Here is a 62,293-nt window from a genome sequence, read left to right on the forward strand (position 1 = left end):
TTCAAATTAGTAGAGATCACATTCACAAGTTCTAGCAAAACACGATTTGCAACATTAAAATTGTTAATATTGTACCGATTTTGCACAATTTTTATGCAAAGTTGGGACTATAGTCGTGATAAACTTTTACCGGAAACCGCTTCACTGGCGGATTTAGTGGTATGAACCCTTGAAGAGGCTAAAACATCGTTTTTAGGCCTTGAAAATGATTTTGTTATCTTTTTCACGAAGTTTTGAATTAATTTAAAGAAATTTTAGGTTATTTTCTTTTATACTTTAGACACACTGGCGATTTCAAACACAAGCATGATAACCGACAATTGCCATTTTTCGTCATTTTGACGCACATGAACGCACTATAGTTGCAGATTTGTAATTTTCATGAAGATATCAATTGATGTTAAGAATAAAAGTCACTTGAACATCTTCTACAAGTACATAACTTCAAAATTGAAACATTATAAGTACGTGCAGACTATTTAACAAGTCAAACAATGACAATCAAATAGGCCTACCCCCCCCCCCCCCCTCCAGCGTCCGTTTTAACCCGTTTTGTCCAAAAACCATATGTAATGAATGGCTATTTCAAATTAAATATTAATATGAATTTAACTTTGAGTGTTATAACAATTTACAATACTGAACAGTGGTATAAATAAAGCAAACTAGAAACTTAAATATCTTAAAATCGAATTTTTATGCAATTTTATTAAATATGAAGGCCAAAACTTGAGTTTAAATGACAAAAATTTAGCTAAAAAAGAACAATGAATTTGAAAAACTTCTTTGTAATTTAAACACCAATAAACAATGTTTTTAATATTTTGAAACTCTTCATTATTCATATCAAAAGGTTTCAAACTTCTACCAAAATCGGAACTTTTATTAAATTGGAAATAAAAGTAAGCCTATTCGCGGAAAACGCACGTACAGCGAAAAACATGGCGGCGTCCATGCACGCGCTTGTTGATGTCCTTCCTCATTTCTTCGCGTGCATTTTAAATACATAAAGACGCGCGAAAAACGCATGGAATTGCTCCTTAAAGGGTACATGCCACCAAATAGCTTTCCATAGACTTTACGTGCAAAATAGGGGTCACGTTTTAGGCTATAAGTCGAGTTACGTCTTACTTTGAAATATATATTTGATATCATCTTAATCAGAACAAAATTCTGCATAACATATCTGAAAATGACACCATATTTTAGGTCTACTTTTTGAGAAAAATAGCGCTATATAAAAAGGCCCGATTTTCCCGTGTTTACGTCCGACTGCTAACCGCGTTTTGACCTCGTGTGTTCATGCGCTCATCATCGTAAACATCACTCAAATTTTCGCGTTTTCTGTTCAAATTAGTAGAGATCACATTCACAAGTTCTAGCAAAACACGATTTGCAACATTAAAATTGTTAATATTGTACCGATTTTGCACAATTTTTATGCAAAGTTGGGACTATAGTCGTGATAAACTTTTACCGGAAACCGCTTCACTGGCGGATTTAGTGGTATGAACCCTTAAGGGGGCGCAACACTAAATAAGCGTCCCATAGGATAACGTGTGATTTTGGCCTACTTCGAGCGCCATTCCTGGCGTCCCTGCAATACTTGGCAAAATAAATTTGGTATCAAATTAAAGCTCTGTTTCTGTAGATTCCAAAACTTTTGTCGGCATATATCGATGACCGTTGACTTTTTTCGCTATTTCGCGGTGCAAAAATATGGCCTAAAAATATACTAAATTCACCACTCACATTTCAAAATCGGAAGTTGTCTTCATCCGCCACAGAGAATTGATATTAAGATAAAATGTCCGGTTTTTTCTGCATGTTATCATTGAAGACACTTGTCGAATTCATATGAGCTGATATTGAGTGATTTAAAGTGAACATGTCGGTAGATATGGTCGCTACAATCTCATACTCACTATGGACTATATTAGCCGAATTTCGTTCTTACATAAAATGCGTAGTGATTTAGTGTTGCGCCCCCTTATAAGGATTTAAAAGTTTTCAAAATCCACATTTGTCACTTATTAATTAAATTAGAGAAAATTTGTAGCTCAACACCGAAAATTTCATGTCTCTGCGACATTTCGTTCAAGAGATATGTTGTTTTAAAGATCAGTGCCGAAACGCGGAAAATCGAATATTTCGACTTTTCCTCCAATATGCGAGAGTTTGCACAAAACTCACTAAAACTAGTGACAGACAACAATTTAAGCACGTCTTTGAACCAAGTTTAATTTCTTTTCTAGATTATCTGTCTTGCCATTTTGTTTTGGAAAGCACTTGTTAATGAGTGTGAAGTACAAACACCCCCCTGTTTCAGTAGTAACAATTATGATCTTTTGTATAGGCCTACTGAATATGCAGCAAAACGGCTTCATGCAGATTAACAATGCCTATTAACTTTAAAACGCATTTTTGAGCCTTTTTGAAGATTTTTGGATACAATTTCTAGACTTTGCAGGCGCCTGCTCGGCCAATAAAGCATTTTTCCCAATTATAATTCATCAGGGTGACTTTTCGTAATTCTTGTTTATCATCATGATTGAAATAGAACACTTTTCATGACGCGCATTTCTTATTTTACGCGAAGAATGTAAAAAGAACGCGTTCATAATGACGGCCGTTACAAGGGGCGCAACACTAAATAAGCGTCCCATAGGATTACGTGTGATTTTGGCCTACTTCGAGCGCCATTCCTGGCGTCCCTGCAATACTTGGCAAAATAAATTTGGTATCAAATTAAAGCTCTGTTTCTGTAGATTCCAAAACTTTTGTCGGCATATATCGATGACCGTTGACTTTTTTCGCTATTTCGCGGTGCAAAAATATGGCCTAAAAATATACTATCTTCGCCACTCACATTTCAAAATCGGAAGTTGTCTTCATCCGCCACAGAGAATTGCTTTTGAGATAAAATGTCCGGTTTTTTCTGCATGTTATCATTGAAGACACTTGTCGAATTCATATGAGCTGATATTGAGTGATTTAAAGTGAACATGTCGGTAGATATGGTCGCTACAATCTCATACTCACTATGGACTATATTAGCCGAATTTCGTTCTTACATAAAATGCGTAGTGATTTAGTGTTGCGCCCCCTTAAGGGACAATGCCGGTTAATTTAAGTTTACATTCTAGGCATATGAATAAAAGAATAAAACAAATTGAGTCTTTTTAGTCTTTACTGTAAATGAAAAACAGATAGGAAAACGAGCGAACGGTTAGTACCTAGATTACCTATGGAAAGCTATTTATTTCCTTTTTTCATAATTCAAAATCAGAAGCCTAAATGGTATATTTTAATTTTTTCTCTCACATTTGAAGAAAATAAAAACAATAAACAACCATTTACCATTTTTTGACGCAAAGATATGCGAAAAGGATACAGAAAACAAACCGTAATTTAATCAGAAAAAATCGACTTGTTACTACTTTTCTTTTGCAGTTTAGACACTAAGAAAATGGTTATTTTAAGTTTACATTCTAATTATATCATAAAAGAATAAAACAAATTGTGTGTTTTTAGTCTTTACTCTAATTAAAAGAGACAGGAAAACGAACGAACGGTTAGTACCTGGATTCAGCCCTACACCTATATCCATTTCATATTGAAGTGCCCCCCCCGGGGTTTGATATATGGTTGTAAATTCAATGAACTATGAATTTGCTAAGGGGGCTGTGCAACGGTGTACCCCCGGAATTCTCAAAGTGGTCTGGCAAAAATCTTTGGCCCCCTGGCCGTGCCAAAAATCTTTACCCCCCGGCCGTGCCAAAAACCTTTGCTCCCCAGTACCCACCCCTAAAAAACCTTTTCCCCGGCCCCCTTTGCACACTGGGGGAACCCGAATTTAAAACCTATTGTCTTATCATATATTTAATGCGAGCGCAGCGAGCATGAAACTTTGCATATTTGAACATGTTCCTAATGTTTTCCTATATCTTTTTATGGCGTAATAGGCCTATAATAGGCCTACAATGATAGAAACGGTGCCCAAAATGTGCCAAAAATTGCTTGCCCCCTCAACCCGCCAAAAATCGCTTGACCGGTGACCCCCCCGGGCCCTTTCGACCTGCCAAAAATTGCTTGCCCCCTCCTTTTGGCCTGCCAAAATCCCCTCCACCCCCCCTATAATTCACAACCCCGGGGATGCATAATTATTGCACCACCCCTAAGCGCTTACAAATTGATATGCTTTTTTTCTGTTCTAGGAAGTTGACCCTTTAAGAGTTCTTTCTTAGTGTTTCCTTAAAGGTTCTTCAAGCTTAAGGTTCTACAAAGATATATGGCCTAGGCCTACATGATAAAAAGTGTATAGAGCTTTAAGTGCAGCTCTATGAAGTGCATGCACCTTCTAAGGGTACTCCCAAGAAGTAGGGCCTACTGCCCAAAGGCAATGATCACCCCCTCTATTTTTTAAAACAACATTTGGGGACCGTTCACAAACACAGGGGGGCTGATGCAGGGGGCCCTGAAATTTTGAACGGTCCCTTATATATAAGCTTATATTATGGTCTATATGCTATTAGGCCCCTACTTCCAGATGTCCACCGAGCGCATGTAAGCATGGTAAGCCAGGCCTATTCGTCATTTCTGAAGCTGTACTGACGTCACCTGATTAATTATTCATACTTACCGTTCACGGGTGGAATACGGTACATCATACATGGATTGCAAGAAATGAAGTGACGAAATTGTTTGAAATCTTCAGATTTTATGGTATTTTGGTATTAACTCTGATTTTAGTATTATGGGGAAGAACAAGAAAAAAGGTAGTATAATATTATTAATACGTAACATGACAAAATAAATTTTAAACATTATTTAAATGTCTATTTCTTTTCGAATTTTATGAACATGAAATTTGGTGCCAAATTCGGCAGACTCAACTTTTAGTAGTACAGAAAGCCTAAAGCTTATCAGGCCTCAGGGCTGTCAACTCTCACGCATTGGCCGTGAGTCTCACGCATTGGGTCACTTTCTCACGGTCTCACGCCAAGGTAGTATAATCTCACGCCTAAGTATAGACTGCGGAGCTGAAAACCTATAAACAACCTTCGTTATTAACTGGTGTCTTCTACTAGGGTGTCCACTGTGCAGCGCACGGCGTGCCGTTGTTTTCCATTCACACACAAGCACACGGCTAAAAAAAAAAAAAAAGCAAACGTTTTAGAATTGCTCTCATTTGTTTAATATTTAAGATAGAGCTATACAACTTCGTAATACAACTAAAAAGGGATGAAATCAAATAGAAATCCAAAAAATATTAAAATCCGATGAGTATTTTTGCATCTACGATTTTCCAAAGTTGAGGTTTTTTCCGACTCGAGCGGCCATGTTGGTCGCTTTTTTTGCGATGGCTCCAATATTTTTCGTCAAAATGGTGATTTATATCTCAGAATAGAAACTACCTTGCCTATAAATGATTATTTTTATTAATTGTATATTAAGTACAGACTTCAATGCCCTATATACTGAAATCCCTAGATTTTTTGATAAAGGGAAAGTATTTTAATATTTTTTTTAAAAATGTATCACTTACGGAAATATGGTTCCCGTGGCCCAATATACTGTGTGTGATATCAAAATAAAGCTTGTTCTGTCGGCTACAAGATCCATTAAAAAAAATCTCTGTAAATCGCCCACGTGTATTTTCTTTCCCATACATTGTCATACCATACCCGCCCGTTGGTTTCAATGAGAAACAAGGTGAAAATCAGCTGCCGTGTTGCCAGCTAGCACATAATATCGTCCCCGCTGTTAGTGCACATGACTAGCGACGTGCAAAACCAAGGCATGTGCCTGTTCTGTATGATGGCGCTGTCGAGTCTGCATGTGTTGCCGTATTCAACTAACACGTGGTTCGCTTTCGAAGCCGGTTGGGGCGGTTCTGTGTTGGTGATTGTAATTTAAAAAATGACTGTTCATCTTCTGGTACATTTTAGAGATGTTTTATCCCGAGTTTTATAAACAATAAAAACCAGGCAGTTATGTGGTACAGGTTTTTGTTTAAAAGATCATAGGCTTGCAGATGGTGAATAGAATGTTAGTGCTACTTCTAGCGCAATGATTTGTTTTTAATGCAACCACGCAAACCATTAATATGTTGTCCCTCATTAATTGTCTACTACGATTGCTGGTCAATATGGTATCACCCAACAGGCCAAGTATGCAGGATTGCAGTCGCAAGACGAGGTGTAGCTGGGCTATTCCATTGTTTGGAATAGGGTGATGTCTCAGGGTGATGTGTATGATATTGGAGGGTACTTTTCAAAGCCCTAAATTTAGATTAGTTTTTTTTTTTTTTTTTTTAAATAATACTTATATTATTTATTTAGTATGTTTATTTTATATACAACATTTTTTGTTTTTTTTTTAATTTAAGCCCGTTTAAAAAAAAAAATTTTAATTAAAAAAATAATACACACACCGACATTGGGTGGTGAGAGGGGGGAGGGGGACCGGGAAAGAGGGATGGGAAGGGGTTTGGGGCATGAGATGTGAAAGGAAGACATGCAAATAAATCTCTTTAAAAAAGTTTAAGACTTTTAACTTTAATTGTTCACAAATGTGTTTTAAATGTTTTTGTATTTTAATATAACAGGTCTCAAGTTACTGGTAATTTCATGAAACAGGAGAGTTTAAGGGACTTTATCTTTGAGGTTTTTGTTTGTTTGTTTTGTTTTTTGTTTTGAATATGCTCAATCAAGTCAATTAAAGAATTGTTTGTTGATGTTCTTTCATATTAATCTTAGCTCTAATTTTTGGTTCACATTTTGCAAGGGTTAAATTGCTCCTCGGTCTATACTTTGAAATACCCATAAACAAAATGGAATATTCCACTCAGTTTGCAATTGAATGAGACTTGTATTAAATGATTTTTATTTTATTTTTCAACCATCCTATTTTTACATCAAATAGGAAACAAATGTACATTTACATATCATCAAAACAATTCATAAAGCCTACATTTAAATACATATGAACCTAAATTGAAGTTACAAAAATCCCTCAACATGGATTGATTCACTATACTTGTTCCATGAATTGAGCAGGCCTACTCTATTATCTTCAACAAAAATATTTATACATTATAAAAATGACACAGACTAGAATTGTGTTCTTTCAAGTACAGGTATATTTTATTAGCAACATTACAATAGAAAATGTGAGCATTCATGTATCATGTGTTCCTCAAGAGACAAAGGGTGAAATTGAAGAACAATTAAAATTACCCCTTTAATTAAATGGAACATCCCATTTTAAGTATGTTATTTTAATTTTAAAAAGTTCATTTGAACACTCATACTTAATTCACTTCTCAACAATATTATACAGTTGCTGTCAAGTGTAAACAGATCACATTGCAAACATTACCAAACAAATTTATAATAGCAAATCTTGAGCTTCATTTGTACCATCGCTGTAAGATATGCTAATTTATGCAAATTAAGCCTTAAAACTAACAAAACATCAAATTATTGAACATAAAACTTGATCCACATCATGTGTACTACCAACATGCCAAGTTACATAAGAATTGCATTTCAAATAACTTCACAACAGTACTTTAGAAAATGTATTTCAATGTAGCACAATTTTGTTATTCCCCATAGAGATTGTACAGGCTTGATTCACAGGTGGAGCCATGAAAGCAATGCATTATGGGTAATATCAAATATGAGGCAAAACGATGTTTTTCAAAGTGCGATAACTCAAGAATGGCTATAGCTATTTGAATAAAACTTGGAATATAGTTAGACAAGGGATGAATACTTCCAATAACAAACATTGCAGTGTCAAAGAAACAGTAATTTTGTTTACATATTGTCTACAAAAGCGCCCTCTTTTGCACTTTTTACCAAAACGACGAAAATTGCGCTTTTTTGACGCCTTAAAACGGCTGTTTCTGGGGACCGGACGGTCCGATTTTGATAAAAAAATTTTTAATGAGTGTCTTTCAACATACTCTTTAGGATAAAATTTAAAAAAATACACAATTAACAATTTAAAATTTTGACCTGGACACCCTACTTCTACCGTACCAAGGAGGATTCTTGTGGTTTTAGAATTGATGCATTGAATGAGACCTTGCTCAAGATTGGTGACAATATTAACAAAAGCAATGTTCTTCTTTTGGGAGATTTTAACCTTCCAAATATAGACTGGCCATCAAATAAGGTTACCCCTATGAGTGGTTACAGTACACAGGCGGCAACAAAATTGCTCGGCATCACCGAAGAACATGGTCTTCACCAGTTAGTTACAAAGCCAACTAGAAGGACCAAAACGTGTAGCAATAAACTTGATTTAGTATTTTCAAACAATGTCAACAAAGTGAGTAAGGTGGAGGTACAAGATGGTATCTCTGATCACGATGCTGTGGTGGTGGATTTGTCATTGGCTCCGAACATCAAGAGGATACCACGGAGGAAGGTTTACATCCGCAAGAAAGCGAACTTGGATGGTATCCTTGAAGATTTAGAAGCGTTTGGTGAAAAGTATTTCAATGAATCCACCGGACAGTCAGCTGATGAAAAGTGGACTAACATCAGTACAGCCATTCTGAAAACAATGGAAACCCATGTGCCCCAGCGTCTTAGCAAACCTAGCTTTGATTTACCCTGGTTTAATAGAGAGCTTCGCAGAGAGAGTGCAGGCGTAAGCAACGTAGATACAACAGAGCTAAAAAGTCAGATAAATCAGAAGACTGGGAACAGTTTAGCCAATGCAGAAAAGACTTTTCCAAGAAAATCAGATCTGCAAGAGCAAAGTACATAGGTGATCATCTTGGGGAATCTTTGGAAGAAAACCGAAGGCATTTTGGTCGTTCAGTAAAGAACATGAGACAGGAGAACCGGGTGTATCTGATCTGAAAGAAGGTGATAAGATCTTGAGTGAGAGCAAAGACAAAGCCGAACTGTTAAATAAACAATTAGCTAGCGTTTTCACCAATGAAAGTGGTGATCCACCTGCCATGGACTCGTTGCCGACCCAGGAGAATATAACCAGGTTAAACATAACTACAGAAGGCGAGAAAAACTTTTACGCAATCTTGACCCGTCAAAATCAGCAGGGGCTGATTGCATCCCATCTTGGTTTTTAAAAATTGCTGCCACGCCATTAGGCACTTGAAACTTGATTCTGAGTTTAGCGTCCACGGCCCGCATTATGAATTTTGTGCCGCGTTTGAGATGTAAAATCTGAAAATAACTCATTATTTTGCAAATTACTAATAAACCAGAAAGAAATTTTGTTCTGCAAAATTTTTAAACCCCTTTTTATTTGAACCCTTCAAAAACTATAGAAAGCCTTGAGAACTATTAGATGAATCCATCTAAATATTTTAGCATTAAAAATATACAGGTTTTTGACCCTTGCTCTATCCAATTATTTCAATTATACCTTTGGGATACCAGGCCTAGACTAGAAGAGAAATCAACCTAGCCAAAATGTTTTTACCAGATTGTTGATGTTAAATTTAACTAGGAAAGACCTAGTTTTGACAAATTGGTGCCAACAATTTATTTCATAATGTTCTGCATGATTGTTATTGATTGTTATTTTTGTACTCATTAAAATGAGTCAATCCCCCCCCATTTCCCCCTATCCTCAAATGTATACGGAGAGGTCAGTTACACATTGAAGAAGAGTTGGCATAGTGTTTAGTTTTATAGGAATACATTTAGTTTGTTTTAAAACTTGAAAAACAAAAGGCAAGATAATTATACTTTTAATGTTTATGTGTGTTTGTGACATTATATTGCGACTGGCGATACCCAATTAGAATGAACAAAAGCGCATAAGCATTGGTAAAAGGCCGCTGATAATGAAACCTTGAAAATAATGAATAATGAAATAGTTGCCTCATTATGAGCTGAAAAAAATGGGACGCTAAACTCAACATCAAGTTTCAATAGCCTTAGCTCCAGTGTTACGAGATCTTTTTCAAACATCTGTGGACACGGGAGATGTACCTGGTGATTGGAAATTGGCGAACGTCACAGCCCTGTTTAAAAAAAGGGGAGAAAACGGACCCTGGTAATTATAGACCAGTATCCCTAACTTCTGTCATTTGTAAAGTGCTCGAACATATAATACACAGTCACATCATGAAACATCTTGATGCAAACTCCATCCTTGATGATAATCAGCATGGGTTTAGAGCCAAGCGGTCAACAGAGTCGCAATTGATCCTGACTATTGAAGACATCGCAAGAAGCCTAAATACCAGTTCCAAGACGACTGTGGATGTGGGAGTGCTTGACTTTAGTAAGGCCTTCGACAAAGTGCCGCATAAAAGACTTATCCATAAATTACATCATTATGGGGTAAGAGGATCCTTACTGAAGTGGCTAGAAAACTTCCTTACCAACCGGAAGCAGAGTGTTGTCATTGATGGGTCCAAATCTCAACCAGCTGCTGTGCTCTCCGGAGTGCCGCAGGGCACGGTCTTAGGACCACTGTTGTTCCTGCTGTATATTAATGACTTGCCCAACAGTCTGGATGCTAGCTGTAGACTCTTTGCAGATGACTGTTTAGTGTATAAAGATATCAAGTCACCAGCTGATGTAGAGTCCCTGCAAAATGATTTCATTAAGCTGGAACAGTGGCAGGATAAGTGGTTGATGCAGTTCAACCCAAAGAAATGCTGTGTCATAAGCTTTGGTGCAAAAGAAGTACCAAACCATAAGTACACATTTTGTAGTGAAGAATTGGATGTGGAAACCTCTCATCCATATTTGGGGGTTCAACTAGCCAACACATTAGAATGGGACATTCAAACCCAGCATGCAGTTAAAAAGGCCCAGCGAGTTTTAGGTATCGTCAAAAGAAATCTTTGGAGTTGCCCAGAAAAGGTGAAGACAACCGCCTACTTGACGCTTGTTCGTCCCCACTTGGAGTATGGTACAGCTGCATGGTGTCCTTACAAGAACTTAAATAAATCTGCTTTGGAAAGAGTCCAACGCCAGGCTGCGAGATTCTGCAAGAGGGACTACACCAGAGAACCTGGGTCTATGACCAAGATTTTGCATGAACTCAACTGGAACACATTGGAAGAAAGAAGAACAGGGAAGCGGCTCACAACCTTTTACAAGATGGTCAACAAGCTCATTGATGTTCAGATGGATGAGTATTTAACCCCAAATACCAGGCTTACCAGAGGGCACCAACTCAAGTTTAAAGAGACATCAACCAGGCTAAATAGTTACAAGAACTCCTTCTTTCCAGCCACTACCAAGATGTGGAATAGTTTGCCCGCATCTGTTGTCAATTCAGCAAGTTTAGGGACCTTCAAGAGTAATGTTATGGAGCATATCACAGGAAGTAGGAGTCAAAATTAATTTGCGTCCTCCATGCGAGCGAAAGGTCAGCAGCTCACCGTTACCGACGAAACCACATTGAGATTGAGATTGAGATTGAGTGCGGAACTCAGTCCTCAATGATAGTTCATAGTCAGTCATTTTATCTTTATATATATGACTATCATTTGAGGACTGAGTTCTTACGATAATCGTTCGAGGTGCAGTTTCAGACAATAGCTTGGGATTATTGGGGCAGAGGTTACCTATTGAATCCTTTCATGACCACTGAAGCATACATAGTCAAGTCTGCCAAGACACTCGGCACGAATTGAAAGACCATGTCACTCTCGACAAAAGAATGCATGCATGTCAAAGGTCATACGACACCAATTTGGTGTTTGTTATGCTCCTCGAAATATGTACCTTAAGGTCTATGTCTGGCCTAAGTACTAGTAAATCTCACACAAAAAGCTGGAAAATGAGTAGTGCCGTACTATTTACGCTGACTTTTGTATTCGGCGAGAAGGACGATTTTGACCTCCTCGTTTGTTTACAAACAGAGAGGTAACACATTTGCTAGTTAGCCAAATTCGCCTAGACCGGGGCCACAGAGGTCGGTATATATACACAAGAGTTGCATTAGTGTACATGTTTAGTTCTGGAAAGGGTCCGCGACGGTCCGCCATTTTTTTTTTATAGATTTTGAGATCATTTAGTAGACTTGCTTAAGGAGGCTGTGTACTCTCAGACATGCATGTAGTAAAAGTGCAATAACTTTGTAATTATTCGCGCAAGACATATAAAAGTATACATTTTTATGAAGGCAAGGCATCATTAAATCTTAATATAAATTATACAGATTTGTGGTAAAAATAACAATTATGAAGAAAATCACAAAAAAGCGAGTTTTTGGCAATATTTGTTAGGTACATCATAACAAAAAAACACTCTTTCCAAAATATTTTATTTTGTTTTTAGCTCAATCTTGAGGCTCCATTCCAAAAACTGTTTTTTTATTTTTTTGATATTGGCCTTATTTTTTTTGATATTGACCATATAAGGCATCAAATTGAACTTTTTAAAATTCACAAAAGCCTATTTGCACAAAATGATGCCTAAAATCGGAAATAGACCAAAATATAAAAAAAATGAGAAAACCGTTTCTTGAGTCGATCAGGCTTTTTACGATGATCATATTTGCTTACCTATAGATGCTGTATTGATTGAGTTATCGTGTACCTAAATCGTCATTTTACCGAGAAAATGAACATTGAAATAATGGCCGTTGAAGTTTAAAGTGGTCACATTTTGCACTTTCATCGAATCTCGCAGGAGAATGCGGCAGTTTTTCTTTTTCTACCTTACATTTACATAAACATCGGGTAAATCCACGGCCCCTTGAGAAGTTTGAGCGAAATCCATTCATAACTTGATATTTAAATCGGGGAAAGAACTTGAAAAACCCACATTTTATCAGCTAAAACGGAGCCATTTGACCACTAGGTTTTTGTGAAATCAGTGCTTCTGTGGTGTTTCCATAAGATGCGCCGCGCATGCAGATAAGCGTCGGCGTATCGCGTAGCGTATTTGTGCGTTAACAAATTGCGCGACACGCAACGCGATGCGTTGTTGCTTGCAAGCGTGTACCCTGCTGGTTCAACAAAGATTTTCTCTCCTTTTCAATTTCAAACACGAGTGGAATAGTGAAATAAAATCCTTAAAATATTGCAGTTGGAGTAAATTTGCGAAAGAAACAATGTCTAGAGTACACAGCTGCCTTAACAGTCGTTTTCATTATCCTAACTACAGTTTGCTCATTGAAAAGTGAACTTTGACGTACGTGGTGCGAAAAAGTCTTGCCGTACATTCTTTGATTCATTTATAATTTTACATGCATGTTTCAGCCAACACGGTTACGTTTGCGGCCACGCAGCGGTATACAGATAAGCTCATCTAGGTTTTACTAAAGTAAAACATCTTTGAGCGGGGCCCAAACACAATACGGTTCATATTTACATAGAAATTTAAAAGAACAGATTGGACAGGCTGGTCAAGGAAACCTACTAGTTTTCTATACTTCACTTGACCCAAATATATGATTTTTTATGGTGATAAGACAATCGCACATGGAATTTTTGAGGGATTTTGATAGCAGTTCCATAAAAATAAGCTGCTATCATCATGAGACTAAGATCTAGAAACACCACCGAAATGCAGAATCTTTTTGACAAGATGTAATTTTGCTACGGAAAGTACACTAAGCCAAAAAAGAAACTTATAATTTTTCACAAGGTCATATCTTAAAATCCTCTCCATAAAAATGAACAAAAATTGCACACAGGATTACTTCAATACTCTACTCTAAACACTGGTCAGTAACCAACCAGTTGTCCAACTGACACAACAACAAAATGCACTGACATGCAACACCTTCCTGGACCACATTCACAGTGCAACAGATTTCTTTGGCTGGGTTGCAATTATTCGCCTGTACATGAACAAAAATTACACACAGGATTACTTCAATACTCTACTCTAAACACATGTCAGTAACCAAGCAGTTGTCCAACTGACACAACTGTAAAATGCACTGACACGGAACAGCTTCCGGGATCACATTCACAGGCGAATAATTGGAACCAAGCCAAATAAATCTGTTGCGCTGTGAATGTGGTCCAGGAAGGTGTTGCATGTCAGTGCATTTTGCTGTTGTGTCAGTTGGACAAAGTAGTTAGTGACTTGTGTTTAGAGTAGAGTATTGAGGCAATCCTGTGTGTAAGTTTGGTTAAATTTGATAGACAGGAATTTATGATATGACCTTGTGAAAAATTATAAGTTTCTTTTTTGGCTTAGTGTAGGCCTACTATGACAAAAAGGTTTTCAGTTTGGCTTTCTTTACTCAAGGGCTTTAATTTGATACATAAAATGATGCAGTTTGATGGCAAATTTGAATTCACCTAGCATACCTACTATTACGCTAGACTGCAGAACTCAGTCTTCAATGATAGTCAATAATTTATCTATTGGACGTTATATGACTATCATTTGAAGACTGTGAGTTCTTATGATACATCTTCCGAGGAGCAGTTTCAGACAATAGCTCGGGATTATTGGGGCAGAGGTTATCTTTAGAATTCTTTCATGACCACTGAAGCATAGTCACGCCTGTCAAGGACACTCGGCGTGAATTGAAAGCCCATATCACTCGCCACAAAAGAATGTCAAAGGTCATAAAACACCAATTTGGTGTCTTTCCGCTCCTCGGAATATGATGCTTAAGGTCTATGGCTACTATTACGCTGACTTTCGTATTCGGCGAGGAGGACAATTTTGACCTCCTCGCTTGTTTACAAACAGAGAGGTAGACAAAAGGCCTGTCAAAACTGTTCCGCTTGTCCAAATACTCAAGTATCAAAAGGATGGTCCACAATAGAGTGATAGGGGATTAAAAAACTGTGAAGTAGGACCATGTGCTTCTTTTGTCCAATTTGCCATCAAGATTTCGAATGGAAACAGTTCAGACCCAGAACACGGTCATGTCAGAAATTAATATTTTGTTCTGGGTCTGATTATTCGGACTACTTGACACTAATCTAATGACAGCCGCATGACCGTTCTCCGCGGCTGGCCAGCTGCTGCTGGCTGTCTACTACATGCACTGCAGCATCGCTACAATTCACCAGCGAACATGCAAATAAAGTCTGATCCTTTAGCGCAATTCACTGCGCTCCTTACCCTGGATGGAGGCACAAGTAAACCAAAACCCATCAATACGGCGCAGCGCATTGAACTTCATAATAACCTATGCTACACGTACCACGGGTCTACGCCCCATCAAATGTCAATTGTTCAAATAAGTTCAAATAAGTTCAAATAACATTTTCACCCTATATTCCATCTCCAGTCGCTACGATATATGGTCTCATTTCTGTGTCAGTTTTGGTCCAAATTGTGGTCAGAAACAGGTGCAAAAACATGCGCAAACTCCGTCAATTTCTAGCAAAATTTTGTACTTCGAGGGTCCAGACTTCTTAAATTAATGTGTTGTTGATGACGCTAAAACAAGTGGTGCCACAATAATACAAAAAAAATTATCATTTCGATTTTGCCTTTAAAATTGCTTTTATTCAACGTAACAATAATATTAATAAAGGAAACAGATTATTATGATAAAATAAACTTAAAACATTAAAAACTGAATATTTTCAGGTTGTGATAAATAAGTAAATACACATTAACCGCATGTCGTCAGTCCGGCACACCTGTAATAAACAAAGTGTGAATTTCATCAACCAGGCCGCCAGCTGGGATTTCCCCATCAAACCATCGTTACGGATACACAAAGTGCAAGATTTCCTGACGATGCATTTACAAATATTGCAGAATTTACTTCAATTCTTAGCAGGTTGGTCAAAATTTGGGGGCTTTTATTATTTTAAAAAATATTGATAAAAATTTGAAATTTCTAATTTTCATCATCAACTAATGATTAAATTTGAAGTTTTGTCTGCGTCCACATAAATGCATGGGATATGGACGCAAAAAGATGTGCCTTCATGTTCAATTGGGAGCACAAATTGAGCTCCTCAGTTCTACCAGGAGTGTAATTTTAAGTGCTCAAAGTTGCGCTCCTGAACAATACCAGGAGAGCAATTAATTGAGCTCCACTGATTTATTTAAATGAAGGACTGATAGATGAATCAACCCAGAATGGAGAGAATTGGCTGTTGACACAAGCTCCACATTGAGCGTGATAAAAAATTGTAACCATTCATGACGGATGAACAATTCTGCAGAGATCACAAAATCTTGACAAGGACATGATTAACTTACAGAGATACGGGTGGCAGTATTTTGCTCTTTTTTACGAGAGCACCCTGTTAAGGGCTGGGGTATGAACGTTTGGACAGTATTTATTTTGGGACATTAGAGCACATCAGACATATCGAATTGCATTCTGAATACAAAGAAAGTCATTCTGATATCAAATAATTTTGATTTTTGAAATGCATAATTTAATACACATTTTATGGCAAATCATTAAAATTGATATTTTTGATATTTAACAGTACTTGAAGTAAACTTTATAAATCTGATGATTTATACTTAATGTGTATGAGGTGGGATGAACAGCCGACGATCAATTGAAAATTTTTACCTTTTCGTATTGAAGATATGGATTTTTTTCCTAAAACACCACAAAAATTAGGTCTTTTTGGGAAAAAATCCATATCTTCAATATGAAAGGTCAAAATTTTCAATTGACCGTCGCATTTCTCCTGCTACATACACTTTAAGAATATATCATTAGATTTATATAATTTACTTCGAGGACTGTTATATATCAAAAATTTGAAAAATATCAATTTTTTATAATTTGTCATAAAATTTGTATTATATTGTGATTTTCAAAAAATGAAAATTATTTGATATCAGAAAGACATGCTTCGTATTCAGAATGCAATTCGATAGGTCTGAGGTGCTCTCATGTCCCACAAAAAATACTGTCGAAACGCAATAAACGCTCCTTTTAGATCCCTTAAGTGACATAAAATGTGACCTGCTACCATGAAATCAGCGTAAAGTCGCAAGGTGTTAGTCACTCAAAACTACTGTGTTGGTGTTCACTCACCTGTTAAAACCACTAAGTATGTCTGTATGTCCTTTGTGAATGGGGGCATAATGGGCCATTCACGAAGGATAAAACTACTGGCTTGTACAGGAGGCGGCAAACAAAGAATATCAATTTAGTCAGACCAAATATCTCGAACTACCAACGCAACAAAATGAGTATTTTGTGGCGACAATTTAATGCCGAGTTCGTGGTAGCAGGTCACAAATAATGTACTAGATTTCTGGCTTGTTCGTTCCCAATTTGGTACAATTTGTTTTACATTTACAGATATTTTTGTTCATTTTTATTCTCTTTCAATACAGGCCCTCAAGCATCCCATGCTGAATTGATGGTGATGACTGTATCTGATATTGTCAATCAACTGGTAGCTGCACATGAACAAAAGAATGATATCAATCTCAACAGGTGGGTCTTAATTGTGTATACCTGTCCAGTTCTGATGGTTGTAGGGTTCCTATGGGTCATATCATGGAAAACCAGGAAAGTCAGCTTTTGTCTTTTCTAGGCCTAGGCCTTAAAAGTCAGGCAATTTTTTAATATCCACATTATTTTTATGTTACAATGTTTTGGGCTTGAGCTGCAGTTAGATGAAATTGAGGTATATTGCGAAAAAAATTCATTTTTATACCAAGATTGACATTATTCAAGAGTCCAGAGTCCATTATTATACCAGAGGTCCAAAAATGAGACCCATATTTTGTACTAAGCCACCCCCTCCCTGGCTGAGTTTCTGTTTCATAAGATATGCCAATGTTGAAGAACACAGCGATGTCAGGAGGATAGGAATGATACCCGATCATGAGTGAACATTTCTGGACTCCTACATGTAGTCCTAACCAATATTTACACATTGCTGCTTTTTTGAAAGATTGTGCTAAAAAAATGAAGTGCTCACAATTTTGACTAGATGCCACAGTAATGTGTTTTACCAAACACGAATATCTATGCCCGTGACCACACCTAACCCCCTTCCCCTATTCACAAACGAAAACTTGGTGAGCACCATGTGAAAGCACTTGTTTTAAGCTTTCATTTGATATACATGTAATGCTCATAACACTGGACTGGCCCACACTCTCTCTAATACCATACCAAGCCTTCACTCTCTTTTATACCCCCATCAGACCATCACTCTCTCTAAAAAAACCACCAGACTATACCACACTCTCTCTTATACCCCATCAGACCCTCACTCTCTCTTATACTCCACCAGACCATCACTCTCTCTGAAACACCACAAGACTGGACCACACTCTCTCTATAACCCCACCAGACCCTCACTCTCTATAATACCCCACCAGACCTTCACTCTCTTTTATACTCCATCAGACACTTACTCGCTCTAAAACATCACCAGACTGACCCATACTCTCTCTAATACCCCACCAAGCCTTCACTCTCTCTTATACTCACTATACACTCACTCTCTCTAGAACACCATCAGACTGGCTCACACTCTCTCTAATACCCTACCAAGCCTTCACTCTCTCTTATACCCCATCAGACCCTCGCTCTCTCTAAAACACCACCAGCCTGGACCACACTCTCTCTAATACCCCACCCCTTAACCAACCACACCCCTTGTCCCATCATGACAACCTTTTGAGGTGGTCCAAGGAACCAAAATCAAAATGCCTACACATTCCTTTTTCAGGGAGTTTTTGTCAAGTGATGAGTTTTCTTGACGTACCGTACGATTCAGACCTTTATCATTGCAAACACAGGTAGCTAACAAAATACTAACTATTGCGCTACACTGTGTTAAATTGTCGTACCTAGTTTGCTTTTTAAAGCCTTTTAGACTTTGACCTCTGGGGATGCGGCTAACAAAGAATACATCTAGGGTCATGGGTCATCATTGTACCTACCAAGTATGAACCCTGAGGGCGCTGTAGTTCCTGAGCTAGAGCTGTTTGAAATTTTACACATATTGCCCCCTGTAGCCCATGACCTTTGACCTCTGGGGTCGATGTTACTGCAGAAAATATCTAAGGGTCATGGGCCATCGTTGTACCAAGTATGAACCGTGAGGGCGCTATAGTTCTTGAGCTAAAGCTGTTTTAAAAGTTTACACATATTGCTCCCTGTGGCCTATGACCTTTGACCTCTGGGGTCGTGACTACCATAGGTTACATTTAGGGTCATGGGTCATCATTATACTAAGTATGAACCCTGAGGCGCTATAGTTCTTGAGCTAGAGCTGTTTGAAATTTTACACATATTGCCCCCTGTAGCCCATGACCTTTGACCTCTGGGATCTGGGGTACCCTAGGAAATTTTTAGGGGTCTTGGGCCATCATTATACCAATTATGGGCCCCGAGGCTACTTTAGTTCTTGAGCTAGAGGGGTGCAAAGGACTGGTCTTAAGGAGAAGAAGAAGGCGAAAAAGGAGAAGACTAAACGCAACAAATACAATATCTATGCCCCGTTACACGGGCATAGATAAACACAACAAATACAATATCTATGCCCCGTTGCACGAGCATAGATAATGGTTAATGGTCAGGACTTGTCACATTCATTTGGTGTATTTAGTATTAAAATGGCTTAGAATTTGTCTCAACCAAGTTTGTGTATGATTTAAGAGCCACTTGAACCTTCCAGAGGTGTTGGGTTTTATGAACGTGTGTCGCAAAATATCATGTATTACACTAGTTTCATGTATGTACTTTTTGAAACTCTTTAGGGTGAAAAATTTGTCTTCAAGGAAGTATGGGCTTACATCACAACCAAGATTAGTTGATATAATTGCAGCAGTACCACCAGCATATAAGAAGGTTTGTATACATGTGTTTATATTGTGAATGATGAAATTGTGATAATTAAGTTCTAAATTCTTTTGCACTTGCCAAAGCTGAAATCTGAGAATTCGCCAGCGAAGTGGTTACATAACTCCTTGGCAACTGGATCACGCACCATTTGACATTTGTAGTACATGCCATAGATTTTGTGTTGCGATCATTTCAATCGTTGTGCGGAACTCAAAAGCGTGGTCCAGTTGACATAGTGATAATCGGATTACACGTAACACTTCACTGGCGAATTGCAGCAGGACCTATAAATGTAGAAATATAGTTTTGATTGACCTGTTTTCCTAATATTAGAATCTAATTATCTAAACACCTCAAAAGAAATAAGTCCCCCTCTGAACATGTCGTCATAACATCATAAAGTTTCGTTTTGTACCAACAAAACTAACTTTGAAATAATTATATGACTGTTTACTAAGTGCTGTGTGAAAATGAGAGATTTCCATGACTTCAGGGCTGAATGAGCCTAAATTGAAGACAAAAAGTGCCCTTTCTAAAAGTCACAAAGTAGGCCTATGCTAGTTAACTGCAAGGCGTATTGGGACAAGGAATGGAACTGACCATCTTACAACTCACTGTGCTGAACTCTGCACCAAGGGGATTTGCATGGCTGAATGATCAAGAATCGATACACATTACAGTAAATGTTCACTTGGTGAGGATTTTAAACTGCACTCAAACACATGGGGTTTTCCATTAGTAACAAGCCATGAATCAACTTTTGTGACAAGCATAGGCCTACTTTGTGACTTTTGTCTTCAATTTGGGTTCATTCAGCCCTGAAGTCATGAAAATCTCTCATTTTCACACAGCACTTAGTAAACAGTCATATAATTATTTCAAAGTTAGTTTTGTTGGTACAAAATGAAACCTTACGATGTTATGACGACATGTTCAGAGGGGGACTTATTTCTTTTGAGGTGTTTACTTGTAAATTCTTTGTCATGAATAGAACTAAATGTTGGTTGATATAATAGTAAATTGTAATTTTTGTTTTTTCAGGCCCTTCTTCCAAAATTGAAAGCAAAACCAATTCGCACAGCTAGTGGAGTAAGTACATGTAGCGTTGTTAGCATCATTTTTTTAGGGAATTATAAGTAAAATGCTTGAAGTACATAACATATGTGTTCCGTTTTCTTGGTAAAGAGAACTGCATTCAGTGTTTTGGTTGGAAACCAGTTTATGTCATAGCTTCTTGGAGAAGACTTTGTCAGACTAATTAATGTCATTTTAAGCTTGGCTTTGCCTCAAACACTCCAAATTCATGCAAACAATAATGGTCATCAACATCAACATTCTGCACTGTTACACGTCTATGTTGAGGGTGCAATTTTGCAATTTGAAAACTGTTGGAAACTGGTATCCAATTCACAAAACGGAATTTTCCTTTTAGAAAACAAAAACTTTGGTCTCTAGTGTGCATTGTAACACAGTTACATGCTTACAAGTTAAACATTATGCATGACATAATGCAACATAGAACTGGTAAAAAAATTAATGGAAAATTGCTTTGACTTATGTTTTTTTATTGTAAATATTCCAATTTCAAATCAATCATGGAAAAAGAGGGAAAATGAATAGCTGGACGTATTTGACATCATTGTTTCATTGCCAGATAAAACAAATTAGGGATTTCAAGGAGCATATTGATATTATCACCAACTTTGTTGAAGAATGAAGACTTCGGTTTTACCAAAGAATTACTTCACAAATTGTTTTTCATTGTCTATAAAGTTGATATATGATTTCTTTTTTACAGCTGTGATTACAGCATCAATTGGGAAATTGTGCACAAATCAAACACTTGTATGAGGCAATCTGGTAACTGTAATTTATGCATTGATGAAAAGCTGGCAGTCCTACTTGCCAAAAAAAACAATAGCTCAAGTGCCCTTAATAAAAGATCTGAGCTAGTATCTAAATGTCGTCATGGATACAAACCAGCCAACCGTGCTAAGAAAAAATAAGACTGTGTGATCATTGTCATATTATTCCACCTGATGATTGCTACATGCTTGTAGCATGAAACTCGGAGTAGTGGCCATGATGTGTTAATTAAACTTAATTAATTATTTTATTTTATAATTAGCTCTACTGACAGTTATGTTAGTATTGAGCACTCTTGTATAAGGCCTATGATAACTTTTTCATTGGATGATTTCTTTATTAAATAGAAATAAGTTTTTCATTGTTTGCTTGATACACTTGTAGATAGCTGTAGTTGCAGTGATGTGTAAGCCACATAGATGTCCACACATAAGTATGACAGGCAACATTTGTGTGTACTGTCCTGGTGGTCCAGACTCAGATTTTGAATATTCAACTCAGTCCTACACAGGCTATGAGGTAAGGGAGAGACATGATTGATAAAGTGTGTAGTATATTTTGGAGGTGCTCTGAAATGTTTCCATTGACCTTGTTTACCGTTTATTCGGCTGAAAAGTGTTCAATAGAATACATTTGTGAAGGCTGTCATCCATCCAGGTATAATAAATATTATATTGGAATCATAAAACTAATTAATCAACTGGACTCAGGTTTTTGAAAGGCTACAGTATTGCACCTTAAGTGCATCTTCAGGCCGTCTGTTGATCTGGCAGCAATTGGTCATTGACCACTGGCGAGATAGTGTTGCCAGAGGTTGTTGATTTAGAGTCAAACTTCTTAGGAATGTTCTTGATTACGGAATTGTAGGCCCCTGTTGAGTGAAGGCTGTTCTTTCTTGATATAAATCGCTTCCTTAACTCCCCTTTCGCACGACCTGTGCTGCCTGTCTAAACTCACAACGTCCTTGATGTTGAAGGTGTGATTTGTGCGGTCCAAATAATACATTGCAGAATCGCCACAACTACAATGTACTACCCCGGTACATGATTAATTTCCCTAAAAACGGTAAATATGTACATTGAAATTGCAAGGTCTGCAAATGTGTTGTGCATTATATGGAGTGAGTGGGCCCAGTATTGCTGTCTAGTGATGACTGATAAACTTGAAATTGTCTTCAAATTGTCAATAACCAAAAAATTTTTGTTTGTTTTTTGTGACACTCAGAATATCTCTGATGTTTTTCCTAGTCCCTTCAACAACTTTAAGGGTACTCGTAATACTCTTGCCATGTTACTATGTACGATAAGAAGGTGTATGATGTGCAGTTCAACTGGACAACAGCAGATGGCATTAGCAGCCAATCAAGAGACAAGTGTATTTAAACACAGTGACTATGTGGCATACGTAGTAAAGTATGCTTCCGTTAAAAGGAATACTGTTCAGCGATTTACTTTATTATTTATTTTTTATATTCTTGTAGCCAACATCAATGCGTGCAATCAGAGCAAGATACAATCCATATCTACAGACAAGACACAGAGTAGAGCAGGTAAGATTCTCCTCGCGATATATGTGATGCGATCAAGCAAAATCAGTCGGAACTCGGAAATATTGATTTTGAGATATAACCATACAAAGGAAATATTTCCTTTTGTTTTCTCTTGTTTTGGAAACTCTTTAATTGCTCATATCTTTGGAACTGGTCGTTCAATTTCAATGGGGTGTTCTGCAAAATCCAGATATGTAAATGCCTTTTACCTACCTATAAGAAACTGAAAATTTAATATTTCCGAGTTCCGACTGATTTTGCTTGATCGCATCACATATGTAACTAGGGATATGTGCACTCCTTGTTCAGCTCTGCATGTCATAATGCTGCCTCAATTTCATGACTTTTTTTATTGAACAGTCAACGCATTGAAATGTGGTATTTCAACTGTTTGGGATACTTTCTGCAGCAAATAATCATGATCATTATTTGCTTCTTTTGTGTGAAATATCATTTGAAAGCTTGGACCCATATTCTTCCACAGTTTAAGTTTTCTAAATAAGGCATATCTTTTCATTTACAATGCAAGAACTTTTCTTACAAGCTCACCATATTCTGCATTAAGGGGTACGCCCCCTGATAAATTTTGTGACTTAATTATTTTAACTACACACTGCATGGTAACAAAAGTTATGTATATTATAGGGACAAGGAATCCAATTACTTCACTGAAATTTCAGCGAGTCAAGACAAGTGGTTCATTATATATGTTAAGAAATGAGGTACTTTCTAGCGGTACCTCTTTTCTTATCATAAATAATGTATTGCTTGTCTTGAGTCACTGAAATTCCAATGTAGTAACTGGATTTCTTGCCCCTATAATATACATAACTTTTGCAAAAAATGCAAAATAGTCACAAATTTATCAAGGGGTGCAGTACCACCTTAAGGTTAACTGTTTATGAAAAAAGGTAATTGCATAAATGCAAAGATATGTGGGCAGAAATCAATTTTGACTCCTAATTTAGCTCTCTCATTTGACAAGTTTACATAGTTCTAAGAGCGTTGATTTGTCTTGTTTTATACATTCCTTTTCAGTTAAAGCAGCTAGGTCACAGTGTTGATAAAGTTGAGTTTATTGTTATGGGCGGTACGTTCATGGCGCTAGGGGAAGATTACAGGGACTACTTCATACGCAATCTTCATGACTCCTTGTCTGGTCATACTAGTAATAATGTGTCTGAGGCTGTCAAGTAAGTACTCATCTATGCTTTGACTTAAAAGTGAACATTTTATTGTATATTACTGGCTTGTCATATTGCACTTCATATATTTCATCATTGTATTGCTTTACTTTCCTCAATAGTCAGTCAGTAGCCCTACCATTTTTGAGCTTAATTCAAGTTAATTGGCTTCTAAGCTTGGAGTTATACTAGATCATGTTAGCTTGTTTTTTTGTAAATATTTGTTAGTCAATCATGAAGACAGAATTATGTATAGAAAAATGACTTCTCTTTTACTCAAGAAATGGGTTAAAATATTGTTAATCTTGAACCATGGGATCGAGCCTCCAGCTAAAAAAAGCTGATGCTATTGTTTTCCATAACAATGTTGGTTATGGACACTAACATCGTCTAATTAGGAGGAGGATCTTTTCTACTTCATTTGTTACATAGTAATGGTTATCTAGACATTTACTAGCCTGGAGTTTCCTTTCATGTGTTCTTAAAAATAGGTAAAACAAATAAGCAAAATAAACAAATCTGCAATTATCTGTACATTACTGACATGTCAATATGTTCTTTTGTCTGTACAGGTACTCTGAAAGAAGTAAAACCAAATGTATAGGAATCACAATAGAAACTAGGCCTGATTATTGTCTAAAAAGACATCTAAGGTGAGTGATTATGAAAATGAACCTCTTGAGTCAAAAGCTTTGTGCAAAATTTGTAACTTCATTGAAAACCCATGGAAAAGTTCATAATAAGAAATGTTTTATTTCTTGTTGCTTAGAATATTCAGTTTGTTACATCACAGAACACTACATTCTAGCATACTTTAGGGATTGAATGTCATGGCTAATCGAGTAGGCAACATATCATTATACCAAGACCATGACTTTATGTTCTTATACTTTACTCCAGGTGACCCATGTTCTCATACTTTACTCCAGGGTAATCATTCAGTGATGAACTTTGTTTTACCATGAACCTCAGACAAGGGAGTAGGAAAACCAGATGATATCATAATTATATACCACCATAGAACCTACAGTGGAAAGACATAAAAATGATGAGAATATGAATTACATGTTTTCCCAAAAGTGTGCAGTCTAGTAATATGTGATGCAATCAAGCTAAATCAGTCGGAACTCGTAAATATTGATTTTGAGATACAGCCAAACAAAGAAAATCTTTCGTTATGTTTCCTGTTGTTTTGGAAACTCTTTAATTGCTCGTATCTTTGGAACTGGTTGTTCAACTTCAATGGGGTTTTCTGCAAAATGCAGCTTTGTAAATGCTTTTTACTATCCTGTAAGAAACTGAAAATTTAATATTTCCGAGTTCCGACTGATTTTGCTTGATCGCATCACATATGTTGATGTCAGTCAGATGTTAAATCTGAAAACAACACATCTAGGAGCAAGTTTTCAACCTAAGAATGCTCTTAAAATGTTTTCCAAGGTTCCTTTTAAGTATTAACCATCGCATATACGCATACAATGTCAAGCGTGTGCATAGGACTTTGTGCAAAATAATACACGCTGGCTGGTTAGCAGTACGCTTAATTTGTAAAATGGAATCTGCAAACATTATAGTAAGTTAGGACTTGCGATTTGATCAATTAAAAGGGCATTTCGTGATCCACAGCCTCATCCCCCCACTTTTCTCAAAAAAAGTTGGGATTTTTATATCACTGGAAACCTCTGGCTACATAATGTTTATGTACAAAATATTTCTTGCAGATTAATTCGTTTAGCAAAGATATCGTGAAATTTGAATTTCGTTCTGTGCACCAGAACGAAATTACAACGCATTGTCTATGGAGCAGTGTAATACACATAATCATGCATAACTCGATAACGCGAGTTCGGAATCAACTGAGATTTTGTGAATGGGTTTTGTTCGTTGATATCTAATGAAAAATGACATAAATAGAGGATGCTAGGATCACGAAATCATGTTTAGTTTACAATGTGATGCTTCACTTTCTAATTTTACGTAATTTGCTCCCTTTCATTTGCAGTGATATGTTGAATTATGGTTGTACTAGACTTGAGATAGGTGTCCAAAGTGTTTATGAAGATATAGCAAGGGATACAAATAGGTGAGTGAAAAGCACATTACGTTATTTTAATCCAGTATGTAGTAGATTGGTCTTGTTCAGCCATAAATTGAATGTTGGCCAAGTGGCTGAATGTGTTTCACATGTTTATTTCTCAAAAATATGCAGGATGAAAATTTGTCTAATCATTTCCAATTTATTTCTACTCCTTAATTTCCTTAATATAATGTAAACAAATGAAGACCGCTTTTATCTGATTTTAAAAGATGGATCTTTAGTTGTGATATGTGCCATTCATTCAAATACAAGAATAAAGGGTGCACTGTTCAATTCAAGTTTTTTATTGGTATAAGAAGCTATGAGAGCTTGTAATCTTAGAAGTTTAATGTGTAATCATAAAGGTAGGAATTGTATGAACCCGTATGTATGTATCCCCTTCTCAAAAGGGAGAAATTGTTATAATATGGATCACACAATCTTAACATTTTGATTGTTTGATTACTGTTGCAGGGGTCATACTGTGAGAGCAGTGTGTGAATCTTTCCAAGGTGCCAAAGATGCTGGATTTAAAGTAGTTTCTCATATGATGCCTGATCTACCTAACATGGGCTTGGAAAGAGATATAGAACAATTTATTGTAAGTGTAATTGTAACAGTTTTCCTGATATTATTCAGTAACAAAAAAATCCCTTATCCTTCCAATCCTTGAAGAAAATACTGGAAATCAGCAATAGAAGTATAAAGGCAATAATAAACATGCCAATGTTTCATTTTCAGAGATGTAAGTTAAGGAAATGGGATCTTGTTTCAGGAAATGTATAGATATGGGAAAGATGTGTAAATCTTGTTTTCAGATTATTTTCAGGGTACATATTGGTTTGTCACTTAAAATATCTGCATAAGTTAAGATTGACACAAAAGTAAATAAGTAATACAAGAGAATGTATAATTGATCAGATTAAATGCTAATTATATGAGATATTTAGCACATTGATATAGGCCTGTTATCGATAGAGATTTTCTGTATCGCCATGTTGGAAGAAAACACTTCCGACAATCGACATGTATCGACAGTCAACAACCTGACATTGTGGGAAATATCTTAACTTGCCCATTGATCACCAACCTATTAAGCTTACCCAATATTCATCAAAACAAATGCTCTACAAAGATCATGTGTGTGGCATTACTGCTCTACCCCCACGTGATCTGCACAGTAGTGAACATTATGTCATGATATTCCAAAGCTGTAATTGGTTGGAAGGTGCCCATGTCACTGACATGATATTTACATATATGTGCTTGTCCATTTATTACGTTATTATTCACATCACTGTGATGACATCTTTTGCATGTCTTGTAATTTGTGAATTCAATTCTATGCTCCTGGTTGTGGGGGTGTGCCTTATAATGGTGTATAATTTTTGTTGAACGTGTGAACTTAAGGTCAACAAACTTGGATGAGTGCACAAGTGGCTAAACTTTCTATGCCAGGGTGTGGCCTAGTAATTTTCAAAAAGTTGCTTTCTTGCATGAATGGTAACTTCCTACTCCTAGTTTGTTTTGGCCTTGTGCTATTTATATTTCAAGTGTTTGAGCTATCAGCGGCTAGTGGCTTTTGATGTTGGGAGACCGTACATCGTTTGTGTTTCTATACTACCATTGAGTGTACTAACATGTCGGAAGTCTTTGAATTTTCCGACTATCGATACTTTCGACAGTCGATAACAGGCCTACATTGATATGACCTTCATTTTTCTTTTCTTTTTTCTTTTTTAGGAATTCTTTGAGAACCCAGCCTTCCGACCCGATGGATTGAAACTGTACCCTACACTTGTGATCAGAGGAACTGGTCTGTACGAACTCTGGAAGACTGGTCGCTACAAAAGTTATCCACCTAGCACACTGGTAGATCTAGTAGCTAGAATTCTAGCATTGGTACCACCATGGACAAGAGTCTACAGAGTACAGAGGTAATTAGCCAATGGGAAAAAATATCCAGCACAAAAAGCAATTTTTTTTTTTATGAAATCTAAAATGTGTATATTCTAGGAGAGGGAAGAAAGTCAGTCATAGCTGCAACTACATGAACGTAAACTTTAATGCTAATGATAACTGGTCTGAATACTATTTCAGTATTTGACAGATTAGCCAGGGTAATTTGTTTGATAAATGATTGTCAAAGTTATCTTACAATCTACATGTTATTACCTAATATTGCATGTATACTGTGTTCAACATGCAAATGGCAAGACTCATACCATCATGGATTCCCATAGAATGTTGTTCACGCTGTTGTGCTCTTTGCACTTTGTGTAATGTGTGCCTAGCATACGCTGATGTGAATTTACGCCAGCATAAGTTTTGACTTTATTGACATACGCAATGTTTTATAAATTGATATATTATATGCTATCTCTGTTGGTTAATTGAATTTTTGAATTCACACGTTTTGCTTCACAGAGATATCCCCATGCCTCTAGTAAGCTCAGGTGTAGAGCATGGTAATTTGAGAGAGTTAGCCTTAGCAAGAATGAGAGACTTGGGTACACAATGCAGAGATGTGAGGACACGGGAAGTAGGAATACAAGAAATACATCACAAAGTTCAGCCTTATGAGGTAAGTGTAATTAAAATATTGTAACTGATCAGTAAAGATTAGAAGTAAAGTCTTAGTGTAGTGAGGATTTTACAAGCCAAAATGTGTCTAAATTGAGTCTTCAAATGCACTGTTTTGGCCCTTTCCCAAGTATGAGAAAAGAGTGCCAACTGCCAAGTTATGTTGAGGTGAAGTAAAACAACCATCACTATAATTTGGTTCATCTCAAGTTTGGTAGTGACGTATGTGCGTATTTTGCTCGCCGCAGTATCAAATTGTGCGCGTAAAGTTAAATGCCATAAGTGTACATGCACGCGTACATGGGCGGTTTGTTGGCACGCTTGCAGCGCAACCACGAAGTAGCATTGACGTCACTACCAAACTAGAGGTGAATCAAATTATATGTTGCTTATGCATCCAGCACTCAACCTAACCAACCAGCATTCAAAGTAACCTGAGGTAATGCCAGCTGGAACGATAGTTAAAAAAGTTAATATTTTGTTCATTAAAGAGCTTGCTCAATAGGATTATCTGTTATCTCTGGAGCCCATTTTAAAACTAATATAGTGCTGAGAAAGAATTGATGAATAGCTTGCTAATGGGCATTTAAAAAAAACTGCACATTTGAAGGTAAAGTGAAGGATATTCTTGAAGACATTCATTAGGACTGTTCATGGTGGAATTGTTAGTTAAAATTCATACAACGAGTCCAATAAAATTGCACTTACATGCAGATTGCAAATGTTTCAAAAACTGAAAGACAGGATTGTTGTCAAAGAGAGCAACAGATATAAGATGGATTAAAGAAGTAACCATGATAAGGAATTGGGGCAGCACCATGAACAGAGATGTGGGGCAATACAATACTGTTGCCGAGTGGAAATTTATGAATGAACTGTGCGCCTTAATACGCAGTTGTTAGCGCCGAATTTGCAACATCATCAAAGGTTTACTGCAAAATATAATAGTGTTTTGCGTCACATAACATCTCTTCAACTGCTCACCACAAGGCTGAATCAATCTTGATTTGTTTCTATGTACCAATTACAGGTTGAATTAATACGTCGTGACTACACAGCTAATGGCGGGTGGGAAACATTCTTATCCTACGAAGATCCAGAACAAGACATCTTGATTGGTCTGCTAAGGCTACGCAAATGTTCCGAGCAAACTTACAGACCCGAACTGAAAGGAGGGGTGTCGATTGTCAGGGAATTACATGTGTATCCTTTTGTCTGTGAATTCTGATGAACCAATGACCCCCTATTACATGTTCACTAGCCTCTATCAACTGTTGGTCTGATAAAAGGCTTGACAAGAGGTAACATTGGTCAACTTCAATTTCCCTATTTGGCTTGAATAACATTATACTAGGGCTCAAAATATTTGATTATAATTGCTATTTGAAAAGATTCTACAAATAAAATCTAGCCTTTGTGTGTACTGGTTAGTGGTTACTGTTGACAAAATGTTTTTCACTGGGTTATTTTATGAAATTTGGGGACAAATCGCACCTACATGTAGTCACTGTAATGTGGAATGAGGTGTGAAATATACAAAAATGCTTGTTGCATATGATTTATACTATGCTTTTGTGTTACCATGCATCCCCATGTTGGTTTGAGCCATCCTTTCCATTCAGTTTGGTTCAAGGCAAGAATAGTGTGTAACAACATTGGTAAACATGTCAATTTGTTTTTAATTGCTTTCCTTAATGTGCAATATTAGTTACGGAAGTGTTGTGCCTGTGAATGCAAGGGATCCTAGCAAATTTCAACATCAGGTAATGTAGGACTGTCTTTTTTTATTTATTTTCTTATTTGATACCACCAGTTTACTTTGGTCTTAGCTACAGATATACTTTTAATATTATTCATCTTGTTGAAACAAAAACACCCACAAATTTATATCAAGATCGTGGTTATTATAAAAGCAGGTCACATATTTAAAGCTCAAAAGCTCTTGACAGAATTAAGGTGAACTATGGGAGAACATTTGTTAGGCACTCATCTCTGGGGCATGAGGTTCCGGGATTAATTCCTGGTGGTGACAACTTCCTGGGGTATTGGCATGAGAGAAATAAAAATAAAAATTTAGTTTAAGATTTTATTCAGACTTTCACTTTCCTGGTTCCTGGGTGTACATATCCCAGTTTGGGATGTCCCATTTATATACTCAGTGCAATAAAGGTGGTAAACTACATTAAACCAGGAGTTCTGATTAATGTTTGTCTGATACCAGAAATGATGTGTCAGTTATATTACTATGTTTTTTTATCCATGTTGTCTGCTTTTTCTCTGTTGACAATTCTCAGTGAACGGCCTATTTCAGATTCATCACTTATTTACTTTACTCTGTTGACAAGGGATGGTCTTCAGTGAACAGCTCTTTTCAGAGCCACTAAAACTTTACATTAGCATTATATAGGCAAGGTGTGGTTGTTCTTTGTTGACAAGGGGCAGTCTTCAGTGAATGGCTCTTTTGGAGCTATCAGGCAAGAGACGGCCTACGTGTCTCAATCTTAGGTACTTTGTCCTTTACTCCTGATGAAAGCTTGACAGTTCCAAATTTGTCTGACGGCGAAACCGCAAATAACTTACTAATTGTTTTCTATCCATGTTCAGGGTTTTGGTATGCTGTTAATGGAAGAAGCAGAAAGAATAGCAAGGGAAGAACACGGATCTTGCAAAATTGCTGTCATCTCAGGTAAATACATAGATAATAGACCACATTACTTTATCTCCCTGTAACATTGGTATGGTTTTCTCAATGTATAGACCACTTTACATCATTGTTTATCAACAAAGGCGAGGGATTGGTCTGTCAATATGCCCGAACGAACCGCTACACTGTTCAATGGCTTTCTGGTACTATATGAAATGTGGTGGGAGATTTAAAATACACATGCCCTGAGCAGACTACGATGCGCACGCACACTGCAGGGCAAAGAACAATGAAAAGTACCATAATGCGTGCGCATACTGCCGGGCAATGACGTCACATGTCAAGTGGTCTATAGAGATATTGTTTTGCTACAAATAATTTATACAAAGATGTAAGATATTATGATTATTTTGGTTGTGCAGATTTTTGTCCATGAAAAGCTACATAGATATGCAGTTTTGCACTTGATAGTTCATGACAGATGAAAGGAAATACTACTTTAATTTAGATGCATTTTCAAATTTTTTTCACAATGAAAATCTGTGGGACTTCGCAATCAGTTGAGGGTTGACAGCCTCGCAAGCCCAGTGCAAGGTGGTGGTCATAATAAATGAGAAACATGAGGCTACAATCAGCCCAAGTCACTCCCCCACGCCACAAGGATTTATTTTCTTTACCGTAAAGCTAACCCTGAACCTAATTTGAACCTAAAGTTGTAAAGGGCATTCTACTTCTACTATATCAAATCTGACATGTTAATAAGTTATTTTCTTATTCTACTTTGTTGTATTGCAGGGGTTGGTACAAGGAACTACTACCGCAAGCTGGGTTACGAATTGGATGGTCCTTACATGTCCAAGCTGCTTGACTGAAAACTACCTCTTTGGATGTGGCTGAACAAGGCATTGTGACACACGCTGTTGCGCTAAAAAGCGCTATTAACATCATGTTACCATTGTTGTTTTCTTACTAACAATAATCATGTTTAACTGGAGACATTGTAAGAATTGCACCTTTATGCAAGATTATGACTGGATGGTTTTATCTGATATATTTATTTAAGGTGTTTATTTACAGTTCATGTCATGAAAATAAGGCACTCATCAGTGAACTACCAAATCTGTATACTTGTATGTTTCACAAATATAATTTGCAAAGCTCATGGATTTGTGGAATATTATGTATAGCATGCTTTACATTGAGAAGGCAATACCCCCTGTGGAAGATATAACCCTAATCTTCCACATAGGGAGCACTATAAATTTCAAATGTGGTTACCTGAATGTGTGACTCCATTTGAAATCTGCACTCCCTGTGTGGAAGATTAATGTCATGTCTTCCATAGGGATGTATGGATTTCAACTAAAATAGCTCAATCTCATTTCCAAAGTGGCCATTTTAGGCCAGTAACTAAAAGGATATTTATTACAGGCATGATAATTTTCAGGCTTTTGCCTGAATTCAGGCAGTTTTGTTGTCCAAATTTAAGCATTTTTTTCAGCCTGTTTTTGGCCTTTTAAGGCAGAATTCACACACTGTTTCAGGCAGTTTTCAAAAAAACCAATTCTCATGCCTGTTATTAGTGAACATTTTGTGGATTACAGTGATACATATTGATATTCAGGTATACAATTCATTGCTTCAGTGATGGGTACCTGTCAAAAATGATATGCCCTGTACCTCTGTTATGAAATAAAGATATTTACTTCACAGCAATGTTGGCATAAGATTCCTGTGATGACTCGGATGGTTTTGCATTGGTTGTTTATAGCCAGCAAGTGTGACATATATCTCAAATTATAAATTGGATAGAAAATAGCCCATCAATTCAATCAAGTATGACTGGAGATATCATTTGTGATGCGAATAAGCAAAATGAATCTGATGTCGATTAAAATCAAAATTCAGTTTTCAATTTCATTACATGAGCCATTCTCAGTGCCTTATTTTGCTGAAAACCCCACCATAATTAGACTTATGGTTCCAGAGATATGGCCATTTTAATGTTGCTCTGAACAATAAAATACAAAGGATGTTGAACTACTATTGGCTATATCACAAAATTATTCCCGACATCCGACTCATTTTGCTTGATCACATCCAAGGCAAGAATTGCAACTTGAAATCACAAGTGAACAGCGTTATTGTCTTTGATCTAATGAATGTACGGTTGCTAGATGCTGCCCCTACACTTTCCCAACTTGCAACTGTTTGAGTGCACTTTAAGCTGTATGAATTCCAGTATAATCATCTCGACATTGATTTGCAATGGCTGTGATATTTATTGTTATATGTAGGTATCATTTCTATATCCTGAACTACAAAAATATCATTGAAATAAGTGGGCTCGGGGAGCAAATTTGCCCTCGTAAAGCTACCAATTACTCCTGGTCCTTGTAAAATTCTCGTGAACCAGGAGCAAGTTTCTAAAATAAATTGCTCCTGGTTCGAGTTTGCACTCGATACAATAGTGCTGGTATGGTGTATTGTATAATGCAGGAAAGGATTTACTGAAATACTGTATGAAAGTTGCTCCTGTTTCTTCAGAAATTGCTCCTGGTTAACTGGGATTTCACAAGAACAAATTGCTTCTGGTTTCAGTATGTTTATTTCAAGGCTTGCAAAATATCCAGTTGGACTTTCATAACTTGGTATAGGATAAGCATATCATCCTTCAATGGAACAGTAAAGTGCCTGAGCTACAAGTCAAATATAGAATACTAAGTTTATATTGACTTGGGATGTTTTGCTATGACTACTTACAGACAGCAAATGATACATAATTATAATTGATCTCATTGTTTAGGCACAACTTCTTTAGGTCCTATAGCGCTGCGGTGCCCGAACAGGTACCGATTGCACTTTTTATTGTACCCTGAACATTTGTACAGTGCATTTGTTTTTTATTTAAATGAAAAACAATAACACTATGCAACTGTTAATTATTATGCTTGATACAATTATTATATCTCCAGGGAGTGATGTTAAGAGTCTTGGTACCTAACCGGGCACCGATAGTTCTATAGGACCAAATTCGATGTGCCTAACAAAGTATGAGCTTCAAGTGCTAATGTGTGAGTGAAATTCTCATAATTTTATAACTGAAGCATCACACAGTGTTTGAATTGTCCTGATTGTAATATGGGACTTCATTGCACACAAGCCGCTGTCATTGAAGCACAAGTTTTATTTTTTATTATGATTTAACATGTGGTGTATAATTCCAAAATGTATTCTAAAAGAAAAATAATAGAATGAATATTCATTTCATTAGTCTAATTCATTTTATCGGATTACTCAAAACTTTTAATTAACTACGTAACTACATAAATACATAAAATTGGAAGAAACAAATTATTCCATGCTGATTCACTACAGACTGTTTCACCCTAAGGCTCCTCGGGTGAATATACGTCAAATCGGCATCATTGTTTTCCTCATGATCTCCATCGGGACCATGGTTTAGATTTAGTTGGTCATTTAATCCCTGAGCTTGAGTTACGTTTTCTGATCCGTCATCATCTCCCCTTGTCTTTCTTTAGTAACCAAGTTGAGTAACTCTAAAGCTTCAGACGTGTCAGATGACTCAATTGTCTTACATGATCTTAGTGTTGTTTTGTTATTTTCTGCCATACTTAAAGGGTTGAAACTGAAAAATAAAATTTCAATCTCACCGCCGGACACAAATGTAACAGGAATCAGGTAAGGCGTTGATGTGTAGCTAGCAAGACTTGAGCTGAGATTGACTTACCATAATTGCATAACTCCAAACTTTTAATTTAGTGCTAACCAATTGTCTCCTTATTTAATTACGCAAAAGCTAACTACGCTTGGATCGCAAGATCCATGAATAATTTAGAATATTTGATTTGTTTATGTTTTTGTTGTTCTCATGCATGTTACCATATTGTCGCATCTACAATCGTAGTCCTTTTTTTGTTTTTGACTTGCTATATTGTGAGGTTTTCTTGTGCATACTGGTGCACCAACTTCAGCCTTTCCTGGAGTGCCTGGGCATACTCAGTGGTATGTGTAGACCTGTTGCCTTCATCAGGAGGCATTCCTAGTAATATATCAATCGGAAGCTCTACGCTTCGTCCCAGCATCATTTTGTTTGGGGAGCATCTCTTAAAAGAGACTCATGAGTAGCACTGCGGTAGGCCATCATCATATACGGGAGATGAATATCCAAGTATTGTTGGTTTTTTGATACAAACAATGTGAGCATGTTTTGGATTACTCTGTTTTGCCTCTCGCCCATCCCATTTATTTGGGCATGTAGAGCTGAAGAGCGGACTTTGTCCACATCCAGTAGTATACAATTGAGTACCCCAATTGGTATAACTTCACTTTGTGGGTTTATGAGTGTGCTGGCAATCATTACAGCCTGTTTTTTTTACAAAAACTTCACGTGGCTCAATCACACCGATTTCGTCACCATCTGGTTTTGTCAGTAATTTTGCTGGCACCAGTTTCTCACTGTTTGGTGGCATGACGGTTGTCTCCCTCACAGCAATGAGGTGACTTCTTTGGCATATTTTGTGTTTACTGTCTGTTCAGTTTATCCTTGTGGGTTATGAACAATCAACTTTTGTGAATTCAAGTTGATACCACACTTAAATTTGTGTAAAAAGCTATAACCCAATAGTCCTTCCTCATCTAGTCTAGATGTTATGCTCAACATCCATGACACCCATATCTAGGAAAAAAATTTCCAATTCCCATATTAGGAAGAGGGTGGCCTCGGCTGCTTTCAAGCCAGAGCCGTCTTGTAGACAATGTTGAGAACTTTTACACATTTGGTTGTAAGTTCTTCTACTTAAAATTGTCAGGTGGCTTCCCGAATCTACCATGAATTTTATATAAATATTATTTACACCAGCATGAACAAAATATGCCTTCATTATCTATAATCAAGGAACCTTTTTTAAATTTAGGCATAGGCCTTTTATCATCACATTTATTTACCTATACATCTGCCTCCACCAACCTCTGACCCTTGAGATCGGTTTTTACTGGTTTTCCGAGTTAGTAGGCCTAGTCGAGTCATTATTACTACATGTAGCCTGAGGCTGAGTTGCATTATGGGTTTCAGTACTAGTAGGCTGGGACCTACAATACTTCTGAATGTGGCAAATAATTTTTTTTAATGTGAATAACAAAGAAAGTAATCTATCATAAGTTAAAGACAAAGCCAAGATTGTTGTATTGCAGTTGTCCAAATATTAAAATGAAGTAAATTGTCTCTCTATTTTTTAATGACCTAAGAATTTGTGTTAGATTTGGAAAAAGTATAAATGAGATGCATAATGGGAGGTTAAGCCTTTTGCTCTCACAAGGAGGCAATCTCTCCATTTGTATTATAGTCAGTTAAATTTTTGGAACTTTATTTCACATATTTTTGTTTGAATTCATGGTCTATTTGGCTGAAGTCTGCACTGAAGTGTTAACACTGAAGATCATGATGAATTAATTGGCTTATGAATATCCTTCAGCTGATAGAAGAGCACAGACTCTGGGAGACTTTGGGTAGTCTAAGGTGTGAAAACATTTCTTCCCATGTCAATTTATTCCAGGAAATCCAGTTGAACACAGGAAGGTGCGCTATCAACAGATAGGACCATGCCAACAAACCAATCTGCATTCGGCATAATATGCAGCATACCATTTGCCCACCTACCTCTAAGCCAAACAAACTAAGGTTTGTGTTTTTGCATGCTATTGAGGGGTAGTGATTGGTGGTGCCTTGGTCTAGGCTAGGTGTATCCTTACTAGCTTTATTGTCTCACCTTTTTTGGCATGTAGGCTTCCAAACTTCTTCTCTTCATCACATCTATTCGAGCACTTTTTACACAACTTACTAGGTATCCCAACCCTCCCCCATCATGCCATTCAACTGATAAATTACAGGCTTAAAGCATGGAGGGCATGCTCTCAAATCCATCTTCTTGTGGGTTTTGCTGCCCCACCGCTGTTCATGCAGTGGGATGCGGCATTCCCTCACAGTCTTGTCATAATGTTTGTGACACAGTTTCTTGGTATCCAACGAAACCAGCTTTCCTTCACATGATCCAGATTTTGATGCACAGAAGCTTTCCTTGTCATAGTGTTTGCGACATCGTTTCTTTTTCTCCAACGAAACCAGCTTTCCTTCACATGATTAAATTTGCAAATTGGAAGCTTTCCTGGGAAGCTTTATTCATGTAATGTTACTCCCATCATCCCTCACAAGTATATCAGCATAAATATACGAAAAAGGAATAATTACAATAATTTTTAAAAGATATAAAAATAATATGTTAAATCATAAAGTCTCACAAAACTTGTGTGATATAAATAAAAATGCTTTCAGAAGAATACTCATTTTATTTAGAAAAACATTGGATTATTTTATAAATGGTATTTTACCAGAAATTCCAAGTTGGCAGATATTATGTTGGAAATTAGACATAAAAATGCAGAAATTTAGGAGATCTAAATTAATCTTACAAGTGTCTCTTGAAATCCAAATAGTATAGAAATTTCCACATTACTACCGTATGATTAATTTAGTACTAATTGCAAATTGAACCTTGTAACACTTTTTTTAAGTGTTATTTTTAAAAAAATTGATAATGATAAACAATTTTTAGGGAATCTTTGGAGAAACCGAAGATATTTTTATAAAAAATAAACTGAGCTCAAAAAGAAACTTATAATTTTTCACAAGGTCATATCTTGAAATCCTGTCCATCAAATTGAACCAAAATTACACACAGGTTTACTTCAATACTCTACTCTTAACACATGTCAGTAACCAAGCAGTTATCCAACTGACACAACAGCAAAATGCACTGACATGGAACAGCTTCCTGGACCACATTCACAGCCCAGCCCTGTTTCATGAAAAAAGTGTATGAAAAGCAGAAAGCAGTACCGTTTTATCATCTGTGCAAGGATCTTGTGTTCATTCTCATAGATTTTTTGTGCTGGGTGCCAAATGTTGGGCTGTGAAAGTGGAGGAACTTCCAGGAAGTTGTCCCATGACAGTGCATTTTGCTGTTGTGTCAGTTGGACAACTGCTTGGTTACTGACATGTGTTTTGAGTAGAGTATTAAAGTAATCCTGTGTGTAATTTTGGTTCATTTTGATTGACACTATTTTAAGATATGACCTTGTGATTCACAAGTTGTAAAAAATTATCAGTTTCTTTTTGAGCTCAGTTTATATAGAAAACCATAGATAACCCAAAGTGCAGATATTTTTCCATTTCTGATTCTTTTTGACTTGAAGATGTTATAAGAGATTTGACCTTCACGGTTATTGCTCTCCATTGCCGCAAGTATTCCACCATTATATTTCAATTGCTTCTGTTGCTTATACCGTCTATATTATAGTAATGTAGAGTCCACCCTATCTTATATATTGAAAGTTCAAGTGGGTCTAAAGTCCTAAACTTATGAAATATTCACTACCCGGAGGATGGTAGGTGCTCTCTTCTGCGTATTTACAATGTGTGCCGTCATGAAATGTTAAATTTACACAAAGACCAGACGGAAAATGTCTTGTGCTTTCACCAGCGAGATCATCAGTTGATTGCCACCTGTCAGGCATTTATACATAAGCTTACAAAGCACAGCACTAAATGCCTACCTCTTAATTAGGCCTAAAGTTTAGTGCAACCTAGCAAGACACAGAAAGGGAGTCTATAAAAGAGAGGGTGTTATTTTTAACACCAAATTACGAGCACCAGGCCAGCCGACCTCAAGCATCAAATACGAAAACACGCATTAATCCTCACGCGGCTTATACCTTAAACGTGCGTACATACAATATTGAATTAATGATAATTTGGCAAGACTCCATTTGCGTTCATGCGGGTTGTTTATTATTTTAGATGTTCAAATGTTGATACAGGAAGATTTTAATTTATAATAATGAGGGGGGTTTTATTTAGCTTAAAAGTACATGGCTCGGTTCTATGACAGAGATACGGTTAACTACAATGGCTGAGGTAAAAGCTTAACCGATGCACGCACACTGCATAGGCCAGGCGGTCTATGCTAAGCTTAAACCAATTATTAAAACCCTGGTTAACCTTTTGCTTCATCTGGCAGTACCAGCCATCTTAAATGTGCTTAAAAGTTACATGTCAAGATTAGTTGATTTAGTTGTAAATTAGGCCTAAATTTTAATACCAAATACCGGATTTGGCAGGGGCCACTGGCTTTTCTAACACTTCTTACATGTCTCACCTGCAGATCTTAGCATGAAATTTGGTCTCTCCAAAGTCAAAAGGAAATTAACTAAGATTTTTAACTCCTCCTGCTGGACTCAAAGACAGCTAAAAACGTAATGATCTTAAAATGGATCCGGCGCCAAAATCCTGGGGGATATCTGAACGCTGATTGGCTAGGCGCGGCAAGGTTGACTCCGCCCATTATTGAGGGTGCACTGATCGCGCCAGGGCAGTGCGGACGACATTGTAGGTGATCATGCTGAAATTTAAGGCCTACATTTATATTAAAGAATTATTTAGTTAACCAGCACATTTATACCACACATTATATAGCAATATAATAAGCCTATGATACTTCAAATAAATATAAAATAAGGGGGTAAAAGCAGCTTCATTACACTATATGGGCCGATTTTCATCATTTTTGAAAACATGGAAAATGCACCACTGTGGAAATGTTCAATGATATGTGGAGGAAATTCCTTCAATACAGCCAAAAGAAAAGCTGTTCAAGTCTGTCCAATGCATGAAACACGGGTGCCAATCCACAAATACACACACCCCTTCCAAGGCATTCTTTAATACAAACTGATGACTGCATGCTACCAAGGCACTGTGTATAATTTCTTGATACATTGTGTTCACATACTTGCAATAGATCACTGATTAAAAATAGTGAACAAAGATCATCATGAAAAATTACACCTTTGAGGTGCTTGAGGTATACTATATCGTTTCCTGTAGGCTCCAGTTTGATGATTTTGTATCTGGAAAAGACAATTACCTGTTGATTTGCCTGTCTCTACTGTCCCTGGTTTAGGGCAATGACCACAACATTTGTGTACAATATTTTTATGTGCTTATTGAGGATAAAGAGTATACAGTCAGTGATTTTGAGTTTGATAATCTAGGAATTTTTCCTCTTTAGTCCTGTATTATAATTAAATTAGGTGTCATCATAACAGCAACCTTCAGGGCCAAATTAATTTAGGTTTAGGTTTGCACAGAAATGACTACACAATAGCAATATGCAGCTTTCCAACAAAAATACAGCAATTATGTAAATTGTATTTTTAAACATGAAAATAAAAACTATTTACCATTTTGAAGACCTTTTAGAAGACCTGTATTAGTATATAAATGCACAGGTATATTGACCTACTTCTTGATTTTGCTTGAGCCAAATCTATTGGTATAAGAGATCACACAGATGTAGTGATGTCACCTAGGTATCTCTGCAGTTGTCTTTGAAAGCTTTGTTGCCCATCTTCTCAGACAGGTTTTCTAGATCTACGGCTCTTGTCCAGCAAATTCAGTGATCCTTGCGTAAATTTCAGGTTTAACACAGCTAGAATAGATACCAACATGCAAATGTCCAAAATCAAATTTATTGTTATGGTTAATGTAAATATTACCAAATTGATTAATAATAATTACTTAATTAATAATAATAAAACCAAACTGAAGCGATTTACAAGATGAATGAAGCAAATTTTTTTTTTTAAATGTGAATAACAAAGAACGGAATCTATTATAAGTTAAAGACAAAGCCAAGATTGTTGTATTGCAGTTGTCCAAATATTAAAATGAAGTAAATTGTCTCTTTTTTTTAATGACCTAAGAATTTGTGTTAGATTTGGAAAATGTCTAAATGAGATACATAATAGGAGGCCAAGCCTTTGGCTCTCACAATGAGGCAATCTCTCCATTTGTAAGACCTGCTCAGATGATAGAAGCTAGTTCTTTCTGTAAGTAATTTTAATTACGCTTCATCATCAACCTTGAACTGAGCTGAAAGCCTTTTCAGATGTGGGCCCTTGATTACACATATAGCTTGCTGTCATTCAAAAACATGGTGCCTTGTGGACAAACTCATATTTTTTTCTTACAGCAGCACCACTAAAGCTTACAATTTTACATTTTACTTCTTAATAATTACGTTAACACAGGATTTTGATTCATCATGGTCATTGGTACTATTGATATATTGACTAGAGTGAAGTTGAATGTAATGACATTTCGCTGTCAAACTCTTCTTCATCTCACTGTTTACTTTGACAGACCTCAATTAATCATCTGATTCTGGTTTCAATTGTTTTGTAATAGTCTGTTTTCTTCCATTATATGGATCCACTCTTCCTCACTATAAACATTCCACAGGTTTCGCTAATGGATCTATTATAAGTTAAAGACAAAGCCAAGATTGTATTGCAGTTGTCCAAATATTAAAATGAAGTAAATTGTCTCTTTTTTTAATGACCTTAGAATTTGTGTTAGATTTGGAAAAAGTCTAAATGAGATGCATAATAGGAGGCCAAGCCTTTGGCTCTCACAATGAGGCAATCATTTGTAAGACCTGCTCAGATGATAGAAGCTAGTTCTTTCTGTAAGTAATTTTAATTACGCTTCATCATCAACCTTGAACTAAGCTGAAAGCCTTTTCAGATGTGGGCCCTTGATTACACATAGCTTGCTGTCATTCTAAAACATGGTGCCTTGTGGACAAACTCATATTTTTTTCTTACAGCAGCACCACTAAAGCTTACAATTTTACATTTTACTTCTTAATAATTACGTTAACACAGGTTTCTGATTCATCATGGTCACTGGTACTATTGATATATTGACTAGAGTGAAGTTGAATGTAATGACGTTTCGCTGTCAAACTCCTCTTCATCTCACTGTTTACTTTGACAGACCTCAATTAATCATCTGATTCTGGTTTCAATTGTTTTGTAATAGTCTGTTTTCTTCCATTATATGGATCCACTAACTTCCCTTTGTAGCTGGGTAAGGGACAGTTTTCCCCCAATAAGTTAGTTTGAAAAGTTGTAGATGCTTTCTGTAAGTAATTTTAATTACATTTCATTATGTGATTCTGGTATCATTTGTTACTGGTGATAATCTGTCTTCTATTGTATGGATTGATTCTCAACTTCCCTTTTTGCCTTGTGCCATTATTGTAATTAAACATTTAAATATAATCAAGCCTTATGCTGGTTTCATACTGAATGACAATTTTGCTTCACTGCGCAATCAAACCAGAAACCAGCGGCCAGTCAATATCAATCACCCCCACTGTTTTGCACGAAATCGAAGATATTGCCTACAAATTACAGTCTCAAGCAATGCTGCAGGAACAGTGATCAGCCTGCAAAATCTTGGACCGCTTCATTTGACATGTCAAAACTTTTTATGTCATTGACCCAATGTATAATTTCTAGATGAGTGGGCATGTATATAAAAATATTGTACAATATATCGACAGGTTGATGTCATTTTTAATTATAATTTTTAAAACATATAAAGATAATGTTTTTCTGTAAACTAACGATGAAGCATTTGTCTGAAATTAACATCTCTATAAAAGCCTCAGTGTAAAACGAGGAAGTGCATAATCTGCACAAACTAATCATAAAGTCTCACTAAGCTTGTGTGATATAAATAAAAATGCTTTCAGAAGAATACTCATTTTATATGGCCATGGCTAGGGTGTATCCTTACTAGCTTATTTTCTCACCTTTTTTTGGCATGTAGGCTTCCAAACTTTTAACCTCGTCATCTTCATCACATCTATTCGAGCACTTTTTACACAACTTACTAGGTATCCCAACCCTCCCCCATCATGCCATTCAACTGATAAATTACAGGCTTAAAGCATGGAGGGCATGCTCTCAAATCCATCTTCTTGTGGGTTTTGCTGCTCCACCGCTGTTCATGCAGTGGGATGCGGCATTCCCTCACAGTCTTGTCATAGTGTTTGCAACACAGTTTCTTGGTATCCAACGTAACCAGCTTTCCTTCACATGATTAAATTTACAAATTGGATGCACAGAAGCTCACAGAGAAGCTTTCCTGGGAAGCTTTATTCATGTAATGTTACTCCCATCATCCCTCACAAGTATACCAGCATAAATATACGAAATAGGAATAATTACAATAATTTTTAAAAGATATAAAAATAATATGTTAAATCGTAAAGTCTCACAAAACTTGTGTGATATAAATAAAAATGCTTTCAGAAGAATACTCATTTTATATTGAAAAACATTGGATTATTTTATAAATGGTATTTTACCATAAATTCCAAATTGGCAGATATTATGTTGGAAATTAGACATAAAAATACAGAAATTTAGGAGATCTCAAAACAAGCGTCTCTCGAAATCCAAATAGTATAGATCTTTTAAAGAAATTTCCACATGACATTACTATCTTATGATTGATTTAGTACTTTGCAAATTGAACAAATTGAACCTTGTAACACTTTTAAGTGTTATTTAAAAAACAATAATGATAAACATTTTTTAGGGAATCTTTGGAAAAACCAAAGATATTTTTATAAAAAATAGAAAACCATGGAGAACCCAAAGTGCATATTTTTCAATTTCTGATTCTTCTTGACTTGATGATGGTATAAGAGATTTGACCTTAGGGGTTATTGCTCTCCATCGCCGCAAGTATTCCGCTATTATATTTCAACTGCTTCTGTTGTGGAATATAAGACCGGGTGGACTCTATATTACTATAGACGGTATAAGCATGAAGCACAGCACATTGAATTTTGGTGAAAAGTGGGCTCCTTTCACTTTTTCTTTTAGTTTGCCTTCCTGATTTTCTCTTTCATTTTTTGTCAGGGGGCACTTTTTGTCCATAATTTTCATCCAAATGTAGTCACTACGATGCTGTGTCGAAAATCAAAATTGCTCAATCACGGTCAGTGATGCCAAAGTATATATAATATACCCAGATTCAGGAAAGGAATAGAAAATGAACAAACTGGCAACTGTCAACAAAACACACATGAGTTCCAGGAGTTCTATTGATGTATTTTGACATTGATTACATGTAAACATTGCCTGAACTATTGTGACATAATTTGATGTAGTCTTTTATGCATTGGCCAAAATGTGGAATTAATACCTGAAACTATGATCTGAAGTGAATGAAAATGCTGGAAAAACTGTGAAGTGGTGAGTTTCAAATCACTTCATTATTTGTATAGCCAGTTTGCCAGATCTGAGGACTTGTGTTTTCTGATACGGTACATTTGATCATCTAAACTATGAGCATGACAAGACCACATGTTAGGTCTGTCCATATTTTTCTGCAAACCCAGGATTAATAAATCATGTTATAAAATTGTTATGACTATTCCATGAAAGGTGGATACATGTAACAATGTAAAAATAAAAGCATAAGTTAAGTATCTCACGAGCTCAAATTACATCACTGTACAAAAGATGTACGAAAATCCATTTTCGTTACACTGCCCCCACCTTTCCGAAAAATATTTCAAATTAAAAGCATATGATTGTAACATTTTCAATTTTATATTATTTTTTTGTAAGTTATACAGTATTTTATTAAATACCCTTGGGCGCTCCTCCTTAAATAATGCAATAAACATGTTCCATGCAAAATAAAGTAAAAAAAAAAGAAAAAAAGATTACCCCTTTAAGCCCAAAACGGAGTGTCCCTTTAAGCGGCGGTTAGCCCCCCTTAACCCACCATGACACCCTTAATCCACCCTGACACTCCGTAATATGTTAATTGCTAACAGGGCTATCAGTACTCCGACTAAAAAGTTAAAAAACAAAATTAAATTAAAAATCAAGGAAGACCCCTTTAATGGGCTTGTAGCGTGCACATATTTTGATTATTTGTTCCTGAATAGCTTATTTGGAAGAATGCATGCGTAACAAGCCCCTTGGTAATTTTATGACCACCCTATTTTAAGTGCTAAATAATTATATCCCCTCACTATTATCTTTTGGTGGGGAAAAATGACCCCATTATATTCATGACCTGCACCCCCTTAAAAAATGTTACCCACTTAATAATGCATTACCTTTCACTTGATTGATGAACTTGCCTGTAGTAATCACTTCAGTGAGGGCTCATGCATGGGTCCTGATAGATGTGTTTGTTTATCCGGGCACTGTACCCCATGTGATGGTAAAACGTCTGCTTTTTTGCCTCTGGAACATTCTTCAAATCAGCTTCTCGTACAGAATACTGGTGCTGATACCATTGGTTGGATGGTCAGTTTAGAGTTGTTGAAAGTAGCTGATACTGCCCTCCTAGTAGGATGTTGATGTCATGGGAGCAATGGTCAGGTTTGGATTTTTGAAAGTTACTGTCACTGCCCCATCCTTGCCTTCTACACTGCTCTCTACTATGCGGCGCATTCTCTTGGTTATTGGGACAGATCCATCAGTCTTTGTGGGTGTCCCAAACATCTTAGCTCCAGGGGAGGCAGTTAAACTTAAAGCTGGTGAGGTGGGTGTCCCCAAATCTGGTACCACAGTCACACTTGTAGGTGGTTGTTGTCCACAATTGGAAAACTTTTCCCATGCATTTCCTGGCAATGCCGATTAAAAGCGATGGTCGAGTTCTCTTTAAGTTGCAGACTACACTAATACCTTGGGAATGCACATGATGTCATGTGTCGTTTAAGGTTGGATGCCCTGTCTGTGTTATAATTACACTTACTATGGCTACACTTGAAGGGTTCTTTGTGATTGCTAGCCTGGTGCTCCTTCAGCTTTTTCAAAGAATTACACCGGAACTCACAAATTAATATGTGAATGTCCAGTATGGTACAAAAACAAAATTAATCAAATACAATTAAATATTAAACTTTTTATGTCGTCATAAATTCTAATTGTAAATTCAGTATAATATAATACACTCGGTTATAATCAAATCAAAAAAGTAGGAAATTCATCATCATTAGTATATTATTCAAATTTGCTTTCAAAAATTTTCGAGCAGTGTTTTTAGAAAGACTCAAATGAGCAAGTAAAAACGAATTATGGTGCAATATCATATCAAAACATCAATATAAAACATTCATAAATGTGTTTGCACTCACTAAATGATGCTTCAGTTAAATAAAATTGGTATTTTCAGGAGTAATAAAATATTTATCAAGTTTGCAATAAATTTTGAATCTAGAAAATATGGACTCTCCACGTGATAGTGAGCAGGTGTGTGTGGGGGTGTGTGTGTAACGATCAATTAGAACATTCTGTAAACAACTTTTGTATGTCAGCAAACGTGCTGCATTTTAGGTCTGTCCATATTTTTCTAAAAAACCAGTATTAATAAATCATGTTATTAAATTGTTATAACTATTCCTTGAAAGGTGGATACATGTAACAATGTAAAAATAAAAGCATAAGTTAAGTATCTCACAAGCTCAAATTACATCACTGTACAAAAGATGTACCAAAATCCACTTTTGTTACACTGGTCCCCCACCTTTCCGAAAAATATTTCAAAAAACTAAACAGGTTTGCCATTGCAACCCCCGCTTTCTCCATGGCTCTCGAAAAAGTGCCTGTTGCCGAGATTAAACCCATTGGCATTGTTTTTTGCTGGTATAATCCCTTGGTGGTATGGAAAGTGCACTTTCCGGATGCAGGGCCACTTGCCAGTAACCACTCTGTAGATCAAGAGTAGAAAACCACTTGGCTCCCGATAACCTGTCTAAAGTATCTTCAATGCGACTCAGTCCATATGAATCGGGGACTGTTACTTGGTTCAGGCGGCGAAATTCCAGACAATATCGGTAAGTTTTCTTGTCTTTCTTTAGGACTAGGACACAATTAGAGGCCCAAGGACTTGTGCTCTCTTCGAAAATTGTCGGCGTCCTGGTTGGAATTGGTGGGTTCATCTGCAGATGTAGCGGTGCTGGCTTTACCAAGCGACTCCCCGTAATCTCTACTTGGATGGCCCCATCCACCGTAACTGTAGTCACTAGGTCAACAAAGTCGAGCTGGAAGCTGCTTTTTGGTGCTGCTGAGCTTGAAGAAAGAGTGTTGTCGGAGACCATGCTGTCTTCAGCCCATGTCTCCGGGGTTGCTGTTTCGCTGATGTTCATGCTGTATGCTGTTAATGCATAACTTTCATTATGATCATAGTATGTCGAGCTAGAGCTTGGGTTGTCCATGTAAGCTGTAAGCTGATGGTCTGCCTGTTTCACCTGTTAGGGTGGTGGCGTTGCTTAGGCTTACATGCACTAGATTTCCATGTATTGTGCTTTGCATTCAAGTGTTCTTTCAGAGGGTGTTGCGTACTTGTTCTGAATGGGCAGAAAAGCATCTGAGAGATAGTTTGCTACAACCATGAGCCTGTTTAATGTGTATTGGCAAAGTAAAATGTGAATATCCAGTATTGTAGTAGAGAACAATAACAAAATGGATCCAATACAAGGCATGCCATGAAACTTATGTTGTAATAAATTCTAATTATCAATTATAATATAATACACTGAGTTATAATCAAATCATTAAAGAAATAAAGTAAAAAAACTCATTATCATAAGTATATTTTTCAAATTCTCTTCTAATAAGCAGGATTTCAGATTGATTGTTTGCAACTCATACACCTTTCAGAATGTAGCAACATTAGCTGATGTCATTTGGTGTTTCACAAGGAAACTATGTGTCGAACTAGCTCCACACTCCTCTTCCACTTGTGTATTACTGCTATAGCTACACTGTCTGTGACCAATCATGACAGCAACAGTGATTTAAATTTTTTTCATCTTTGCTGAAAACTTTGTGGTGTATAATTGGCAAATTAAATGGGAATGTCCAGTAGTACAGAGCGATAACACAATACATCAAATAAGTTATGCCATAGCTTATGCACAGACGGAAGTCAATGTATAGGAAGATTAATCAATGGAAATGTGCAAATTCATTCTGTGTAAACACTTGTATGAAGTACTATATATTTCAGAACATTCATATGTGATGAATTTATGTTCAATGAACATGCACATTCTGTCCATGGACATAATTATGCAGAAATGTCACAAATAGTGGACCAATTTAACATGAAAATGCATTAAGTCTTTATCGTTATCATAAGTTTGAGGTTTAAGATACATAATACAATAATTAACATGCATCTACAAATTTGAAGTTTTATTTGACATACCGGTACAAATAATGTTGTCCTGATTATGTCTTGTATCATGCTTCGTGTCATAGCTGTCAAATCAATGTACAGTGTGTGTAGTCATCAAAGTCTGGATTTGACCATAATTTTTAAAACTTAGCCTAAAATCTTTATCACCACAACTTTGTAGTAGGTGATTTACCTGATTCACCAGTGTAATTACAGGTAGTAGCAGATCTGTCCATGTTTCCTGTTATCATCTATCATCTTAAATGTCAGATAAAAGTTAGGATTCCCATGTGCCAAGTAAAAAGTACACTGAACAATTTGGTGGTGTTCAACGATGTTTATTGACAATAAAAATGTTTTTATGTCAATAAATATCTTATGTTAGTTGTCTGTAAATACAGTGTTTAGGAATCTAAACAATCATGACAATAATTAGTACTTAGTTGTTTAGTTCTAAGTTGGTCAGTAACAGACAAATTTTGTTGACGAAGCAAATCTTCGCAATATCATTTGGGCTGTAGATGTCAAACACTGCTATTCCTGGAATGCTTTGAAGAAACCGTGGATGTTGAAGCATCAAGTATTCACCTTCTAATTCAGTGGGAACACACACCACCACCGCTTCTGTTAGTTCTGCATTAATTTGTAAAAAGTTACTTTAGTAACCCTTTAATGCGTATTATTCAGGAACATTGTTAGGGAATGATCCATGATAACTGCCATATCTGTGCCAGTGTCGGAAAGACAATATCAAGTTCATCACAGTTCTTTAGGAATCATGGAAGTTTTGAATTCCAATCATGGCGAGTTGATGAAAAAGCACTTTTATGTATATACAATATATATACAAATGTGACTTTTTATAAAAACATGTTCACAGAATGTCTGTAGTGTTGTTGGTTTGGCCTCATCCCAGATCCTGCCAACAATGTTTCTTGGAAGAATCTCCCTGATGAATGATAGGATTTCTTTGTAAAGGGAAAACCACACACCTGGTAATCCCAAGGCACTAGCTTTCTGTAAAAAACTAATATAAATGCATCATTATGTACATAACTTACAGCCATAATGTATGATATCGGTCACATTTTGATTTAGTTATTCTTTGCATAATAGAAGTGAATGCACTCTGTTCTGAACTATCAAAAATCCTTATATGCCTACCTTTAGTGCTTACACCCATTTGCAGTAATACAGATAATGTATCTGTATCTGTGTTTTACATCCTAAGGGTGGTTGCTGTTAATCTGATATCAGCTTCCAAAGCGTTCACCTTGTTCTCATTATAGCTGGGATGGTGTCTAAATATGAACATTATTTACATTGTTTAAGTGATAATATTACTATTTGAAACACAAATAATAGAATTTTAAAAACTCACCCAAGCTTGTGAACAACAGCATTCAATCTTTCCTTTGCGGTCATCATACTAGAGGTAGCCATTATTATCACACGGCCAGTGCGGCAGACGATCGTAATGCGTTCCTGAGACCCGCGGGAGATCTGAAATTGATTGATCGGGAAGTGGAGTACTTATTATGTACTGCATTCGCGATAGCGCGGAGAATGGATGCGTTCTCCAATCGCTTTTTTTTTTCAAAAATGACATCACCCAGAGTTACCTATGCTTGTGTTCTCTAATTGAACCATTTAAATGCATCTCACACTTTGTAACATCAATTGGTCAAGATACTGTGTACTTAACCATTGACAGGGTTCTCTCTACTGTCTATGACTTAACTCACTGAGTTAAGTTCTTATCTTTGTGGGCAGGACATCTTTTATGGGTTTTTTTACATTAATATTGATAATTGAATACAAATAATATCGTAATAAAAGATGTCATACTACCTAATAATGTTTTGGGGCTTTTCCCCCCATTAATAACAATATTGATAATTTAATACAAAGAAATATAATAAAAGATTTCCAAACTAAAATGTAGTTTATTCATTAAAATAGAATATCAATAATTAAATAAAAAATAATTAAGCACAAAATTAAGTAATTGCAATATTTATTACAGATTTATTGCATTTTGCATCTGAACTTAATTCAAGTTATTGGCAATGGTAGTGGTTTTTAAGAATACCAATAATTCTCTCAATATGAATTCCATATTGAAGTTCACCTAAATTCATCAAATGTGCACAGACATACATGGATACTTTTATCTATGCTGGCAAGATGGATATAATGTCCATGGCCTCATCCCTAACTGATTTAAGTTATGGACAATGTACCTTAATATTTGTGTATAACATCGGTTCTTAGGCATACCAATTTGAATTCTAATTGAAGCAAGTTTACTGAATAAAACTGATCGCAAAGAAATGTGGGTCAAAGTACTTCATGTCATTATCAGAATGAACAATAACAAATCATACTATACTTTGAACAGGCGATCCCTTTCAGTAATTATTCTTCAACAACCGAGGAAGGGTCTGAAACTTTTACCTCATTATAAACAATTCCATCTCATAAATTTACCAAACCAAGCTTGCACAGACGTGGATAATTGTATCGATGCTGGCAAGACAGACATGTCCATGGCCTCATCCCTCAATAACTTATTCAAGTTATTGGTAATGTACCATGTAGAATTGTGTACCTGTTTTTGAGCATACCAATAACTCTCTCAATGTGAATTTGAGTTGATGCACGTTTCCTTGATCCACTTCTTTAGCAGGAAGCTGTTCTTTGCCCCTTGTAAAGGTTGGTATCAAAAAATCAACCCAAAGTTGAAAATGCGTTTCACACTTTGTTACATCAATTGGTCAAGATACTATGACTTCACTCATGAGTTCAGTTCTTATCTTTGTGGCCAGGATATCTCTTTTGGATTGAATCCACTAGAGATCTGATGTTAATATTAATATTGAAAATACTTGAGCTCTCCTGAGAAGGTCTCAACCCAGCAGCATGTAAAGTAATCAGGTTGGAGGTGAGACGGCCCACATTGAAATATAAACGAGCCATCTCAACAGCCAAACTGATCTCCGAGTTGAAGCCTTCTTTTGGAGTTAAACGCCACATGGTTGAATGAAGACTCTCATTTGCATTCTGAGTTACACACTTGCTGCAGTGACTGAGCAAGTCCACTTTGGATAGGTCCTGAAAGAACAAATATTTTTATACAAATAATATAAATTAAAATTTACAAGGCATGTTTGATATGGTTTATTCCCACTTAGTCCAACTGTCCAATGGCACTTAGTCCAATCCCATTTGGTTCAATCCTACTTAGTCCAATCCCAAGTGGGAATGATTGAAGTGGGACGTGGCTAAGTGGGACATGGACTAGCTGGATCTGGACCAAGTTTGATTTGGACCAATTGGGGGCCTACCTGGGATCGGACCAAGTGGGATCGGCCAGAGGGGTGTCCAGGTGTCATTTGGACACCCTGTTTTCAATTTGGGCACCCTAAAGTAATATCATAATAGAACATGTCATAGCTATATACCTAATTTGTTGTTTTGGGTTTTTTTTCATTAATAATAATATTGATAATTAAATACAAAGAAATATAATGAAAGATTTCCCAACTAAAATATATTCATTAAAATAGAATTTCAATAGCTAAATAAAAAGAGTTAATAAGCTCAAATAAAGGAATTGCAATAATTATTACAGAACACAAGTAGCCTTTGGAATATCATCTTTTTTATTTGTGCTACTTCATCAACATATTTTTATCTATATTATTTCTGAAATCTCCTGTAAATATCGTGAACATTGTTGTGATCTGGCAACAAGGTAGCAATCACTCTGGGATATCTCCTTTTCTTCTTTTAAAGACTGTAAGCAGTGAGCTTTGTACATGACTGTGGCTACTTTAGAGGCCTTAATGACATCTTTTGGTGGCTCATAGTTGAAACATGGCTCCATGTTGGCCATATTATTGTCATGATTGATGACAATGTGCCTTCTAAGGCTAGAGAATTTCTTGTATCTATCTTGTTCAGACTAATCATAGAGACTACCCACTCTGCATCTGTGAAAGAATCAATACTAATTTTGCCACTTTGCTGATGAGCCTTTGAATTGAAACCTTGAAAGCCCTGTAACACAATTCTTCATCTGTGCTATATACACCCATATCATATCCATTCTGTGGTACATCTCACCAGTGACTTTGATTAAAGGCTCACTCTATATACTCGGTGAGGTATCTCACCATCATCCAACAGAGGATACTCTAAAAATTCATCGCCTAGTTTATTCTGCTCCGACAAGTTTTGCATCGGGGTCTGTTACATGGGGTCATGGTGGCATTATCATGTTTAGGTGTGACAAGGGAGTGGACGAGAGTCTCGTTGGTCATTTCTGTACGCTTGTAGCGGAGGTGATGGGAAGATATCATGAATAGCTTTTTTGGCATATGATTGATACTTTTGTCATTATTTCACACTATTTGATAAGAAAAAGTGAATAAAATGTTGAATTTTTAGTTTAAAAGTGATATTTTTCAGCAACACTAACTGCTCCTCATACCCAGATAGGATCTCTTTATTTTTAACATGAATATTGATAATTTGGACTGCTCTGTCAGACCTACTTGTAACTATGTGTTAAAATAGCTGCACCCCTTCTCCCCTATTACCATGGTGTCCAGATCATTATAAACTCATGTGTGTACATAGTAGTTTTCTTGAAAACCCCAACCATCTTTTTTCAAAAAATACATCACCCAGAGTTAACTACATATTGTGTTCTCTAACTTCTCTAATTGAACCATTTAAATGCGTTTCACACTTTGTTACATCAATTGGCAAAGATACTATGCACTTCACTCAATGAGTTCAGTTCTTATCTTTGTGGGCAGGATATCTCTTTTGGATTGGAACCACTGGGGATCTAATGTTTTTTACATTAATGTTGATAATTGAATACAAATAATATTGTAATAGAAGAAGTCATAGCTATACCTAATTGTGGCATTTTAGCCGGGGCTTTTTTTTCATCAATAATAATATTCATAGTTTAATACAAAGAAATATAATAAAAGATTTCCAACTAAAATATAGTTTACTCATTAATAGAATATCAATAACTAAAATAAAAAAGAACTGTAATAAACCTGGGAGTTTGTATCTTTTCATGTGCCATACAAGTTTCTTACATGCCGGAGGCATGCATTGGAAATAATTCAGTTAGTTGTTGTGAATAAAACATGTTTATTACCAACTTTCCTGGTTAATGAGTTTCCTCATTTTGCACTCTATTTTGTTTCTAGCCTTTTTTTTTATGAAAGAAAAAGGAGACCCAAGTAAATCCATAAGGTTTTACCAAAATTTGCCAAAAAATTATGAACTTGAAAATTAACACCCTGTGAACAAACTCTTGCCAAACTTGCACCCGTGTGGGTTATCCTCGCACGCTCAACACACTCAAGCTCGGGCATCACAATTCGCAACATGCCCTGGCCAAAATTTAATCAGCACTCAAGTTGCAAACAGGATCCTTTGTCTCTCCTTATTTCTTAACCAAATAATCAGCTTCAACTAAGGGTAAAAATCCCTTAAATCTGATTTCTAAAATGTCTAGGGCAACCACAACCGGGGTTGATCACATGTTTTTGCCCCAATGATAATAATATTGATAATTTAATACAAAGAAATATAATGAAAGATTTCCAAACTAAAATATATTCATTAAAATAGAATATCAATAGCTAAAAAGAGTTAATAAGCTCAAATAAAGTAATTGCAATATTTATTACAGAACTAACACAAGCAGCCTTTGATCTAAACTTGATTCAAGTTATAGTGGCGATGTACTTTTAGTAAACTATTCTTCAACAACAAAGGAACTGAAGGAAGCATGAAACTTTTACCTCATTGTATACAATTCTATCTCATAAATTTACCAAACAAAACATCTTTCAAAGTTTCATTTTTTTTATTTGTGCTACTTCGTCAACATATTTTTATCTATATTATTTCTGAAATCTCCTGTAAACATCATGAACATTGTTGTGATCTGGCAACAAGGTAGCAATCACTCTGGGATATCTCCTTTTCTTCTTTTAAAGACTGTAAGCAGTGAGCTTTATTGTACATGACTGTGGCTACTTTAGAGGCCTTAATGACATCTTTTGGTGGCTCATAGTTGAAACATGGCTCCATGTTGGCCATATTATTGTCATGATTGATGACAATGTGCCTTCTAAGGCTAGAGAATTTCTTGTATCTATCTTGTTCAGACTAATCATAGAGAATACCCACTCTGCATCTGTGAAAGAATCAATACTAATTTTGCCACTTTGCTGATGAGCCTTTGAAACCTTGAAAGCCCTGAAACACAATTCTTCATCTGTGCTATATTATACAAATACAACATGTTTTGAGGGAAAGTAGTCAAAACTACTGGTCCCGAGGTGTTGGATGATTTGACTACTTCCCGACGCGTCAGCGGAGGGAAGTAGTCAAATCATCCAACACCGAGGGACCAGTTGTTTTGACTACTTTCCCGAAATAAAACATGTTGTATTTGTTTTACTATACCTCATAAATATTTTCACTATCACGGTAAAATCGTAAACAAAAGTCAAAACACACACCAGTCAACGTGCCGGCCGGCATGGTAAATAAGCTTAATATTTTGCTTACCTGATTTTATAGGAGGATTTCTGTTCAATCAATCTACATTTTGACCTATATTATTCGAATTTTCTTTTTAACATTCCATAAATAACATTTTGTTTCATAAATCGTCAAATTCGCTTGTTATTTTCCATCGGTATCTCGGCAAAATAACTGCAGCAGACGCCATTTTCACGAATCGATAAACGCATCTGCAGAATCTCCATTGTGTAGCTTAATGCTACGTCAAAAGGAACGGTGACGCGCGGGGTCGATACACCGTGTGGTAGTAGGGTGCGGAAGTTTTTCCTACTTCCTCGCGTGCGCGTAATTGCACAGGCGGGAAGTAGTCAAAATACCGTACTCGGACGCTGGCGTTATTAACCAATAAGATGTATGGATTACCTAATAAATATTTATGAGGTATAGTAAACACCCATATCATATCCATTCTATGGTACATCTCACCAGTGACTTTGATTAAAGGCTCACTCTATATACTCAGTGAGGTATCTCACCATCAGTTTTGTCTGTTACATGGGGTCATGTTTGCATTATCATGTTTAGGTGTGACAAGGGAGTGGACGAGAGTCTTGTTGGTCATTACTGGACTCTTGTAGCGGAGGTGATGGGAAGATGGCAACAAGGTAGCAATCACTCTGGGATATCTCCCTTTCTTCTTTTAAAGACTGTGAACAGTGAGCTTTATTGTACATGACTGTGGCTACTTTTAGAGGCCTTTATTATGACATATTTTGGGGGCTCATAGTTGAAACATGGTCCATGTTGGCTATCTTAATTGTCACGATGGATGACAGTGTGCCTTCTAAGGCTAGAAAGTTTCTACCAATCATAGAGAATACCTATTCTGCATCCGTGGTTGAATGTGGAAGAATCAATACTAATGTTGCATCGGGGTCTGTTACATGGGGTCATGGTGGCATTATCATGTTTAGGTGTGACAAGGGAGTGGACGAGAGTCTCGTTGGTCATTTCTGTACACTTGTAGCGGAGGTGATGGGAAGATGGCATGAATAGCTGGATCCATGCAAATTAAGTGGAAATTCTTCTGAACAATTTTGGCAACACGTACCTTGAGAGGATGATATGTGAGAACCAGGGGGATGTGATCGGTGTTGGTCGCAGGTGTAGGTTTGATAGCTTCTTCACATGATATTCTGTCAACCTTATGCTTGGCATCATTAGTGATGTGTTCCGGTAGTTTCTCTCGAGGAAGATGGTGCACATTTCAGAAGCACAGTTCTCAAAATCTTCATCTTCACTTCATAGAGAGCGAAGTCTGAGAAGCTGAGATTGGGGATAGAGTTTTTGCACGCCGAAGGATATGTGATGAGGACTGTAAGGTAGCTATGGGAATCAGTAGGTCTGAGTTTGTTGTTGTCTTGGTTGACAAGGACTTGAATGTTGAGGAACGATAGCGAGTTATTGGAGATTTTGAAGGTGAAATCTAAGGATGGATGAAAGGATTTCACATAGTTGATGAATTTATCCAGGTCGATCATCACGAAAACATGAGGAAAATATGATGATGTCATCTATGTAGCGGCGGTAGAGATCTGGCTGATACCAGTATACTGGAAGAAGATCTGAACCTCTATGTAACCCATAAAGATACAAGCCATGCTGGGATATAATTTAGTCCCCATGACAATCCCAGATTTCTGGATGAAGTGCTTGTTGTTAAACTCAAATGATGAAAGTTTGAGAACAAGTTCATGAAGCCTAATCAGAGTAGTGGTACTGGGTCTGTTGCATGACAGTCCTGCTTGCAAATAGCAATAAAATCATAATCATATAATCATAATAAATAATTCATACATTTGAAGGAATAAAAGGGCCCTGTCTTGACCATGGTTTGTGTGTTTTTCATTTGTTTTTGTTTTTTTGTTGCAATGATTGGCAAAAAAGTATTCTCAGGACAATTTTAAAGTAACATTTTATTTTCAAGTAACATTGCAGTTATGCCGAATAATCAGGTTTGAAAAAAAATTAAACAATAAATGATGGCTTTGCAAAGGACGGTTACAAGCTGATCAAACTGTAGTTGTATTTCAAATAATAAACAGTATTGATAACAAACATGGCCAAATAATTGTAAACATTAAGATTAAGGCATATTCACCATTCTAGTCAATGACTTCGGCAGATGTGATGCACATGGTAATGGGAGTTATGAGTGAAAAAGGCAGGTAAATTTAGCTAAAAAGTGATGCAATTTTGTTTGCTTTAAAATCTCCACTGACTGACCCTTGTTTCAAAAATCTGGAAGCTTTTACATTAAAAAGAATACCAATCCTGATTTACAAAATTCCAGAAAAAGTTGCTTTTTTGTTTAAAAACTGTTTCTTCACATCTCTATACTGTTTAAAAACATTTATGAAGTGATACAGTAATGGAAATATACCAATTCACATCTATTTACGTTTTTATGCATGTTAATTTTTGGCTGTAATTTAAATGCTCTCACATGGAGAGGTTAGGTCCAGTGCTGTTCTTGAGAATAAAACTCAAGGAAACAAAACAACATAATATGTTATGTATACGAGGGGGTATCAAAAAGTTTTAGAAATCGCCCAGAAGTGAAAGAGCTATATCAATGAAATTTTGTCAGTGCAATCACTGGTCCTTATGTACACTATGGTGCAAAAATGGTCTCATAAGTATGTTTACTTTTTTACAGGAGCTAGATGTCACTACCTGCATATGTAACCGCATAACCAGCAAAATGGAGAAAATTGAGGCATGCAGCATGATTAAGTTCCATTTTAAGGGTTACAGTGCCCAGAAAATATGTGATGAAATAAAAATTCCTTTTCCAAAAGGCGACAGTGACATATCACAATCACCACCGAAGATAACTTTCATTTCATCATCAATTTTCTAGGCACTGCAACCCTTTAAAAGCAGGATCTTAATAATGCTGCTTGCCTCAATTTTCTCAATCTTGCAGTTTATGCACAGTAACTGGGGCAGCAGGTTATTGGCATCTTGCGCCACCTGTAAAAAAAAAGTAAACATACTTATGAGACCATTTTGGACCATAATGTACATAAGGACCAGTGATTGCACTGACAAAATTTCATTGATATAGCTCTTTCACTTCTGGGCATTTCTAAAACTTTTGATACCCCTCGCACTTCAATGTACTGAAATTAAGATGGAGATATTCTACTTTTATATATTAAAACAAGCTGACCCTTATAATTTCATTGTTAATATAATGAAAATGACCAAAAAGTTGTATGAAAATAATATCAATGTGGTAAATGTAATGGTAATACAAGAGATTTTTTAGATGAAAACTCCCTATTTTTTGTGAACATTTTGTCCATGTTAACACCCAAATTTGGCAACCTCCCTATTTCTAGCAAGCAAGTTTTGTGCCATTGAAGTTTGAAATTAATTTTGAAAATCCTCTTTATTTTTTGTTTGAATCCTCCCTATTTTCTGGATGTTAATGTTGGTATCTCTGTCGTACCCGTATAATAAAAGTGACCAGTCACATTAAAACATATACCATTGAAAATGTGCATTTAGAAATCATAACCAAATTAAAGATCTGCCTTTTGCTTATATAATATCTCTCATTGATGTCAGGTGTAGAATATTGATTTTATTTGACAATTAATCAGTCAATTATGTTACAAACTCCTTATTTTCTAACAGCTAGTGTGTCGATGTAATGGGCCACAAATTGTACTTTGTTTGTCAAATACCCACTATGGAAGACAACCTTAATCGTCAACATACGGAGTGTGAATTTCAAATGGGGTTACCCGAATGGGTGACTCCATTTGAAATCTATACTCCTTGTGTGCAAGATCAAGGTCATGTCTTTCATAGGGGTGTATGGATTTGAACTGGAATAACCCATTGTTGTCAGCAAGTTGAAAATAAAGTTTGAAGATGAATTCTTTCAAAAATGAACTGTTGTTGATTGTGTTTGCTTGATGTTTGTCATCATGTGTTTATTGACAGTGAATAGTAATATCGTCAGCCAATTGACTCATTTTTTGAAATTTGGAGAACAAAGTACAAAATATGGTTCAAGCATGCATTTAAACATAGTTATTCACCAATCTTTGCAACAGAACAAATAATAATGAGACAAATTAAAGTGAATAATCCGAAATAATTAGAGTGATTACATAACTGATGCATGATTGAACCACATTTTGAACTTTGTTCACAAAATTACAAATGACTTATGCCTTATCGTAGTAGGGCGACGATATAGCTCTCTAAAAATGGAGAAATCAGACGTTAATTGATATTGCTTCAGTGGTTTGAGTATTACGTAAGCACAAATGTGTATCATAATGTCCCATAGAAAAGTACATGTACTGCTGGGGTGGAACACCACCATGGGGGACAGGGCTACCACTTTTATTGCTTAAGTACCATATAAAGAAAACATTTCAGGCCTAAAATCTTACCGATGTCAATGTCATAAGACAAATGTGAGCTTTCTTCATATACCAAGATCTCAATTCTGATGGGGTAAGATGGCTGTCAATCAGCTCACCTCCCTTTAAAAGCCAGATTTTCGTAAATGGCCCATTAGTCCAAAAAAGGGTTAAGGGGTACTACACCCCTCGATAAATTTGTGTCTATTTTTGCATTTTCTCAAAACTAATAACACAGTGGTAACAAAAGTTATGTATATTATAGGGCAAGGACTACAATTACACTGGAATTTCAGTGACCCAAGACAAGTGGTTTGTCATTTATGATAAGAAATAAGGTACCGCTAGCACGTACCACGTTTCCTATCATATATACTGAACCGCTTGTCTTGAGTCATTGAAATTTCAGTGTAGTAATTGGATTCCTTGCCATAAATAATATACATAATTTTTATTACCAGTGTGTTATTATTTTTTGAGAAAAATGCAAAAATAGTCACAAATTTACCACAGGGGTGTAGTACCCCCGTAAGTTATGATTTAGGGCATTTTGTTAGGAGGGTCAAGTGTTAGCATTAGGATTAAAGTTATGGTTAGGTTTTAGGGTTAGGATTAGGGCTTGTTACAAGTTCAGGTGATGTTTAGGGTAAGCATTATGGTTTATAACTATAGTGTGTCTTGTATCAAATTGAGAGTAACATCATCTTGATTTTGCAGACGACGCTGTTAAGCGCCACAATCGTATGTACAAATTGCCCTACTACGCTTGTCTATGCCCTGTAGGATTAGGTTATCATACATGTGCAATTTGAATCTACCACTCTGAAATCTAAGATGGCCTTGCTCTCAACTTGAGACGAGATGCATCGACCTGTAAGTTGTATAGTAACCAAATTTCTTGACAAATACTGTAGGTATAATGGTACGATTAATAAACATAGCCTGAAATAATACCGTAAAACCTTGTCTACAAGCATATAGAGTTCTGATGATAAAAGCTATATACATTAACCCAGGCGCCATTATGGAGTTTGAGCAAATAAATTACGGATCCAAGCATATACAAACAAGTATTATTTTAAGACCAATCTATTGTATTGGCATATTTACGCTTGTATTGAATTAATTTAGCTTTCATAAAAAACACTATATATGCTTGTAGGTTTAACGGTAGATCAAATCATTTGAGATTGGATCAAATGCTATGTAATGTTACTTTAGTGCCTTTCCTAGTTGTATTAAGGTGGTACGAAAGGCAAAATCAAGTTGCTCTGATTGAGATTAAAATAGACTTGTTGCAGAGAGATATGCAAAATAATCTTAATTCTAAAATTTGAGCCAAATCGGACAAACGGTTTTTGAGATATTCCTGTTGAAAGATTCTTTGTATTCTATTGTTTTCGCCAATATATTGATGAAGTTAATGAAGAAAATTGGCAAAATGTGCTCATTAATATTAATTTTTGCCAATATTTTCCCAATATTTTATGAATAAACCTTCATACTACTTTTACCTTTAGAATTTTGACTCGAAACTTTGCCAATGTGTCTCTATGACCTAAACCTTTAACATGTGATTTTCCGCAAATCTAATTTAGCATATTTGCATAATTAATTAGCCTTAAGTATAATGCTAATTAATTATGCAGATTAGATGGGCGGGAAAATCACATGGTAATGTTTTAGGCAATAGAAACACATTGGCAAAGTTTCATGTCAAAATCATATAAAATAAAAGTAGTATGAAGGTTTATTCATAAGATATTGGTATAATATTGGCAAACATGAATATTCATGAGCACATTTTGCACATTTTCCTCATTAACTTCATCAATATATTGGCAAAAACAATAGAATACAAAGAAACTAAAACATGCATATCTTGACAACCGTATGTCCGATTTCCTTCAAACAAAAACTATTTTGCTCAGTGTATTTAGCTTAACTTATTCAATCTATTCAAATGGTTCTAAATTCAGTTTCTGTTTTCCAGAAACATCGTTTCGAATCCCCTTAAATCAATGGAAACTGACAGGTACACATCATTTTGATAAAGGTAGGTATGATTACATTACATTTGGGACTGACCCTTCTTCAATAACACTGCATTAAGAATGACTCGAGCAATTACACTTACATTAAATAACATTGCATTTTAATTCTAATAATAAAATGTTATTTGCTGTACCAAAACATTTTGGTGTACACTTGTTTTTGATCAATTCAATTTTGATATAAATCAAATAAAGTTAACACAAAATTTTGAAGTGGCCATGTCTTGAGGCTGAGATATAGCACAACTTGTTTGCAGGCACTTTTGTGTTGCGACAGACATTACAATTATAGTTCTCAGCAGCATAATACACACATTGGAATTACAAAGTGGCGATATTTAATCAAAATATTTGCTACATAATATTGTCACTTAAGGGATGGGGTATGAACGTTTGGACAGTATTTATTGTGGGACATGAGAGCACATCGGACATATCGAATTGCATTCTGAATACGAAGAATGT

At 36.3% G+C, this 62,293-nt stretch overlaps 1 protein-coding gene across 1 annotated transcript; it reads left to right on the forward strand.

Moving 5' to 3' along the window:
* The first annotated feature begins 4,643 nt into the window (after positions 1 to 4,643).
* Positions 4,644 to 36,873, forward strand: LOC140166280 (elongator complex protein 3). The gene is made up of 16 exons (XM_072189690.1): positions 4,644 to 4,778; positions 17,250 to 17,352; positions 19,635 to 19,725; positions 20,761 to 20,808; positions 21,970 to 22,104; positions 23,066 to 23,134; positions 24,173 to 24,327; positions 24,891 to 24,971; positions 26,321 to 26,401; positions 26,870 to 26,996; positions 28,139 to 28,332; positions 28,823 to 28,979; positions 30,009 to 30,181; positions 30,687 to 30,741; positions 31,583 to 31,664; positions 32,418 to 36,873. The coding sequence occupies exons 1-16, from the start codon at positions 4,757 to 4,759 to the stop codon at positions 32,492 to 32,494; spliced, it is 1,650 nt and encodes a 549-aa protein (XP_072045791.1). The 5' UTR covers positions 4,644 to 4,756; the 3' UTR covers positions 32,495 to 36,873.
* Positions 36,874 to 62,293: the final 25,420 nt, after the last annotated feature.

This window comes from Amphiura filiformis, chromosome 12 (assembly GCF_039555335.1).
Source record: "Amphiura filiformis chromosome 12, Afil_fr2py, whole genome shotgun sequence".
NCBI lineage: Eukaryota > Metazoa > Echinodermata > Ophiuroidea > Amphilepidida > Amphiuridae > Amphiura > Amphiura filiformis.

What these genes read in the sequence shown, in the direction of transcription:
- LOC140166280 (XM_072189690.1), top strand. Translation starts at nt 4,757, where the DNA reads ATGGGGAAGAACAAGAAAAAAG. An exon ending in CAATTCGCACAGCTAGTGGA is followed by an intron (nt 20,809 to 21,969) that starts GTAAGTACATGT and finishes ATACACTTGTAG; the next exon opens with ATAGCTGTAGTTGCAGTGAT. An exon ending in AATGTGTCTGAGGCTGTCAA is followed by an intron (nt 24,328 to 24,890) that starts GTAAGTACTCAT and finishes TTGTCTGTACAG; the next exon opens with GTACTCTGAAAGAAGTAAAA.